Source organism: Manis javanica, chromosome 5 (genome assembly GCF_040802235.1).
Source record: "Manis javanica isolate MJ-LG chromosome 5, MJ_LKY, whole genome shotgun sequence".
Classification (NCBI taxonomy): domain Eukaryota; kingdom Metazoa; phylum Chordata; class Mammalia; order Pholidota; family Manidae; genus Manis; species Manis javanica.
Window position 1 is genome coordinate 159,600,860 of NC_133160.1, and position 72,089 is coordinate 159,672,948.

General features: G+C 37.5%; 1 long non-coding RNA gene and 1 pseudogene across 1 annotated transcript; one reads left to right on the forward strand and one right to left on the reverse strand.

Annotated features, from left to right (window-relative positions):
- Nucleotides 1-1,467: 1,467 nt before the first annotated feature.
- Nucleotides 1,468-5,528, reverse strand: LOC140849418 (uncharacterized). The gene is made up of 3 exons (XR_012131171.1): nucleotides 5,469-5,528; nucleotides 3,435-3,522; nucleotides 1,468-1,667 (listed from the first exon to the last, which is right to left on the reverse strand). It is a non-coding gene; the product is annotated as an uncharacterized lncRNA (long non-coding RNA).
- Nucleotides 5,529-20,164: 14,636 nt separating this feature from the next.
- On the forward strand, nucleotides 20,165-47,345 carry LOC140849736 (probable ATP-dependent RNA helicase DDX10 pseudogene; annotated as a pseudogene).
- Nucleotides 47,346-72,089: the final 24,744 nt, after the last annotated feature.

Below are 72,089 nucleotides of genomic sequence, written 5' to 3' on the forward strand. Positions count from 1 at the left end.
AGAGTAAAATTCATGCTGAATGTCAAACATCTCATATAGAGCTACTTGTTGATGAGTTAAGTGGAAAGGCATGAAGAACATAAGGATTGAATTTCCATGAAAAAAGAATGCCTGGGCTTAAAAATTAAAGGAGGAAAGAGCTTAGAGAACCACATGCTCTATCTTGCCAAATGTGAAAGGTTTGAAAAATAGCATGGTGTAAACAGAAATGTGGTCTCATTTCCTCGTTCCTAATGCATCAACATTTTTTATGAAAACAAAGGAATCATGCTCTACAGGAATTTTCCAATTTTCCTTATTTCCTTTAAATTTTGAATTTTACAATGGGAAATGGAGATGGCTTTTAAGGATGAGGACAAAGCATCTCATCTCCTCCAGGATCTAGACTGCAATTTCTTCTTCAGTTCAGAAAGCCCCGTATATGCCACGTCACATAGGGGCATCTCCCTGACTCCCAGCATCTAACTCATAGCCTATCACATACTTGGTGATAAATTTAAATTGTTGTTAAGTAAATACTGTACTATAGATATAGATAGATTCAAAGATAGATACATAGAGATAGATGTGTTTTAACAAACAAGTCACATGATATTGAATAGGCATTTATTTTTCTTAGCTTTCTTATGTATTTTCTATAGCACTTCAACAACAAAACTCACTCCCAGTGAGTACAAATTTTAACTATAACTGTTTATGTTACATTTTAAAATGAAACCTTTAGCACTGCATAATATTCAGTGAATATCACTTACAAAGATCCATAGTCTAGCTTCTTAGCAATTTCAATAGCAAAGGTGAATTTCATTTACAATTGATAAAATATTAAATACATTGCAAAGCACAAAAACGGTTTCTTTGAAGTTATAAACAGAAGATTATAAAGTTGTATGAGAAATCATCAAAATATTTCCTGTAGATTTTTCCCAACTTCCATTATTTTTATAGCCTGCAAGGTAATACTGATAGTTTTAGTTCTTGTAGCAGTAGTCACACTCATGATGACTTTCTTGACCTATTTTTCAGGTGGTTGCCATATGTTCGGCCTTATACATAGGTATTTTTTGATTTACCTCTCTGGCCTATCAATCATTTTATAGTGGAAAAATGTCTCTTAGAACATGCACGAGGTCCACTAAATTATCAGAAATCTATCCACAAAAAGGTGAGATTCCACATGGAGGTGGGTTATGTGGTTCAAATCAACCAAGGCAGAATTTGAGGAGTGGAGTCCAAAGTAAATATTTTTGAAATTCACAATTAGTCCAATATACATATATCTGGACCATTTCAAAGTAACTATAGACATCATGCCACTTTTCTAGCACGTGTGTTTCATCTCCTTTAATCAGGAACAGTTTCTTAAACTTCTTCATATTACATGAACTTAAGAATGCAGGCCAGATTTTCTTTTTTGCTTTTTTTACTTTTTTTGTAGCAAGTTTCTCAGGCTGAGTTTGTGTGATGCTTCCTCGTGTGATTCAGGCGATGCGCACTGGCAGATCGTACATCGAACAAAAACTGTACTGTGGCCTTAGTGCATTGTATTATAAATGATATAAATTTGGCCCATTATTGATGAAATTAACTTTGATAGCTTAACATGATGTTTGCCAGGTTTCTTCACTGTAAAATTATTATTTTATCATTTGTAATTGACAGGAGATCTGTGGGAAAATATGATGAAATTATATAAGTATACTGCTACTTATCAAACTTTTACTAACACCTTTAGCATCCATCTCTCATTCTTTATGCAACTAATTATTTCATTGATAGTTGAAAAATGATAAATTTTCTATATCTGTGATCTTCTCTGCATTTATTGGTTGGTATTCCCATATATATAAGAGCTTTCCTTTCTTTCTTTCAGTGTGGACACATGAGTTTTACAACTCATTATTTCCATTATTTATGATGCTTAAATTATAATTTGGTAATTTGGTGGTCAAAATCCATTCAAGCGATCTCCTCTCCCCTCAAGACATATCTTTGAGCACTTCCTTAAAAATTGATAATAAAGAGATAGACATTCAAATATCTGTGGCAAAAAAGAACACTGAAGCAAAAAAAACACTAAAAATTAAAATGTGCTTCAGCAGGAAAAATCTTGGTATTTTTCAAGGTATAACAAGAAATCAAGTGCTTTTAAAAGACATCCATGAGGGAGAAAGAGATGTAAGTTGGGCTGTGGAGTTGAGTAGACCAATAGGGTTTGAGGACTTTGAAAAGGAGTTGAATTTTCTTCAAACTGAAGTGAGAAGTCACTGCAAGCAAGCAGTTCTGATCTAATTAGCCTTTCTCAGGGATCACCGTGGCTACTCTCTCGATGAAGTACTAAAATAAGAGAAGAGTGAAAAAGAGGAAAATAAAGGGGCTATGGCAGAAGTTCAGAATTGTGATTAACATGATTTGGAATAGAGGAGTCACAGTGAGCAGGGAAAGAATGATAAAGTGGAAATCTATTTTATGTGTATAGCAAACTTGGCTTTAGAGGACTGGATGATGTAGGGGTTAAAAATAAGTCCTAAAAGTTTGATCTGAGTTCCTAGGTGGGTGATTGTGCCAGTAATAAAATGAGGATCAATTCAGAGGGACTAGGCCTTTGGTGGGGAGTATTCAGAAATTATATTTTGGGAAAGTTTAACTTTAAAACATTTCAGGTCTTATATATAGGAGTTTGAAGCTCACAGAAATATCTAATAGTAGAATTATAAACTTGGGAAACCCAAACCTATGCATATTATTTAAACCTGGGAACTAGATTAAGTAGGAAATATGTTGCTGTTTCTGAAAAAGATTAGTAAATATTTGCTTTATTCATTGTATTATATCAATTTGATTGCATTGAAAGGCATCATTGTTATTGTTTACTTGATAAGTTGATCCTTAATTAAGTCAGTAATAAATAATTTTGACTTTTACTTAGTTCATATATGATAGGACTATGTAAAAATAGAATTCTCAAAAAATACCAGTACTTGATGAAAGAACTAATGTCTGCTATGGTCACTGAATAGATAACTATCCAGTTATCTCTAGTATAAAAGAAAATTGACAAAATTGAAAAAATGGAAAATAGAATGAAAAAAATTCTCAAAAATTTTAAGAAAAAAGATACTGAAGAGAATTTGACAGAGGAAATAAATATTTGGAGAAAGTATTGCTGAGAATTTTCCAGAAACAGAGTAGTTTCTTGACAAAAAACAAGTATCTTAAAGGCTGGATAGCACAATGAATCTAAACCACAATTTTTAAAAAAAAATCACACCTTAATATATCTTAGTGAAAGTGCAAAGAAAAGACAACATTTTTAAGGGTAGAATACTTACAGAGCAAATGACGAATGGGCTGATAGCAGATCTTTGCACAGCACTTAAGAAGGCAGAAGGCAATGAAATACTATTTTTGGTTTGTTGACAAAATATACTTACTAGTGAAATAATGAGTGCTTTCTTCCTCTTGATGGGAAGAAGGCAAGCAATTCCACTCTTAGAACTTATCAAATATTGTACCAAACTCCTAGGCAGAGCAACAAGGAAAGTTTAAAAATAAATACAAGAAATAATCAAAAGAAAGAAGTAAAATTGTTTGTATTCATGGATGACATAGCTGTATACACAGAAAACCTAAGAATCTACAGAAAAATCTATTAGAGGTAATAAATGAATTTACGAAGTCATTGGATACAAGGTCAACATTAAAAATTCCATTACATTGCTGTATACTAAAAAATGTAAAATTGAAATTAAAAAGCAATATCATTAAGTTTAACAACAGAATCAAATATATATAGGAAGAAATCTATAATATATGTAAAATAACTACTCTGAAAACTCAAAAAAAATTGTTGAGAGAATTTCAAACTTTTGAATAATGGAGAGATGTACAAGTTAGAGAATTGGAAGACTGGATATTATTACAATGTAAATTCCAAACTGATTCAAAGTTTCAATGCAATACAAATCATAATCCTAACAGGCTGTGTGTGTGTGTGTGTGTGTGTGAATATTTGTAAGAATATTCTAAAGTTTATACTGAAATGAAAAGGACAAGTTAAATCAATCTTAAATAAAAATCCAATTTGAATATGCCCTTTTTAGTTAAGAATTAATGCATGTTATAGTAATTAAGACAGTGTGGTAATGGTATAATTATAGACAAAACACTCATGAAATGATAGTTAAGAAATAGAACAAAAAAATCTAGTCACCTGATTTATGACAGATATTAAAATTAATATTTTTTCCAACAAATAAACAATTAAGAAGAGGAATAGTCAAGCCACCAACTATAAGAAAATTTTAGAAAATGTATATATCAGACAAACATATGTTTTTTCCAATAAGAAAAAAAGAACCCAATATAAAACAGATTTCTGCAAGTCGTTCACAAAGGAGGACACACGAGTAACCAATAAGAATAAAGGTATTCAATATCATTAGTCTTCAGAAAAATGATGATCAAACTGCAATAACTAACCTTTAAAAGACTGACAATCACAACTGTTTTCAAAAATGTGGAACAACTGAAACTGTCATCTATTGCTGCTATAAGTGTAAAATGACACAAACACATTAAAAATTTACCTTGAGTAATTATTAAAGCTAAACATATATTTTAAAATTATATGTGTTAAAGTCAAAAACTGTAAACATTTATTACCTCAGTTTCCACAGGTCAGGAAACCAATAACAGTGTGATTGTTTCTTGCTCTGAGTCTGACACAAGCTACAGTTGAAAGGTTAGCTCCTCCTGTAGTCATGTCAAAGTTGGACAGAAAGATCATCTATGAAGCCTACTCACAGTACTGATGGTAGGTTTCAGAAGAGTGGCTTCCAGGATCATTCATACCACTAATGAAAGTCTTCAGAAAATCTGCTTTGAGTTCTCTCAGTTGGGCTTGTGTATAGGGTAACCCAACTGGCTTTTCCCAGAAATAAGTGAGGCATGTAATGGAGGGATGCAGGCAGATAGAGTTCAGGGCTCCTATGAGTTTCAAGGCCCTTGTAAGTTTCAAGAAGCTTCAGAGCCCTTGTAGTTGTAAGGAAGGCCCCCCTTTCCCCCCTACCACCACTTTCCTTACTGTTCTATAAGGACAGCTGTCCACTGCTTCACCCTGGATATGTCTAGCCTTGAGAAACCTTGAAAAACACAGCATGTTGTACCCATGAGTAAGGAACTAGATAAGGGCCTTGAAGGCCAGATTCCTGGCCATGAAGGCCACACACATGGGTGTTTTCAATACTTAGGTGGCCATGAATTAGCAGTATAACAGTATAAAAAGTACAGCTTTATGCAGAATAAAGTGTCTTCTTTTGAGCACCCTCCATGATAACTCCAGCCTCCTTTGCTCTTCGTGTTGCCCCAAGAACTCAACAGCAACCCCCAGGCCCTATATATGTTTCAAAGCCCTTGTAAGTTTCAAAAAGTTCCAGTCCAACTCAGACATTCAAAAGTAGACTTACTTAGATAGACCTCAGCTCTGATCGTTTTTGCTCTATGTTAGCTGATTGGTTGTGCTCTATGCAAATGAAGCATTATACTCTCAACCAACCAATAATGAGTTGTGATGTCACTAGTTCAGCTCTCTGTTCGGTCCTGGGAGGGTGGGACTTCCTCCTCTCAAGAGGTAATATAAACCCCAGACGGCACAGCCCTGATGGCATCCTCCCTCAGAGCCCCTCCTGAGTAGCAGGAGCATTCTCTTTTCACTCATTAAAAGAGCTTTGCTGGTTGCCCTGTACTGTTGTCTGCTGGCTTCCTTCTTTATTGCCTCAGAGACAGAATCCTGGGAAAAACAGAAGTGTTCTCAGCTAGTAACATAGCAATCAGAGATAGAGAGAAATCCACAGGCAGAAGACAATTTTTTTATATATTCTAATATTAGAAGAGACATCACATCATTTCTACCATATTCTGTTTCTTGGGAGCAACTCAGTAAGTCCAGCCCATGCCCAAGGGAAAGGAATTCTCAGAGGATGCTCCCCAGGAACTGAGATTAATGGGGGCCATCTTAGAACTTGCTTTACAACAACTATCAAATGGCACAACAGTTTTAGTCCTAAGAGTCCAAGAGAAATTAATGCATATGTCCACTCAAAGAGCAGGAACAAAAACGTTCAAAATGGTTTTATTCATAATAGCTAATAGCTGGAAAAACCTGAATATTTACCAAAAAGAGAATAGATAAATGTTGTGTTATATACATAAAATAGAAATCTGCAAAGCAGTAAAAGAAGAACATAAACAACGTGAATGAATCTCTCAGATACTATGTTGAATGAAGAGTCCAAATACCATATAAAATATAATATCCTATACTAGAGATAGACATGCTTTTTGAAGGAATCAGCAACAGTGTTCATCTCTGAAAGATGCATTTAGTCTGGGAGTGGACAAAAAAGGGATGCTTTAAGGTACTAGTATGTTCTATATCTTGGTTTCAGTAATAGTATAGCTGGTGTATACATATATAAAGATTCATTTAACTTAATGTTTAAAATTACTGAACTTTATAAAATATACTATGTAAGTATATATGTGTGTATATATATATATATATATATATATATATATATATATATATAACTTATTAAACATATTGCCACTTTGAGAGGACTTAGTAACATCCACAAAGATAGCTTCAAACTCATAGTATACCTCTGCAAGAAGATTACAAAGAGTTAAGGGAGTTTGTAAAATTAATGAAAAGTTGAGATTAGGAATTGTGGGAAAAAAAAGTCCCTGAAATCTTAAAAACATAAAAACATTGCACAAATTTGGTAGCAATTTAAAAATTGCACATAATATTACCAAAAATGAGTTCTGAATCATTAAGTAATTTTTGAACAATTTCTTACTTGGTAGCTATTACTGACTGTAGTATAGAATAAAATACGAATTGAGAAATACTTTCATATCAACTTCATGGTTATTATGAAGAGGAAATAACAATTGCAAAGCTTAATATATATGTTTAATGGTCAGTAAAGATCAATATTTGATAATGATTTCTACCAGTGTATAATCACAGGGATTTTCCTTAAACTATTTGATGACTATTTTCTCATATGTTAAATGAGTGGTTTAAACTTGAATACACATTTCTCCAAAAAAAGATTTAGTTATGGCCAACAACCACATGAAAGGATACTCAGCATTATTAGGGATTAGAAAAATGGAAATCAAAACCATTCCATACCCATTTGAATGACTTGTATTAAAAAAACAGAAACTAAAACTAAAAGAAGTGTTGGCAAGGAACAGAAAAAGTGGAATCCTTTTACATTGATGGTAGGAGTGTAAATGGCTGCAACAGCTGTGATTTGATGGTTCCTTCATAAATTAAATATAGAATTACCATATGACCCAGCAATCCACTACTAGGTATGTACCCCGAAGAATTGAAAACCGGCATTCGAATAAATATTTGTACACATATGTTCATAACACTGTCCTCAATAGCCAAAAAGTGGAAAGAGCCAAAATATACATCAACAGATAAATGGATGAACAAAATGCATATTCCCATACAATAGAATATTATTCAGCCAAAAAAAAAGGAATGAAGCACTGGTATCTGCTACAATGCAGAAGAACCTTAAATATATGTTAGGTGAAAGGAGCCTTGCAGGAAAGGGTTCTGAGACAAACTTTATCATTGTTACATTGCCTGTGGTATTGGAGAAATAAATAATGGATACCACTTAATGATCACATATTTTGTAACAGAAGGGTTCTTGGAGAAACAGACTCATCCATGGCTTTTTCAGATAGATGATATTTGAAAATACAATGTAAGTTGATGAAAGCAAGAGAGCTGTGGGCCTGAGCATGGTGTTTTCATGGAGAGGAACACAACTGACCTCACTAGAATTTTTGAATTCTTCCTAGATTCAAACAGGGTTGAAAAATTGGTTCTTCAAGTGGCATGATCAGAAGGTAGATTAGAATTCAGCTGTCTAAAATGTAAAAATACTTTTTCAATAATAAATTCATATTGCTCTCAAACAGCACAGCCCAACAGAACACTCTGTGATTAACATAGTTCTGTCTATAGCTATATTGTCCAATATGGTAGCCACTAGCTATCTGTGACTATTAAGCTCCAGAAATGTGACTAGAAAAAAAATAACTGAATTTTTTTGTTTTAGTCAACTTTAATTTTTCTAACTCCACTTAGGTGACCTTGACTCAATTTTAATTAATTTAACTGGCCACATGGAGCTAGCAGCTACCATTTTGTACAGTCCCACTCTGTTCCTCACCCTACTGAAAATACTTGAATAATATCATTTTGGTGTATTTTATTTTTAATTAAATTAAAATGTATCTGCTTTTGATGTACCTGATCTCTTCCAGTTTAAACCCATTCAGTTTAACCTGTCTCTTCCACTTAAACCCATTTTAAGTCTTTCTGAATTTATTCTCAAGACTGATAGTATCTATCTCTCTTCTCCAATTCTGTCTTTAAGATTGCATCCAAGAGTTGGGAGGCAGTGGGAATGTGAGGACTGTGCCTCATAATATTGTGAGGATGTCCTTGGGTCCTTGTCTGGTGTGTGTCACTACCCTTTGTCTCTTGACCTTGCTCTCTATTCTCCTGAGGCTTTTGTTTTGTAACTAGCTCTAGTCTGTGTTCTATAACTCGTTCCTCTGGTCATCTAGAGGCCTGCCTGGTGGTGTATTTGCTGAGCAGTGGTAGCTCTTCCATCCCTTATCGATCATGCTGATACCTGCATTGAACCCCAGTGGATCTTGCCTCTGCTTGTGTTGAGTGATCATCCTCAGACTCTCAGGACTATTCATGTCCACTGTTCCTCACAAAGTAACCAATTCTTCACTCATAGGAATAAAGAAATCTCAGCTGCTTTTACCACAGAGGTGTGCACACTTCCCTGAGGAAGCGCTGGGGCCCCTGCCTCGGGCCTCTCTGGCCTTTGCACCTTTATGACTCCCAGGCCATGAGTAGCAGGATTCTCCCAGAAACTGCCAGAATCTCCAGGCTAGATCAGGAAGCAGGGAACCAGCATGAAAGTTTTGCTTCCAAAACTTCCTAAAAACTCTTGATGTTTTTGGCAAGAGAAGATCATGATTACGTCTTCTGCCTCCTCCACCTCAGCTACCCTCGCCAGTCTTAGAAGGACTTTGCCAGGGTGTGGTGAATCTTTCATTTTAAAGCTTGCAGCTCCCCTAGTGCTTGGCTTCCTCTGAGATTAATACTCTATGTTTTGGGTGTCCATATATGAAAATTCAAGAAACCCCTTTGTTTGATTTGAAAACATGGCTGAAACCTTTGCCATTGGGCTTTTATACAAGTTGAGGTTTTTATAAAAGACTCAGAGATGTGCTGCCGGAAATCTTCATCAAGGAAAGAGTTGTAGCCCGAGCTGTCAGCAACAGCCTCAGCTTCAGGGACCTGCCTACCCAGCATGGCATCCGTGGCCGGCACACAAACCCCTGGGGGCTTTACCCCCACAGCTCCCTGAAGCGTGACCTTTCCAAGGCTATCCCTGACCTCACGACAATTCCGCATCTCCCTCTGCCTGCTCTTTCCCGCTCATTCTTTTGCGCAGGTGTGAATCTGTAATAAATTTCTCACAGGCTAAACTCCAGCTCAACATCTGCTTCCAAAGAACTCAACCTGGGGCATTTAGTCTGAAGTTCAAAGCTGAGCATTCATTTTTTTTTATTTTTTCACTAGGCAGTATGTGCCTGCCTCTCATCTAAGACAATAAACTGAATCACCTTTGTCTCATCTTAATTGCATGATGATTTTTAAAAAGAAAAATACTTTGAATGGTATTTCAAAACATTACCCTGCTGTCCTCCTTTCCTCAGCTCCATTGACCCTGGGGGAATTGAACTAAGAAATGTGACTTATCATCAAAAAACTTCTGGAGTAACTAACGAATGACTTCCAGAAGAAAATAAGAGTCAAAACCACAGAACGTAAATGCATTCACCCATGCTTTTCATAGCCCTAGCATACCAAAATCCATATCTAAAAAAATTTTGAAAATTTCCCTTAAAAATTTCCCTAGTCATGTATTAATAATTTAAAATTAACACAGGAGCAAAATTTTATCCACTGTGACATTTTCTTTCTCCAACCAAAGAATTGTTTCTCAGGAGAAATATAGGTATGTTTTATGATTTCCTTTCATTTGCATCTTATACACACTAGGACCATTGGCTGATTTCTGCTTTCTCTGCATATAAATTCTCCCATGTTTGGGTAAAAGTGTTCATGAGGTGCACTGCCCAGGAGGAACTGTGGAAGTTGTGAAGCTTGTGTACCCAGTGCTGTCAAGGAATAAACGTTTCTATGCAATAAATCATTCAAATTGCCAAAGGCACAGTTTCAAGTGTTAGAAATTTGTAAAATTTTCTTAGATGAAACATGTCTAAAAAACATTACAGACTTTTTTCTCTCAAGTCTAACCCATTGCTCATAGTTTGCTGTAGAGGCCATATTTGGAAGATTAATGATACCAAGGATGTTCCAGACTATTTGCCCCAATGTAAGCCATCCCAGGACTGTCTTCCTTCCAAATTAGCCAACCAGCTGACACTCCTTAATGCTCTTATTTTATGTGAGCACAGCAGTTCTATCTCCTGATGAAATCTAAATCATATTTTAATTTTTTAAGTGGTTAACTTCATGTATACAACTTGATAAGTTTGAAGATAAGTGTATACCCATGAAACCATCACCACAATGAATGCCATAAGCATATCACCTCTGAGAGTTTCCTCTCACCTTATTTTCTATTTTTCTTATTTTTTGGTATAAAAGCATTTAGCATAAGCTCTCCCATGTAGGCACATTAAGTATACAATATACTATGGTTAACTGAAGGCACTGTGCAGTACAGTATACCTCTAGAACTTACCCATCTTGCATAACTGAAACTTTCTACCCTTTGACTAGTACCCATTTCCCCCAGACCCTGGCACCCACCATTCTACCTTCTGTTTCTCTGAATAAACTATTCTAGATTCCATTATAAGTGGTGTCCTATACTGTGTGTCCCTCTGTGTCTGACTTACTTCACTTAAAACCCTTCAGGTTCATCCATGTTACCACAAATGGCAGGATTTCCTTCTTTTTTCAATGCTGAATAATATTCCTTTAGATGTATGTAGCACATTTTCTTTATCCTTTCATCCACTGGTGAACTTTTAGGTTGCTTCCATGTCTTGGCTATTGTGAGTAACCAAACTAATAAGAGGTAATGTACAAAATGTGTTAAAATGTTTTAGACTAGGGTTTCTGCCTTTCTCTGGTCAGGTTATCTCTGATACATGGCTAGCTCTGTAATTGATACATACATCACTCCAACTGCTTCTCCAGTACCTCAAACTATCCCTCACTACCTGCTCCATGCCTTTGTGCTAGATGTTTTCTTTCCTTCCTATCCCAAAGTCAGAGGAATGGGGTGCCAGTGAACCACACATCTGTAAGTCATTTACCATGCGCCCACATGCTTCCCAGGTTCTAAGCTATTGGCATTGGATGTACTCTCCCATCTTCCAAGTCCCATGATTTTATGAGTTGTTTAAAGACTGTCTTCTGAAAATAGGTGGATGTCTGGCCAATGGGTTTCAACCCTGGGGCAAGTTCACTCTTGACTTGGTGAGACCAAAAAATGACAATGGGCCATTCCTGGGGTGAAAGTGTTTACACCCAGCTTTATTCTCACAGTGGCAGGTGAAGCACTAAAATCTCATCCGCCTCAGGGCAAGTCTGCACGCAGCAAGCCGGCCTCTGCCTCCAGGCCTCTCCGCCCTCGTCTCAGTCTCTGTCCTCAGCACTGCCACCACTCAAGCCTCTTTCTCCTGCAGCTGTGCAGCCCAGCGCACTGGGCGAAGCTCTTTATGTAGAGTGAATAATAACAAATTGCCCACGTGTGTGCAGTGAGCTAGCCGACCGGGGTCAGGTGAGAATCCCAGCCATAGAAACTTTGACTTTCTCTACAGTCGAGTTTCAGGAATGCAAAATTAGATGTTCTTTCTCCATACTTTGATTTTCTCTCACGCAACTTTCCTCTTACTTGCTGTCCTTTATTACTCCCTGAACCAGTGTGTTCTGCTATCGGCTATTCTCACATTTTGTTCACGACAGGATACACTTCTAGCAACATCAGGTTGGGAGCAAAGGCAACCAAAACAAACAAAAAAGTAATAAAATCATGTGGGCAAAAATCACATCCCCAGAATAAAGCACCTGGATGCTGTGGTGGTTCACATATATTCACGTGCCTACATCTGCCGCTCCTGTGTGTGTTACGTGGTGTATTTCAGCTGACAGTCACCCTTTGTTTCCACCTGTAGAGCTTCTACTTACCCCAGGTTCTATGTTTATCTACTCATAGTTTTCAGCATGGCTCACTTGTGGGTGTTTCTGACACTGCACCTTTCATCTGAGAGCCTCCATTCTTATTTCTCAAATATTTTTATACCCATTTCTAACTCTGGACCTAAATGTATACATTTTCTTTACATAAGCCTTGCTTGTGGACATTCACACTTTATAAACTTCATTTCTCTGAAGTCTTCCATGAAACTAAACTGAAGTATCATCTGATTCTTTTTTGAGACTTAATTTTTTCTCTGTGTGGCCTAAAAAACAAGCCATAAATCTCCTGTTGTACAAAATACTGCCAATATTTGTTACCTGATTATCTGTAACTTATTTCTGATCACCTTGACTTCACTAGATACATGCCTTGTTGATTACTCCGGCCAACTCACAGTACTAGTCCAATCTGGCCATTTTATTTTTCTAGATTTCTTTTTCTCACTCATTTCATACTCAGGCTTTTTCTGTCTACATATTTTTGGTAGGACATGCTGCTGACCACAAAAATGGCCTTTGTTAAAATACATCATCCTTTGTTCATGATAATTTGTTTGGATTTACTTTTAAAAATACATCTTTGCTTAAATCCATTCCTCATTTAATTAATGTTCTTTCTTCCTTAGACCAGAAATGGTACAAAGTGTAAAAACATGTAGAATACAAGATACTAACATTTCTTATATTTTCACTGCTGTCTGTCCAAGCCATGGAATCAAATGATTAAGTACTTTTAATCCATTTAGATTAACAAACAAGAGTGAAGCTCAACTGTACATGAGTTATTGCACCTGTTCTGGGGACTGAGAGATAAAACAGAGCTTCTCCTCTACAGGAAGATCACAGTGCAGAGGGGGAAGAAGGTATGTGAAACAATTATTGCAATAGCCTGTCGTAACTAATATTATAGAGGTAAGAACAGTTCCCAGGTAAGTCTAGTATTGGCAGGGATGGGGGGCAAATAAATTGGAAAACAATCATCACTTCTTTACTCTTTCTGAATGTACTGCCACCTGTTTGTACCCATTCTGCTTTTTTGTTGAAAGATAGCATAGTTTCTGAAGAAAAATGCATGCCTTCTTCTAACTCAGGGACCAAAATAGGTTTACCTAAACCAGTTTACAAATGTTCTTCTACTATTTCTGTTCCTCTTGTCTTCTGATTTCTATTTACTTGGTAGCAGCACTAATTTAATGGCAGGCTCACACCTTGATGGACATTTTACCTTGTGCCATTCCCAGGGCTTTGCTAATTCCAATTTGCTTTCCCATTTGTTATTTGTTGGGTAACTGCATGCCCCCCAAACTACATGTAGTAAAATAAAAGCCCATTATACTGTTTTATGATGAAAAGCAAATAATGCTTAACATGTTTCATATTCATCTGAATAATTTCCTTATGTTTCCATCATTTGGCAACAGGGAATTTCTTTCACACTGAAAACCTGTTCCCTGGCTTCTCAAACACTGTCTAGCTCTGGGACCCTTCTGACCTCAACAGTCTGTTCCATTGCTGCTAAAACAGTGCTTTTCAAGGAAGAAAATATGTTGTGGTCTATTCTTTCACTGTTCTATGTATGAAGTCTTAATTATCCAATGAAATTATACATATATATTAGGAGAAAGAGGACCTTTCTCAAGTATCATCTGTTTCTTTTCTATTGTCTTGTCAGTCTAACAAACTGTTTTCAGAATATGAACTTAGTGCTAATTAGATCCCGTCAAAGATCTTACAATATGCCAGTTCAAGTTCATTGACCTTTTCTGTGGTAAGGTTTTAAGGCAGTTTATGCATTTTAAAAGCCAGCACATTGCACAGTAACCATTTTAGTATTTGTGAATCAGCCAGAATGTGTTTTGTATCCTCCACGATGCTTTGAAAAATGATCAACCCCACCCATCACTTCATCTCTCATATTTTATGATTTGTTTTTGAGATTTGGAACACTCTGATACACACTGAATAGCAAAAGGCAAGTCTTTTACATTAGAAGTGAGCTAAAATCTATTCATATCAAACAACTAGAAAAGTCAGTGGTATAATGCTATTTTTTGGCAGATTTTTTCATGATGAATACATGTGAATTAGTTACCTTATTGGCAGGGCCTTGAAAGGACTGTAATTTAGAGGTTAGACATGTCTTGTATTGTAGATTTTGGAATAGCATGCAATGAGGTGAACAGTTTATTATGAAGCTTTAACAGAGTATATTAAGCATTCAGAAGACTAATTCCTTTCATGGCCTTGATAATAAATCCACTTTTCTCATGCAGTGAATTCACTTGAGATTCACAGTCTCCTCGTAAACCTTGTAGTAAATGTTCAACCTCAGATTTCAAATGCTGTAGTAGTTTTTATGATAATAAATGTTATTATCCCTATGGGATTGTGAATTTGGTGATCATACATAGTGCTCCAGTTAGAGAGACTTTACCTCCCACATACAATATATGGAAGTCTTGTTAGAGTGTTTGCCTACCTAAATTCAGCAAGATTACTTTTAAATACACATACGCATCTTGCATTTCTAAGCAAATGGATGGAGTTTTTCTTCGCCTTAGTATGATTAACTCTTAAACCAAGCAATAATTGAAAATTTTTTTGGAGTGCAGCCTTTGCTATGTTTCATTAAATTAGGGTGAATTTTACTGTGAAATATTTTAACGTCTAATAAATGCTAAGAACATTTAAGAGTATTTTGATTTTAAATAATGCTCTTTCTGTTTTTTTTAATTTCTAAAAGAATGTAACAGTTGAGGATTCTACTATAAAATCTGAAGTTTTAGGTGCAGTTTTCAGTAAGATGACAAAGAAATAATAACAAAAAGATGTCTGAGTTATACCTGAGTGATGTCTCACATGGTCTAAGAATTCATGTGCCTACATCAAAAGAAATTAATATAAAACCAATGGCACTCAAAAGAAATCCTTTGAATGCTGATAATATTCTTAAAGCCTGTAAAACAACTGCCCTGGGATTTAGTACATCATATAACCCAATTACTAAATAAGCAATGAGAAAATATGAGAAACAAAATCCAATTCAAAATATATCTTGAATGCTTACCAAGTGCAAGATTATTATGATCAAAGACTAGTATGATTGATAGCTTTAAGAATAGCCTAAACAATAAAACAAAAATTAAACAGTTTATTAAAACACACAAGGCAAACACAACAAGAACAACAAAATAATAAAATAAGGGGTTTTGTCTTGTTCTTGCTCTTTGTCTAATGTAGATTGCCAGGGGGTCTCTTTGTATCACATCCAGTCAGGGACATTCTGATCGCTATTCCATCCCCATGTAACTGTTCACGATGGCAGGTGAAGGGACAACTGTAGTTTCACACTATGATTAAATACACTGTCCCAGAATGACCTATGCAATTTCTACCTAAAACTCACTGGTGAAAATAATCCCATGGCCGCCCCTAACTCAGTAGGAACAGGAACATACAGTCTTCTTATGATCCCAGTGAGCACTGGTGACATATGTCCTACGCACACTTGCCCCCATCCTGAAGGTTAATCAGTACAGGCAGACATGGACATGAGCGCGGCCACTGAATCATTCATGGGAGGAGGCACTTCTTAATGACAGCAAAGGTATCAGGAGACAGTTAATTTTGAATGTAACCCTCAAAAAGGATAAATGTTTTACTGGAAAAGAAAAAGGAAAGGTAAGCCTGAAATGAAAATATGCTTTCCAGGAGACAAAGATTATTTATATTTTCATGGCTTCATTCTTGTCTCAGGACATGTATCTTTTTTTCTTACCGAGAACAATTTCTGCCACTGCATAGTGGCATTCTTGTTTAAAAGTTAGTCTCTACCTGGTTAGACTTTGAGACACCACTTGATGTCTTTAACAAAATGAAGCTACAATTTTCATGTAGAATGCATATTAATTTCAGAAAGCAGTGAAAAGATATTGAGGGATTGATAAACTATAAATTCGTTATTGAAAATGCAAAAATATTGGTAGTATTCATGGCCATGATTTTATTGTGTTAGTCATTTTCTGGAAAATACAAGCTGGGGAGATGGGTAATAAAGGATTTTAACCCCAACTAAATCAGACGAGCCTCAAGCAATATATAAACTGTATGATTTTTATCTTCAAGAGGTCCACATTTACTTTTTAATGTCTCTTTCTATCAGCAACAGCTATAAATGTAAGACATTTGACTTCAGCTGTAGAACATTAGAGTTGAAGGTGCCTAGGGATGACACTGCCTTTGGCAGTCCAGACACTTAACCCCTCACTGTTTGGTTCCAGTCATTCACATCTACACAAAAATCCCTAGAAATGTCAGGTTCCTTGTTGCCTAGCCTCTCCACATGCAGTTTTTCACGACTTGGGTTAATTTCCCCAGCCCTTCTAACTAACTCCTAAGACCAATTCAGAGCTTGGTATAGGTAATATATTATTAGAGGGACCCTCCTTGACCCCCAAGCCTGGCTAAGATGCTGACCACTAAATCTCTCAACAACCACCATGTACATACCAATTTTCACCTGGTATTTCACTTTTCTGTATATTTGTTGCCTCCCCAGTTGGACTACACACATCCAGAGAAAGGTGAGAATGTTAGCGCTTATTACATCCCTGGAACCTGACACTAATATTTATAGTGCTCAAAATATCCAATGACAATGGATGAGATACATTAATATTCTGTGTAGTATTACCTCTGAAGGCACACTATCACTTCATTCATTTCCTCCTTTGATGTATAATCATTATTAATCAATGCCATTCTATTGGATAAGGGTTACCCGAGAAGTCAAATTGCCCCTGAGAGAGAATATCAAGACGTAGGCATCAGTTGGGAAAATGAAATACTGAATCCATGCTGAAATATGTGCAGGTAGATTTTGAGTGGGATTGTTTAATTGGAACTGTAGATGGATGCTTAAGGTAATCCTCTCTTTTTCAGCTTTATATATTGAACTACTATTGATGAACAACATATGTAAGTTTAATGTGTACAACTTGATGATTGAATACACATATACATTGTGAAATGATTACAGTGGTAAGGTTAGTTGACACCTCCATCCCTTTACATAATTACCATTTTTTAAATGTGTGGTGATAATATTAAAGATCCACTGCCTTAACAACTTTGAAGTAAATAATACAGTATTGCTAATGATACTCACCATGCTATACATTAGATCTGTTGAATTTATTCTCTTTTGGCTGTAAATTTGTATTTTGACCAACATCTCCCCATCCCCTATTCTACTTTATATTTCTATGAGTTTAGCCTTTTTAGATTCCACATCACATATAAGTTGAGAACATATAGTACTTGTCTTTCTCTGTCTGACTTATTTCACTTAGAATAGGATTTCCTTCTTTTTTTGTGACTGGATGTCTATTATCTATCCATTTATCTATCATGTATCTATAATCTATCTATCTATATCACATTTTCTGTACCCATTCACTGTGGAAGGACATTTAGGTTGTTTCCATACTTTGGTTATTGAGAAAAATGCTGCAGTGAATATGGGAGTTCAGGTATCTCTGAGACAGTGACTTCATTTCTGAATGTCTACCCGTAAGTGGGATTGCTGGAGTATATGGTAGTTCTGATTTTAAGTTTTTGAGAAACTTCACTACTGTTGTCCATTGTGACTGTCCTGATTTACATACTCACCAACAGTGTACAAGGGTTCCCTTTTTTCTGCAACCTCACCAACATTCGTTGTCACTTTTTGATATTAGCGTTCTAAAAAGTGTGAGGTGACATCTCATTGTAGTTTTGATTTGCATTTCCCGGATGACTAGTGATGCTGAGCATCTTTTTTTTTATATACCATTTGGTTGTTTGTATGTATTCTTAGGAAAAAAAGTCTATTCAAATCCTCTGCCTGCTTTTAAATCAGACTGGTTTTGTTTTTTTGATATTGAGTTGTATCAGTTTCTTATGTAGTTTGCTTAATAACACCTTATCAGATATATGGCTTGCAAATGTTTTCCCACATTACAAGATTATCCTTTCATTTTGGTGATTGTTTCTTTTGCTGTGCAGAACTTTAATTTGATATAGTTCTACTTCTCTATTTTTCTTTTTTTTGTTTGTGTATTTAGTGTCATATACAAAAAGTCATTGCCAAGATAACATAAAGGAACTTTTCCTTATCTTTTCTACTAGTAGTTTATAGTTTCAAGTCTTACATTTAAGTCTTTACTACATATCAAGGTGATTATGAAAGCAATATAAAATGAGTCCAATTTCATTCTTTTGCATGTGAATAGCTAGTTTGACCAGCACCATTTATTAAAGAGATTATCCTTTCCTTATTGAGTTTTCTTGACTCCTGTGTTAAATTTTAGACATTCATATGTATGTTGGTTTATTTCTGGGCTTTTGATTATTTTCTGTTAATCTATGTGTCTATTCTTATGTCAGTACCGTATTGTTTCATTACTACAGCATGTTACAAAGTTCTTAAATCTTTTAGCTTTGTTCTTCTTTCTCTGGAATTACAATTCTTCTAGCTTTGTTCTTATTTCTCTGAATTGTTTCAGATATTTGGGGTCTTCATGGTTTCATGAGAATTTTTAGGATCTTTTTTTCTGTTTCTGTGAAAAATACCATTGGAATACTAGTAGGTATTATATTGAATCCATAGATGGCTTTGCATAACATGGACATTTTAATATTACTAATTCTTACAATCCAGAAACAGGGAATAAATTTCCATTTTTGTGTCTTCTTAATTTCTTCCATCAATGTCTTATAATTTCAGGGTTCTTCACCTCCTTGATTAAATTTATTCCTAAATATTTTATCATTTTACTTGCTATTGCAAATGGAATTGCATTCTTCTTTTTCAGATAGTTCAGTGCTAGTGTATAGAAACAAAACTAAGTTTCGTATGTCAATTTTGTGTCCAGCAACCTCATTGAATTTATTTATTCTAACAGTCTTTTCTGGAGTCTGTAGGATTTTCTATATATAAGATCATATCATGGGCAGTGAGAAACCATTTTACTTCTTCCTTTCTGATTTGCATGTATTTTATTACTTTTTCTTGACAAATGCTCTGGCTATGGTTCCAGTACTATGTTAAGTAGAAGTGGTGACAGTGGGCACCCTGGTGTTGTTTCTGATCTTAGTGGAAAGCTTTCAGCATTTCACTGTTGAGTCTGATATAAATTGTGAGTTTGTCATATACAGTCCTTATAGTGTTGAGGTATAGTCCTTCCATACCCAACTTATTAAGTTTTTATCATAAAAAGATGTTGAATTTTTCCAAATGCTTTTTATGCATCTATTGAGACCATACCATTTTTATATCCATTCCATTCATGTGGTACATCACATTTATTGGTTTATATTGAACCATCCTTGCATTCCAGGGATAAATCCTGCCTAATCATGGTGTTTTATACTATCCGTTATTGTGTTGTGGAATTTCTTTTTGTGCTGGGGCAGGCCAGAAGCCTGGTTCTGTGTGATACAGCCTGGTGCTGAGGTGATTCAAAAGCCTGGATCCATGGCAGTCAGTCTGGTATTGGTCCCAGCCCAGAGTCATGGTATCCACCTGGACCCAGAGTTCATGGGGCTGATTGGGAACCTGGGGCCATAGAAACTTCCCAGGGCTGTGGGAACCTATCAGGAGGCTGGTGTCATAGGATCCAGCCAGTGCCTGTGTGAACTGGGATCTTTGGTTGGCAAGAGCTTCCCAGGAGCTCTGTGCCATGGAGTCAGCCAGTGCTAGAATGTGCCAGGATCCTGGATTTGTGGATGCTTGCTGGGAGCCTGGGAGTTGCCTGAGACATGGGAGCTGGCTGGCACCATGTTCAACTAGGAGCCTTCAATTGCTGGAGTACTCTAGTGTCCTGGTGTCATGGGAGTCATCTGCGGCTAAAGGAGCTGGCAGGTATGAGGATAAGCTGGGGACTTGGATTCATGAGAGCCTGCAGAGGCCACCTTGGGCCATGAGAATTGACATGGTGCTGAGATGGGCTGATTCTGGTCCCCAGTGATGTTCGGTGGTCACTTCACTCTCCATCCCCCATGGGGCAAGTGTCTTTCTCTGCACTGGTCTTTGCAGGCTTAGATCTACCTTTCTTACCTTTCTCAATGCACCTTTTCTTATTTCTGTGCTTCACTTGGGTGCTGTAATCACTCACTTGAAACCCTCAGCTCTTGTGAAGGTATTTTTGTGCATGGGTAGTTCTTAACATTGGAGATGGAAACAAATGACCACTAGAAGTTCCTATTCTGCCATTTTGCTCATGTCACTCTTCAGACAATTCTTAAGGAAGAAAAAAACTGTGAAATATTATCAAGACATATAACTATTGTTGTAAGTTATGTAATTGATATGAGATTATAAAATGAAAGGATCAAGATAAACAGCATACATATTAAAACCATAAATATAGTAGTGCTTTCTGAAAAGTCAAGGAAAATGATGTTTGAGGAATGTGAAATTTTTTCCATATCTTAATATTTAAAAACTTTATATATATTTAAGACAAAACATCTATTCTTTATAACTGGTTTAGATGATGTAAAACATTCATTATTTAGTTATCTTTCTTCCAACTTATAGATAGAAAGCAATGATTGATATAATTAAATTATTGTAGGGAATATAAAACAATTGGTGTTTTTGCTTCACCATGTGATCAGCAGTGATACATAAGTGAGTACAAATATTTTTGGGACACTTTAAAAACTCATCTGTTTCACCCATTACAAATAGGAAAATATATTTAAGTGGAAAGTATCCTTTCAAATTTATGTAACACATCTGAGATTTACCATCCTTCAAGACCTACACATAAATGGACCAAAATTTAACAAATGTATGAATGCATGTTTATAGTTCTCATGACTAATGAGCTGTGACAAAGCACTTTGAAGGAGGAGACAAAAGAGAGATAGAAAATGATACTTTATAAATAGATAAATGTCATTTTCAATAATTAATTATAGATAAATAACAAGGAAATAAAGACTGAAACAGAAATTAGGACACCATATTTTGCTCTCTGCTAACCATTGGAAATCTACCACCCAAGCACATTTTCTACTTCTTACTTTAATTATCCTTCTGTAAATTGGTCAAAAGGTGACTGTTCAAAGAAGTATCAGAACGTAAATCAGAACGCTGTTTCTCTTTCAGCTCACCTACCAACCATTCCTGGGAACCCAGTCAGGTCCCTAAACCTCTCTAAGCTTGCGTTACTTCAGTCCATTTAGCTCAACAACTATTTCTTGGGAATGTATTGATGAGAGTCTCATATAACACAGAACACTTGCTGTCAAAAAAATTTCAGTGTATTTAAGGGGAAGATGGGGCAATTACGACTGTAATGAGACCTTGATCGAACTGCGCATGTAATGGTTCAGGCTCTGGACACGGAACTAGCACCAATGTGAGCATTCAGATGGCAAACAGAATAGCTTAGAATCACTCCTATTGTCACAAGAAAAATTTTCAATCATCTATAATATAGGCATGATAGTAACTATCTTGTTGTTTTGTAATAACTAAAACAAATGACCAAGAATCTTTACATAGAGTACACAGACATTATCTGGACCAAGAGATAGCACTTTTTTTTACTAGTGTTCCTTTATCATCATCTTTGTAATCATTGTCACTACTACCATTCTTTCCTCTTTAAACCAGATTTGGTTGATAAAACTTGATAATCTAAAATAATTACCAGATCATCTAACAAAATTTTGGTTTTACCAGACGTGTGCCCTTGGGCGTGTTATTAACCTACTGATTACTTAGCTATGTCTCAGTTTCTTTGTTTTCAAAATTAGGATGGTAATATCACTTACTTCACATTATTGATATAAGGGTTTGAGAGAATACTATTACTAATCATTATATGAAGAAAGGCATTTAATATAAATATTAATTTCATTCCTTCCTCCCTTCACTCTTTTTTGGAAAACAGTAAAAAACAATAAATAGTAATATTACTATTACTACTAGTATATTAGTAGCATGAATTGCTGAACTTTTTTAAGGAAGGAATATAGAATTAATAATTGTCATTATTAAGTGAGGTCATGAAAACCTTTAGTGTAATCTAAAGGTGGGAGCTGTCTGAGTAGGTTGGGTTGGCCCCTTTTTTAACTGGTAAAGAATTTCTTACCCAATTGATGAGGATATCCTACCAGGAAAACAACCCTTTCCTCGGAAAATGGCCCTAAGATGGACAAACGATAGATAACTAATGAGAGACCTAGAAATGTCAGCAGGGATGGGAAGGAGTCTGAAGAAAAGCAATAAGTAAAAAATGTAACAGTTTATGCTGGATGGAGGAAAAATAATACTATCAGACAGTGAGGAAATAGAAAGTATTTCTGGGAAGTAAAGATCCACTGATGATATTAGGCAGCTGTGTGGAGCCTGGGAGACTATGAAGAGTGTCAAGACCATCAACATGAATAAATTGGAGGTCAGGGGATCACACTGCTCATCAGTCAGTGTCACTGGTGATGAATGTTTCCAGGGGAAAGGTCAGTGGATGAGAGGTGACTGGAGGGTTCCAGGGAACAGGGCTCTTCTGTTAAACAGGAGGCTCTTGGAATAGTGACACGTGATCATTAAACCTGTCATGTCAGTGAGCAAAGGCCAACATCTAATCAGAGTGAAGACTCTTCAGAGTTTTAATAAACTGAAAAAAATGGATCAAAAGTAAATGTCTTTCTACTGAACTATTACTTTAAATAATGCACATAAAATGCCAATTGCTGTTTTATAACAATTCCTTTCTTAAAAAAATAAGTATTTGAAATCTAAACAATTCCAAAAAATTGCCAACTTTTTGCTTTCTTCTTCTATTGTTTAGATATCATTGATGAAAGCTTGTAAAGAAAAAAACCAGTGGATGCAATCTCAGGAATTAAATGCCAGAAATTAAACAAGGCTCATTTTTTAAATGGGTGAATATTAATTGTGTGAATTATAAAGCCAGAATGCATTTCTTAACTCATTTTTATACCAAGTGCAAAAATATGTATCAGGCAAGGCAAAAGGATGGGCAGATTGGGCTAGATTCACACAGACCCAGCTCCAGGGATTGTGATCTGTGACTCAGTCCATACTACTTAATTTTTGTTAGACATAGTTTCTAACCCCACCCAAATAAGGATGATAAACCCTATCTCAGATTGCATTATACTTCAGATTATCAATAAATGGTTGTGCATCCGTGTGTGTATATGTTACAAAATTAGGCCTTATTTTGTTTTAAAGTGAATTTGTACATAAAATTAATTCTTTCAACCAATATATATTGAGCTGCAGGCAACTGTTTAGATGCCAGAGATGTAGCAGTAACCCCAAAAGCCAAAGTATCAGCCCCCTAGAATTTATATTCCACTAAGAGAGAGGCAGATGATAAACAAGTACAAATAAAGTAAGTGGACCTTTGCACATAAATCAGGTACAGCTACTCGCATGATATGCAGAGTGCCCTGGGGCAAAGATGGGAAGGACTGTGTGTTTAGAAATATGCAGCTGATTGCAATTTTAGAGGGAGAGGCCATAAGTGAAAAATAGCTTTGTATAAACATGAAATGGGAGAAAGAACCATGTGGGCAATAGGAGAAGCGTGTTTCAGGCAGAGGGAAGAATCCGGCAAAGTCCTTGAGTTGGGACATGCAAGGACAGTGTGGCTGGAGCAGAATGGGCAAGAGTGATGCTAGTGAGGGAAGCAGTGGCAGCTGGATCCGATGGGGACATGGCAGCCACTCAAGGGCCTTGCTTTGTGCTCTGAGGAAGATGGGAGACCATTGAAAGTCACTTTACCAGCAAAAGAGTAACAGGATTTAACAATGTTCCAATTTGTTCTTTTAAATATTCCTTCAGTAATCTTTATTAAAAATTCCCACAATACCCAGTTAAGAAGTTGCTATTTTTATTGCCATTAATCAGGCAAGGACATGGAGACCCAGAGAGTTTAGGTGATTGACCGAGGCCACATGGCTGTTTAGTGGATGAGCTGGGTCTCCAATCCAAGCAGGTTCAACTACACAGCCTCGTGTGTGTGTGTGTGTGTGTGTGTGTGTGTGTGTGTGTGTGTGTGTGTGTGTGTGTTTTATTTTCACTGAGTCCACTTCCATTCCTTGCTATGTCTAATCTAAACCTTTGTTCTATAATAATATTTTTATGTTCATTTCTTCTGTTTTGCAATCTATATTTCTTAACCCATTTTATCACATTAGCTTGTCACTATGAAATGCTTATTTAACAAGTTCTTATCTTTAATGAAACACACTTTAGGAAAATGAAATTTTTCTTGGGTTATCTATTCTTTCATTTCTTCCAGAAGAAATGAAATGTCTTTCATTTCTTCTATACTTTCTTCCAGAAAGAAATGTCATTTCTTTTATTTCTTCTATACTTTTCCTTGGTCATTTCTTCTTACTTTCCTTTCTTTTTCCATTCCTTCCTTCCTCCTTTTTTTTTTACCCCCTCCTTCCTTCCTAAATTCCTAACTTTTAAACTCCTATCCCTTTTTTTTTTCTGAAGTAAATTAGGAGTTCCTCATGTGTTGTGTCACTTATGGTACAATATTTTTGGTCATATCCCTTATTCTGTTTTGTTTTGTTTTGTTTTGTTCTGTTTATTCATATTAAGACAGAGTCTATGTCTATCTAATTCTGTGATAAGCCACACCAAAGAATGGTCTCCAGCAACAGGTGTTTAGGAGCTTATTAGATATGCACCACCTCAGGGTTTGCCCAAGATCTATATTTTTGTTTATGACACTAAACCTGCAAGTCACCAAAGCTAAAATAAACAAGTGGGATTACCTACTAACAAGCACTGTAGAAGAAACATTTAACAAAATGACAAGGCAACCTATGGGATGTGAGGAAATACTTGCAAACCATAAATCTGATAAGGAGTTAATATCCAAAAATATGAGGGACTCATATAGGTCAATAGTAGAAAACAATTAGATTAAAAATGAGTAAAGTACCTCAGTAGACATTTTTCCAGAGAAGACAGACAAATGGTCAATAAGTACACACAAATGTTCATATGACTGATATCTAGAAAATGCAATCAAAACACAAGAACTATCACCTCACAAGCGTTAGGAAAGACAAGTGACAAAATGTTGCCAAGGATGTGGAGGAAAGGGAATCTTCGGGCCCTGTTGGTGGGCATGTAAGTTGGTGCAGCTGCTCCGGGAAACAGGATGGAGGGCCCTCAAGAAATTAAACATAGGATTGCCATATAATTCAGCAGCACCACTTCTGGGTATCTATCTGAGGGAAATGGAAACAAGATGTTGAAAAGATATCTGTTCCCCTTGTTTGCTGCAGCCTTATTTACAATAAGCAAAAATTGAAACAACCTAAATGTCCACCAACAGTGAACAGATAGAGAAAATGTAATGTCTATGCACATATATCCATGCAAAATAGAATACTACTCAGGCAGAAAAAAAACAAAATCTGACATTTATATCAACATAGAGGATCCTTGAGGACATTATGCTGAGGACACTGAGTGAAATAAGTCAGACAAAGAAAAACATATACTATTATGATCCCACTTGCATGTGGAACCTAAAAAGCCAAATTCACAGAAGCAGGAAGTAGAATGGAAGTTTCGGTAGTTAGGAGGACAAAGTAAGGAGATGTTTTGACCAAAGTATAAAAATGTCACATTCTAACAGCAATAAGTTCTGAGACCTAAGGTACAGCACAGTGATGATAGTTAAAAATACTGTATTGTATACTGAGAAGTTGCTATGAGAGTAAATCTTAAATATTTTCACATACCAATAAGAAAATGGTACTTATGTGAAGCAAAAGGTGTGTTAGAGAACCTTATGGTGAACATTCACGGTATATATGCATCATCAAATCATCACATTGAACACTTCAACAATATTGTAAGTCCATTATATTTTTAAAAAAGCTGGAAGAAAAGAAGAAATTCATTTAAAGGAGCCTTGCTAAATAAAAGTGGGACCATTTTCTACCGCATCTCCTCCTCTGTATACATAGAAACATATATTTCCTAAGTTACAAACCACAGCTTGCACCGTATCTAGAATGTTTTCGGGTTTTGCTTCCTAACATTTTTTCTGGAAATTCATGTTTCACGGATTCAGTGAGCCACAGTTAGTTCTCTCCTTTGATCTTCCTTCCTATCCTGATTTTTTTCTTTTTGATGGAAGTCACTAAATCTTTTTAGAATGAGAGGGGCTGATAGAAAGGAAGAATACTGTACTATATTCTTTTCAAAAAGTATACCCAGTTCTTCAGTCTCTGAGAAAGGGCAGAAAATGCAGGAGAAATAATATGCCTCCTCCCCTCCTTCTAGCCCAGTGGGTTTGCTCCATTTCTGATGGCAAAATGTGACACCAGCTGTGCTTCTCAGGTCACTGCTATAATTAGAAAATCTTTCAGATTCTGGCAAAATCCAGCTCTGAAAATTAGTTTTCAGTGTTCTCATGAGGCTCAAGAGAAGTTAAAATACCTGCCCGATTTACTAAGTGATATAGGCAAGAGCCGAGATGATTATACACACACACAGAGACAGTTCCATCTAATGCCTTTCTACTAACATGTTACACATTTTTAAAGTGAAATCTGAGGAATACCAACCAACACGAGTGCAGTCACTCTCCATTTCACATTTCACTGCCGTTTTTGCAGCTGATGTGGCCCCGCATCTAACTACATTTCCAGTTCTGAGCCGCCCCAAAAATCTACAGATCACCTTCTCCTAAACCATAGCCTCTGTGCGGGTAAATCTGGTGCCCTCTTCCTTGAGCCCCAGCTGTTTGCCTCCTGCTGGGAGAGATTGGGAGCCCCTGGGGGCTGGACAGCTGCAACCTCAGTAAAAAGCCCAGAACACATCTCTGCTACTGAAATCTTTGGTTTGTTCATGTGCTGTGTGTGAGCACAGAGAATAATATCTCTATTTCCAAAATATCTGCTTATCTTACTTTTATCTCATTGTATGGGGGCTCTAGACTTAGAGAGTATGGAGCAGCCTCCAGCCTATAAAGTAAGAAATGTTTTGTTTAGACTAAAATAATTTAATTACCTTTATTTAATGTAGGTTTTTAAAGCTGAAGTAGTATTATGCATGCATTCGAGTCCAGTTCTGTGTTTTGCAGGCTACCATTACCTGCTTTTCACCATACAGTATTTTACTATGAATCCTGTAAGTCTTACAGATCCTGAAACACTCAAGAACTAGAAATAGCAAATGAGATCTTGGAGGGCATTATATCAGCCAAGTCATTATTTTACTTGGAAAATTTAACTTAGTCAAATCAAATAGTAATATAAGATGAAACCCATGTGTATCCAACTGCCAAAAAATCTGTTTATTTTAAACAGCTTTAGGCTTTTATTTCCTCTAATAACAATTCTGGAGTATCACTTATACTCACTTTTTTAATTGTAGTATTTTTCCTTGTTAATGTCCTGAAGATATCTATAACTAAGTAGGAGGCTGAGCATATTGATTAAATTAATTTACATTTCGTGTACTAGAGAAAAGGAAAAAAATGGTGAAAAATTATTCTGGAACACTGTACAAAGAAACAGAATAAAAATTTAAAGAAATTGTTAAAAATAACCAAACACTCATATACACTCTAATTGGCAATCAATTTTAATATATTCTAGGATAAAATCATCCTGTTCTTAAAACTGTGCCCACAGATATTTTTCTCCCTTTAGTAATTATCTTTTATTGTCCCATCAATTTGACATGGTGAATATGTTAATATTGCTAACTTATCCTAGGCTTGTCTATAATGTCTGAATTATTTTCATAATGGATCTGATCTGCATAAACTCATTCTCAGACCTGTTTATAAACTGTGCAGTACTATAGGTCAATCCAGCAAGCATGTAATGTTAATGAATTACTCTAGCAATAATTATGCAGTGGGAATTATATTCCAGGCATGTTGGTTAGACTCTAGAGAGTCAGAAATGAAATGACAGTCAGTCTGAGTTCATTGACACTGGAATGAGATAAGAATTTTGATGATACGAAGCTGACAAGGCATAAATATTACTACTATGCATAAAGCATAGATCTGGGCCCACTGATGCATATGGAATGAGATTAATATACCTATGGGTAGCTTACAATCCCATAGGATAAATTCTTTGTACCTTAGTTGAAGAAAATTGGATTTTCCCCCCCAGTATATCCTATTTCCCTATCAGAAGGGAGAGGCTATATTTCCAAGATCTAACCAATAAATGGATATCATTTTTGTTGTTTTTGCCTCAGAGTGTCAGTATTTTTGAGGGAATTCTGGAAGAATAGATGTAAATGGTTTAAAGGGGGAAAAAATCATATTAGCTTGTTGACTGTCTCTTTTTCAGAGAGATAATTATCTTATTGCACTCTAATGTGGTTATCATAGGATAAATTTAATCCCCTGTTAGAGAGCTTTTTCTTTAAGAGGATTTGGTTATTTCTAATATCAACCATCAGCAAAAGGTTTGGAAATTACATTCAATTCCTATTGCTGCTGTAACGAATTACCATAAACCCCAGAAATTTATTACCTTACAGTTCTAGAGGTTAGATGCCTGAAATGAGTCTCAGTGGGCTGACATCAATGTGTCGGCAGGGCTGCATTCCTTCTGAAGGTTCCAAGGGATGATTTGCTCCTTGCTTTTTCCAACTGCTGAAAATTGGCTACATTCCTTGTTCTTGGCCAATTCCTCCAACTTCAAGGCCAGCAACACAGTATTTTCAAGTCTCTGTCTGGTTCAGATCTCTTCTGCCGCCTTTTCCACTTTAAAGGACCCTTTTGTGATCACACTTGTCCTTCCAAGATAATACAAGATATTCTCCTTATCTTTAGGTCGGCTGATCACTAAAACTGTATTACAATCTTAATTCCCCATTGTCATGTGCCCTAGCATATTCAAAGGTTCTGGGGGTTAGGACATGGATATGGGGGATAGTCGTAATTCTGCCTACCCCAAAGATTTGACTAAGAACCTCTTCTCTTGACTATGCATTTTGACTTGTTTTAGTGGACTCTCAGGTACATCTATGCAACCATGGTTTTTTGGGTGGAGGGTGGTCTAGGACCAAGTGAAAGGGTCCCTTCCTGGATCATAAAGTGAAGAAGAGTTAGCCTTATCTTGATACTTTGTTGTACTATTTACTGTTTGTCATTCCTAAACCCACAGCAAAGTCTTGTCTACGTCCTTTCTTATTGTACTGGTTATGAATGCAGGTAATAAGAGAACAGCTCCGAGTGGAGATGTGGGCCTTAAAACAGCAACACCTTGAGGCCTAAATGATATTGATTTTTCAAGGAAAAGGTCACCTTTGAGACTGTGAGATCTCAGCATTCATCCATACTTGGCATTGTTTATCACTTGTCAGTATTAGAGAAGGCTGGCTTGATTTTTAATTATGGCAGTTTTATTTACACGGAGTATCCCAAAATTAATCAAATGTGATGTAAAAAGCAACTCGGTTAGTATAGAAAGCCCTGTAAAGCAGTGAATTCAAAGTGCCATTAAGTGAGGAGAATGAAGCTTTATGGCAAGAAAAATACCCAGTCTGGAAATTTCTATGTCTCTCCATTAGGTCTATTTATGGCTATCCTACTTGATGTACTAAGATGACTGTCACAGTTTATTGGGTCATTGCTTCCATTCCCTCACTCTCTTCCATATATTAGAATTGTGTATCCCTGTCTTTCATTACCTGACAATACAGCACTTCCTGGTGTGAGCAGAGGATTTGCTGCTATCCTGTTAATGTTGTACTTGGCCATTTTACTACTCAGGTAACGGCATGTGGATGGAAATGGCAGTCTGTGGTCTATGTACCTTAAGAGGCCCTGCATGTGTCTGCATATCTTCTTGGGCTTCTGCATTTTCCAAGAGTCATTTATTCTCCAGGTAGTATCTGGGTCCAAGAAAAACGAATGACACATGGAACAGATTTGGCTTGACCCAGAGTCTGCAGCCCAGTTGAGGCAGTCCCTTGCAGAAATGTTGTCATGTGAGCAAGTTAAAGAAATATTTCTTTCATTAGTCACTGGGATTTGGTTATTTGGTAGGTACTATTATGGAAAGCCATGTGTGATTACTACAATATCGAAAATTGTACTAGAAAAAGTTCTTTTGATTATATCATCATGTTCTCAGTCATATAACGCAAAATGAATCATCCTTGACTACAGCAATTTCTTCAACTTCCAAATATAATCAGTCAAACAAGTCCTATAAGTTACCCTATTAAATGTCTCCATAATGTCTCTCACTCACTAATCATCTGCCACTGTTTTCATTCAGGACAGTATCCTGAACAGTGGTGGAGTTACCACTACTAGCCGGACTGCCTCCCTCTTAAGCATTCTAATCCCTTCTTCACAGTGATCTAGAGTAACCTTCTTAAAACACAAGTGTGAAGAGTCCCACACCCCCAAAGGGAGTTTGAAACTGTTTATTCCCTGAAAATGAAGGTCAAGTACATTGCTGTGACTTATTCAGCCTTTTATCATCTGATTTTGTTTATCCAACTACCGTGCCATTCCTCCAAATGCATCCTATATCCAGGCCAATCACCAGGTCGCTCAGAAGCCTCTTGATACGTCTTCCTTCAAAGACAACATTTCCTTTGTTAGGAGTACTCTTCCCTCATGTGTTCATAAAGAGCAGCTGGGTATGTCGTAAGATTTGGAACAAAGGTCTTTGCATTAGTAAAATATTCCCTGACGTTCTCTCTCCAGGCGAAATCACATGCTCCATTCATGGCTCTTCACTGCACGGATCATAGCTTCAGCACTTACACTATTGGATGAGAACTGACAGCACGTGTGGAGCCACTCTAAGACACTGGACTGGTTTTTCCTCATGGTTCTGGTGACTTGAACAGTGCCTGACTGATTACTTTATGCATTCACTCCCTCATTCATTAAAAAATACTAATGAGGACTAGGTGATGCATTAGGCATTGTGGATAAAACAGAACGAAATGAACAAATTATTTCTGCTACTTCCATACCTACAGTGTGCAGGCACAGTATTAAACATATTACATGTATCACCTGATTTAATTCTCTCAAACACTCTGAAAATGATACATCTTTCCCTGTAAAGACATTGATGATCATAAAGACTAAGAATCCATCAGTGGTGTGATTCCTCACTTCATTTCATTTTTTTTTCTCTAATTTGTTTTCTCACCTAGTATAGGCCAGTAATGGAGCTCCATAGAAGCTTCAGGGACTGAGAAAGAAGCTTGTCTCAATTATTCGTTGTGAAATGACTCCAGGACACAGTGACTGAAGAGAACCATTTTAGCATTGCTCTCAGTTTTGTGGGAAAGAAATTTTGATGGTTCATCTCTGAACTACATGGTGACAGTATGGCTGGAAGCTGCACTTACAAATGTCTTCTTTATTCATGCTTGTTGCCTTGGCTCACCTTGGCTTTGTTCTGCTCTTCTCTTTCTTGTCCCTTTCTGCCTCTCTCCTTCTCTCCTCTCCTCTCCTTCTCTCTTCTTCTCTTCCTTTCTGCTCTCGGAGGTACCTCAAACCCCAGGTCTCCCACCACTGCTTGCACTTCTCAGAGCAGGACAGTTTCTGGATAGTAGTACGTAACACTGACCTATTTCTATCAGGCATGTCTCAACCCTAATGTCAAGACCTCAGAGGTCTTCCATGAACAACTCATCTAGGTTAAATCAGTCACTATCAGTTATTTCACCCAGTATTAATTCTCTACAGAACATTTATCAATATCTTATATATTTATTCATTTATTTAGTCCCTGTAATTTCCATATATTTATTCATTCATTTATTCAGTGAACAGGTACTGTGCACCTACAATATAGCAACCACTGGTTACAGAAGTTTAGCAAACATCAGGAGGAAAATAAGCCACTAAGGCCCCTGATGTAAGGAGTAACCCCCACTAAAATGTCTACTCTGTAAGAATAGGAAAATCCAGTCTGTCTTACTCACCATTGTATATCCAGAGGCTAGAATCATGCCTGACAGGTAATAGATGCTCAGTAAACACTTTTGACTAACCAAATGGACAAAATTGTAAGGGTGGGGCTGCTACAAAAAGGCACAGGAAGAATCTCAGGTGGTAGGATAGACACAGCAGGGAAGCCACTATCATTTGAAGATCACAGGAGAGCTCCTTGCAGAAGTGATATTGAAGGGGAGCAAGCGAGGATGAGTTGAAGTTAGTGAAAACAGCCTCATCAGTGCAGACAGGCCTTCCCCCACAGAGGTCTGTATCCCAGTGATAGAAATTAGCTCTGAGATTCAGAAGAAAGGAAAATAATGGGAAGGAATATGACATTTCTTCTTTTGGGGGACTTGAAGCTAGGATATATATGCATTTTTTTAATTAAAATCATTGTAACTTTATTTTGAACTCTTTGCTATTGAATCCATATCTTAAAATGATATAGTAAGGTAGGTTTTGTAACCACCATAATATGTTGACTTTTCAATGAATGCTTCTTAAATTGATGCTCTCAAATGTAGAACCTGTTTTTGAATTAAATTCGATAGTTACTTTGAAGGCACATCTAGTGATCATCTTCTAATCATTGATTTAAGATGTGTTGGAATTTTACTTAGGAACTTCAACAGCTCTTTAATATTACCTGAGAAGTGTGTGTTTCAAATCCCTCTTTACCTTTCAAGCTTCTTTTATCAATTACTGTCTATCCACAGCCTCTTTATTTGACTCCCACAATGCTTGCATGGTCTCACTGATTCTAAGACTCCAGTTTCCTCCCTGTCTTGGGATGTCTAGTGTCTTGAAGATAGGACCATCTTCTAACTTTGCTCTTTCAGGGTGATAGAGTAAAATGGTATTTCAATATTTATCCACATTTGGTTTTGCCTCATGTAACATCTCACTACAATAACTTTTAGTTGCAGAAAAAAGTTCATCTATAAATTATGAAGCCACAAGGAGATCTATAACATTTATTAATCTGATAAATAACCAAACACTCGGATATGTTTGTAAGAATTTTACTATTGTTTTACTCAATAGTAAAACAAACAACCCAAGGTTAAAACCAGAAGCTTAAACAGATAAAAATGGACCCTATATATTATCATGTGTGGTCTCATCAGATTTGTGCTCCTTACCCCAGGACATGGAATCACTAGGCCCATTCCTGATGTTTCATTCCATAGTCAGGGTCTTATATGAAGGCAGTGCTGGACTCCCACTGTCCCCTTAATTCCATAGAGTATGAGTGATCTGGTATGTAATGGAGAAGAAACCAGGTAGACAGAACTCAACCCACTACCCATTCAGCATTAAGTCTGGCTTCCAAAAAGCTTGTATTCTGGTCCATTTTGTCTGCATTGATAAGTTTATTGGTACAGGCTCACCTCTTGGGGGCAGGGGAGGAGCTACCTGTGACCAGGTGAGCTCTGATCCCAGTGGGTAGTCTTTTGCTGCCGCACAGTGAACCATGCTCTCCAGGGGCCCTATTGACCATGTGAATGTTATTCTTATTGCTACCTCAAATACTCCTTGTTCTATTTGTTAACTGGCTCAGAAGTTGGATTGAAGACAGGAATGGCATTTACTGAGATCCCTCAAATATCAACGTTGAAGAACTAATGTAGGGAGCATAGGGGGCATGTGGCACTGAACTCCACAGACCTGGGTTCCTTGTTCTTTTCTTCCCATTAAAACTTGTGTGTTCTTGGGTAGATCATTTAGACTCCCTGAGGCTCTGCTTTTTAGTCACCAAACTAAAGGAAATAGGCTAGACTGATGTGTTTCAAACCCTAACTTAGCCACAATCCCAAATGGAGAAGTGAAAGAGGGCTGAATGGAGGAAAAGCAGATTTGGAAGTCCTGGGTCTGCTTTAGCAAGGGCAACTCTATGTCTAGCAAATACTGAGTTTCCATAGGCTTTTGCAACCTAATATTTGAAAATCGTTCCACTAGGTGATTTCTATTACTTTTGCCATCTCTGACACAGTGTGGCTCCGAGTAAAAATGTACAGGCTATGACTTGGTATAAAAGGAATTATGCAGACTTGGGAGCAAACAGAGACCTAAATTTGGCTTGACTCTCACATGCACAGTAACTTTGGACAAGATACAGAACACAGTTGTTGGATACATGGACAGATAGATAGACGGTAAATAGATAAATGATGATCCGTAGATAGATAAAGATATGCTCTTCTTGGTATTAAATGGAGTGGCATGTGGGCACTTCCTGAAGCCAAGGAGGGTAGTCAAAAATTGCTAAGTCATTTCTCTTCTCTCCCTTTCCATCTTTTCAAAGGAAAAGACTGTTCAATAAAAACATCAAATATTTATACAGCACTTTAAACCATTTTTACAATGCCCGTCTTGGTTGACTCATGTGATTCTCGAACATGAAGTTCACATTAATTTCTTCCATTTGAAAGTGAGGAAACCAGCTCAGTGGTCTGCTCAAGGTCATTAAGCTAATAAATGGTAGGCTTGGGATTTGAACCTGGGCTCTGCAATACTGAATTTGTGCTAGTGTTCCTGGACTAATAAGCCATCTCTGAATGAATCATACATAGTCAGTTTCGTCTACCATCATCACTTTTTCTGGTTCATCTCACCCATGCAACTTCTGTAAAATGAAATTGGCAATTGTTTATGGTGTCGGCAGTGGGCTGTTATATCAGCTCATCTACTGAGGCAGCCATTGTGAAATAACGTGTGCGTTGACCCTCAGCATGAAGTCTAGCACCTATGTCACACTTGTCATTGTTCAGCGTTAATATCTGCCCTACAACTCCTTAAATATGCTTTCCAAGTAGTCACATCAAGGTGTTCATTCTCAAACCAATTAAGCTTCCAAGTATGGGGAAATTGCAGGCTGATTAAGGATACCTTTCTATGTATAAACACAAAACTTCATTTTTGCTTCAGGTAAAGATATTTTACTATTAAAAATAAATAATGTTTCAGAGAATTTTGAATTAGGCAAAGCTCATATTATCTCTTATAGGATGTGTGTGGATATAATTTTTATTGATTTGGCTATCATCAACCAAATTTCATAGAACATATAATCCAATTCTACCATTTTCTCTACCTATGGGGAAAAACAGAACAATAGGGCCCTGCCTTCTGTAATGATATTTTTATTGCAGGTCTTCTACAAATATAAGTCTTAAAGTTTCTTTGAACTCATCCCAAATTCCAACTAATTTCCCTCACACTTCTTACTCTTTATTTTTTCTCATACTACTCATTCAAAAGAACTAATAAATTGATAAAACAATAAAACAAAGAATACAGGAGCAAAGCATACTCACAAGCCTAGCAGGAAAATGAATGAGAGTGACATATGACCTGTTACCTTTTAAACATGTATTCACTGATGTCTCTCTTCCTTTCACACCTCACATCTAGTCCTAAATCAAAGTCCTGTGATCTTAACCTTAATAAGATATCCAAAATTTGATCCTGTCTCACCACTTCCTTTTCATTGGCCCCACCCACTGTCATTGATTTTTCTGTGGCCTCCTAATTGACCTTTCTGCATTTGTGTTTGTCAACAGAAGCTCATCCCAATACAATAAACTAGGTGATTATGTTCTGAGCCCTGTAATGACTGCCCATCTCACTGAACCTGAGATCCAAAATCATTACAACGCCCCATGGCCTTACACTTTCTGACCCCTTGTCCCCTTTCTTGCTAATCTCCTGCTTGTTCTTTCTGCTCCAAGCACAGTGATCTCCTTGTTCCATACACATACCTCGCCCCAGGTACCTCTAGCCTAGGACCTTTGCACTGCAATTGCGTTTACCTGGAAAGCCATACTCTGAGATCTGTGTGACCTTATCCTTTCTCTTCAAAAGCTCTTTAACAAATGTTACCCTTCCAGCGAGGCTTTCTCTGACCCCTCTACAATTGCACATTGGTGTTCTTCATCCTGATTTCCTACTTTATTTTCCTTATGAGCCATTGCTACCATTAACATACTACATATTTCGGTCATTAATCCAATGTATTTTCTGCCTTTCCCACCTAGAAAATCAGCACCATTAAGATAGTACTGTGGGTTTTCTGCAACACCTGAACAAGTGCCCAGTGCTTGGTAGGAATCCATTAGTCATTTGTTGAATGAGAGGGTATAACTCTGGGGGGAAAATATATTCCCAGCCTAGGGCAAATTACCTTTGAAGCCAAAATTAGTCAAAGGGAGAAATAAACTGAGAGAGGACCATTTATTTCTTACAAGCAGTCATCTATTTCTGCTCGCCCATGTCTCTTGCAACCTGGCTTCAAGAGCCCCACCAACCCTCTACAGTCCAGATATGCCCTCACTCACCCCACCTTGTAATCACCTATTGCTCTGGAGATGGACTACTTCTCTCCACCCCTTGGAAAAACCTATTGAAATGGAGATGCACGAAGGCCACGGAGAGATTCTGGACATGCTGCAATTTTACGCACAGAGGGTCTCCCTCACATTCATCTCACAGGTTGATCCCTGGTCAATACAAAGCAGCTGGGTCTCTCTGTACTGCATCATCTGCAGGATCTATGGTTCGGTCCTGTGATTTCTAGCAACATTACCTGTGTCTTTACATAGACCAATGAGCTTTACTTCCTTTCTTAGTAAAATGAAGAAATTCACATGCAAGTCACCTAATAACTAAAATTTGACTGAGATAATGTGTGGGAAAAGGTTTTGAAGTTTGTTGTAAATATTTAGGTTGTTATCGTTATAAAATATTTTATTGCACTAGCTGTTCATGGTAACTTTCTGACATGATTGTGTGGGTGATCCCCCAAGTAGCAGAGTAGTCCTTTTAATCACTGCCCCTTAGGATGCATAAGCCCCAGTTATTATAAAAGAGAATTTCAAAGTAGAAAATGAATTCAGAGTTGGATAACTCAAGAAGTAGCATGGAATGAGTTTTGATCTTGGGGCAGGTTATTCTTTGCTAATATTGCTGATTTTAAAAATATTGTTTATTTTCTTCTGCCACTCCTCCTTCCCACCGCCTGGAGCCCTCAACTGTTTACCTTTCAGATTTCAACCAAAAAGTCACTTCCTCTGCAATACCCTCCCTATCTTCCACACAGATTACATTTGATTTATTTTTTTATGTGTTTCCACAGGACACCAAACTTTATTCTCCTAATATCTCACAAATGTAAAAAAAAAAAAATATTCAATGTGTGTCTTCTCAAATGAAAGCACCATAATGACCTGAACCATATGTTTTGTTCCCACTCTTTTCAGCACCTAGCAACATATCTTTTATATATTACACATTTGATAAATTGTTTTGAATGATCAACAATGTACTTGTAGAAAAATTTAAATGTCAGGAATACACCTCAACTCTGAGTGAAAGTAAAGGAGTGACACACAGCAGCAATTCACCGGAGAAATCCGCTTTATTAGGGAAAGGTGCTGGGTTATATAGGAAGGGGCATGGGGTGATTGTGGTGTTACTTCTACGGGGCTGGTGGCTGTTGGCTAGGTGCTGGGATTGGGAGGGGGGCGAGAGGTGATTGGGCTTCAGGTGGCACCGACAGGAACCGAGGACCCCAAAGAGAAGCCAGAAGTTTGCCATCTTACTGGTGGGGGCCCTTCATTCCCCCCTTTCTCCTCTATGGGTTTGTGGATGTTGCTTTCTCTCTGACTGCTTCCTGCTGAACAGGGGCGGAGAAGGGAGTGAGGGCTTGAGGATTGGGAGGAAAGGGTTGATAGGACTCCCCACAGTAAGGACGAGTAGATGTGGACTTCTTCAGGTTGGAAATCAATGAAGGTTCCCTGTAACCATAGGTCGAGGACCTGTTGATTCCAATGGTGCCAAGAGGATATGGGTGTCAGGAGCCAGGCGTCTGCAGCCATTGTTTCCAGGAACAGTTTCCAGTGGAGAGAGGGGTCCATCTCAGCATGTGGTGAGGAGGTCACATGAGGGTGAGGGATCTTCTGTGGCCAGAAGCTGGTAGTTCCTGAGTAAAAGCTGGTTGAAAGCTTGATTAGAGATTTTTCTGACTTGGGATTTGATGAACTTTATTATACAGGGTAAGAAGAGACAGGCAAGAAGAATGATTATTCTGGGGCCTGCAATGGGCCAGAGCCAGGTGAGGAGGGGGTTTCTTAGTGTTGAAGAGAATGGGTTGGAATTGGAAGCAGAGTGGAGGCTGGAGGCAAGGTCAGTGAGTTTGGTGATGTTAGTTTCTACAATGCCGGATTCGTTGATGTAATAGCAGCACTCTTCCCGGAGGAAGACGCAGGTGCCGCCCTTCTCAGCTGTAAGCAGATCTAGGGCCCACCGGTTTTGAAGGGTGACCTTAGGTAGCGAAGTGACCTGTCTTTGGAGAGAGGCTAGGGAATCGGCAGTAGATGTCAGGGCTCCCTCAAGTTTGGCGTTGAGATCTCTAACTGCCCATAGAGAGTGACTCAAGACTCCTCCCGAAAACCCTGCCCCAGTGGCTGAGGTGGTCAAAGAGATACCGACCATGATGGGAAGGAAAGCAGCCCTTTTTGTGCACGAGGGCAAGGGAGGTTGGAGCTCAAGGAATTCCGCCATGCTGTAAAGTGTAAGCTGTGGGATTAGGGTGACGAGAATGCAGGGTGTGCCAGAGTTGGGAGGCAGTGAAGTGCCCTGGAGGGGGGTGGAGTCAGGCCTACACAGTGGTGGATGGTGAGATTATCTGCGTATTCTGGTTCCCATAGGGGTATGTCTGCCAGGGGGCAGAGGGGTTGTCTTTCTGCATGGAAGGAGTAGTTGGAAATATTAAGGGGCATGGCGGCCAGCAGTGGGCGCTGTAGTGATGCACACAAGAAACAATTGGCAGTGTTAAGGGTGTGGTTGAGAAAGATGGTGGTGTCCTGAATGAGCTGCAATGAAGAGTAGGAGAAATTGGAAGAGGGGCAGGGATAAGAAGATGAAGAGGCGCCGTCAAGAGTTTGGATAATGACTTTTTCGGAATGTCTGATACCTGATGCAATTGAGAGATCTGGGAATGAGAGGGAACATACTTTCGAGAGATATGAAGGGTACCGTGGGGGGTCGAGGACCCCCCGTAGTAAACTGAGGCTGTGACTCCGGCAGCCCATCGAGAGTCCCAGGGATCTGGGATTGATAAGGAGAATGAGCTGTTGGGATATTTCATGAAATGGTTGGAGGAATAATACTGTGGGTACTGGAAGTTACCCATGTAGTGAATGGTGCAAGACCAATAGGGACATCTCCCGTAGGTGTCTGGCCATCGCCTGCAATAGGCTTGTCTTTGGTCATAGAGGAAGCAGAGGTAGGGAGAATAAGGGTAGCTGCTAGTGAACACTTCGGTGGAGGGAGGAGAGTAGAGGTGTAAAGGCTCAGAGCAGCTTTTCAGAGGGCAGTCTGGTGTGGCAATGAGGGCAGTAACTTTTGTTTGATGCTGTGTGTAAGTCTGTCTGACTTTGAATCACTATACAAAGGAGTCTGGGGTGGTGGGGAAGACAATAGGAATGAGGAAAAAAAGCGAGAGAGCAGTAAAGGAGGAAAAAGTCATGATTCGGGTATGGATGGCAAAGGGGGTGAATGGGATTTTGGAGGAAAGAAGACAGTAAGGTCAGGAGTCTGGAGGGAGGGAGAGTCTGTAAACTTTTGTAGGTTAAGAGATCTTTTAGGTGATGTGGGGACAGAATGGTAAGGGGCGCCCTGAATGTCAGTTTATGAGCTACCTTCTCCAAGAGCTGTCTAGCGGCTAATGCTCGTAGGCAGGGGGCCCATCCCCGAACTGTGGGGTCTAATTGCTTGGAGAGATAAGCTACTGGGGCAAAGGATGGGCCATAATATTGGCCTAGGACTCCTAGAGCTTGACTGGACCTCTCATGAATGTATAATGAGAAGGGTTTTGACAAATCAGGGAGATGGAGAGCTGGAGCTTCCACAAGGGCTTGATGGAGCTTAATGAAGGAGTGTCGGGGTGAGGATGATGATGGTTCTTCAGGGGGGCCCTTGCTGAGGTCGTATAGGTGTCTTGCCAACAGGGAGAAGTTAGGGATCCACGCTCTAAAATACTCAGCCAGGCCTAGAAAGGAAAGGATTTCTGTCTTGGTTTTGGGAACAGGCAGGTCAGAGAGGAGCCATTTTCTGTCTAAGGTAATGGACTTTCTTTGTTGAGATAGAAGGAATCTGAGGTAAGTGACAGTAGGGGAAGAGATTTGAGCTTTGATGGGGGATACTCGGTAACCTCTGGAAGCTAGAAGGTTAAGTAGGGAGGCAGTGTCAAGTTGAGACTGTTCTCACGAGGGACTGCAGAGTAGAAGATCGTCTACGTATTGTAATAAGGTGGACTCAGAGTGATCATGATGAAACTGTTTGAGGTCTTGAGCTAGGACCTGTCCAAAAATATGGGGACTATCTCGGAAGCCTTGTGGCAAAACTGTCCAAGTAAGTTGTTCAGAATGTCTTGTGCATGGGTCCGTCCAGGTGAAGGCAAAAAAATCTTGGGAGGAGGGCTCCAGAGGGATAGAAAAAAATGCATCCTTGAGATCTAGGACTGAGAAGTGGGATGCTGAGGCAGGGATCTGCGATAAAAGGGTGTATGGATTTGGAACTAAGGGATGGATAGGGACAACAGCCATGTTGATAAGGTGAAGGTCTTGGACAAGGTGGAAAGATCCGTTGTTTTTTTTAACAGCTAATATGGGGGTATTAAATGGGGAGTGAGTGGGTCTGAGGTAATTTTTGTTCAAGAGATCTTGAATGATGGGTTGGAGGCCTATGAGGGCTGAAGTGGTTAGGGGGTATTGGGCCTGACAGATATACTGAGAGGGGTCACATAATTTGATAGAGACAGGGGGACATAGGGCTATGGAGGGGCTTGTAATGTCCCAAACTTTGGGATTTACAGGGTGTATGAGGGCGGAACCGGAGCTTTCATTGGGTAGAGGGGGGTCGTCGGCTATGAGGGCCATCAGAAAGGGAGTACTGGGGGCTGTGGGGAGTGGATATAGTTATGGAAACATGGAGGAGGGAAAGGATGTCTCGTCCTAGTAAAGGGATGGGACACTGGGGCATAACCAGGAAGGAGTGGGAGAAAGGTATGGGATTGTCTAGGATTGTGCATAAAAGGTGGGGGGGTTTTAATGGGAAAATCTGTTTACCTCCTACCCCAACTATAGGAGTAATGGCTGGCGTGGTAGGGCCCCGGTATTCTCGCAAGACTGAGAAGGTGGCTCCTGTATCTAGGAGGAAGGAGATGGGGCGACCGTCTACTATTAAAGTAACCCTGGGCTCCTGTTTGGTGATGGAAATGGTTGGGTGAGAAGCCCCCAGGCCCCGTCAATCTTCTTCTGCCAGCCCCACTACAGCGGGCTTAGGATGGGGGTTGTTCATCCAGCCTCCCCTTCGGGTGGTTGGGCAATCAGACCCCCAGTGGCCCTTTTTGTGGCATCTGGGGCATGGGGTGGTAGGAGATCTAGGGGAGGGGCACACCCTTGACCAATGTCCCTCTTTTCCTCACTTGAAACAAGCTCCTGGGGGGAGCTTGTTTGTAGAGGGGCGCCCAGGTTGTGGTTTTATCAGCTGGGCCAACATTTGGAAATTGGCCTGATCAGCCTTTTGTTTACGACATTCTTTCTCCTCTTCCTGGTTATGGAAGACTTTAAAGGCCACTGTTAGGATCTCAGTCTGTGGGGTAGCGGGGTCCTTTTCTAACTTTTTGAGTTTAGCTTTAATGTCGGGGTAACTTTGAGCTAGGAAGTATGTCATAAGGACCTGTCTTCCTTCAGGTGTTTCTGGGTCCAGGCTGGTATACTGTAATAGGGCTTGAGTGAGTCTGTCTAAGAACTCGGAGGGGGTTTCATCTCTCTTTTGAATTATGTCTTGGAGCTTTTGAAAATTGACTACTTTACGAGCTGCCTTTTTCAGACCTGCTATTAAGCAGGAGGCAAAAATATCTCGAGAGCGGAGTCTCATGGCGGTGTTATAATCTCAGTGTGGGTCTTGTTTGGGGACAGCAGTGGGGCCAGGGGGATAGGTGGGGTCAGTCCTGTGGGTTTCGGTAGCCTGCGTTTGGGTGAAGTCCCAAACTCGTCTATGCTCTTCAGGGAGGAGAGCATTGGCCAGGAGCATGAACATGTCATGATGTGTGAGGCTGTAAGACTGGAGGGTCCATTGAAACTCCCTGATGTATGTCGTGGGATCAGTGGAAAAGGAACCTAGGCGTTTCTCTAGTTGGGCTAAATCTCCTAAGGAGAAAGGTACGTGAACGTGCACAATGCCTTTGGATCTTGCTACCTCCCGGAGGGGGGCGATAATTTTGGGAGGCCCTCAGGACCTAGTCTGAGGGGGACTGAAGGGTTCTGGCTCAGTCTGTGTGGGAGTGACGTGGTCTAGCTGCGCCTATTCAAGCAGGTCTTGAAGTGCGGAAGGGGGTCAAAGAAAATAAAGAAAGATAGAATCAGACCCACGTGTCGCCAACTAGCAGCCCAGCTGCTTGCCTCTGCCACTCTAGTTGGGCTTGAACTCATGATTCTGAGGTTAAGAGTCCCATGCTCTACTAACTGAGCTACAGCAGGGCTCCAGTTAATTGCTTATGGAATGCGTAAACAGAATGTTCTTTGTTCTCCATTCCTGCCACATCGGCAAGTGGGGGAAGGGCATAGCTAGAAGCAGGGATGGTGTTTCTACACATCTTCAAGGTCTCCCTATTTTCAGAGTGAGGAGTCTTGGCTTGTCTTCGAGGACAAGATGTTTTTGTGGACAGATAACTTTCAAGGACTGCACCGGTTGTTCTCAAGCTTGCGCTTTCCTATGCTGCGTTCAGAGATGGGGGAAGGTGCTTTCTCATTCTGCCTACAAACATGTGAGAAGACAAAGGTGGTCCCCAACAGGGGAGAAACAGGTGATGAGGGCAAAGACAGAGGAGGCCCCCAGGACCTAGTTAAATTGGGGCTGAAAGGCTCAAGCTTAATCTGCGGGGGACGAAGGCGGAGGAGGTGAGATGGGGGAGAAGATGGTGGGGGAGGAAGGGAGAAGGCGTGTTGTAGGAGAGTAAGGGGAAGGGAGCGAACGGGAGGCTTCTGTGGGGGCAGCGGCTTACAGGCTAGGAGAACTTGGGGGGGGCGGTGGGAAGAGGAGGCGGAAAGCTTCAATATAGGGAATCTCCTTCCATTTTTTCAGGCTCTGGCAGTAGTTAAAGAGATTGCGAGTGATGTTAGGATCAAGAGCTCCCCCTGCAGGCTATTGGTTGTTATTGTCTAGGAGGTATGTCGGCCAATCTTGGGAGCAGTATTTACAGAGAAATTTTGGTTTTATATCAGGTGTCAGGGAGAGAGTAGCCAGATGCTTAAGCAGGCATTCAAGAGGTGAACTTTCAGGGAGGGATGAGGAGGCTCCCATGGCTAAAGGACAGAGAAGGAGACAAACAGGGGAAGACGAACAGAGATCCTCGGACTGGGAGCAGACCGCAAGGAGACAAAGGGCGTCCCCGATGATCCTTGGTGGTCTGCGGAAACTCGTATACGAGTCGGAATTTCTTAGGAAGTGTGGGTCATCACCCAGACTTCCCTAAGAAGGCAGAGTGCCGGAGTCACGAGGTACCTAGTGCTAGGAGTTTTCGGCGGACGGAACGGATTTCGGCAGGCAGAACAGAAGGAGGAAGGGGAAAAGGGAACGTTCTCATCCACAAAGGAGTCACCTCGTGTATGGCTGTTGGAGGGGGGCCTGAGGGTCTGCTGCAGCCATGAAGGCTGGAGGCAGCAATTTATGGCTGTTGGAGGGGGCTTGAGGGTCTGCAGCAGCTGTGAAGGCCTGAGGCGGGGAGAGTTCCCTCCTCGTCCCCGAGCATCACGGCCTTGCTGGACAATGGCGGTCAATGGCACTGCGATAGCTCGGGGAAGAGCGGCCCACTCCGGGGGAAAACTTACCTAAAGGCCAGAGAGGAGTGGTGAGTGTGATGAGCCAGCGCCGGAAAAAGAGGACGAGGGCAAGCTGCTGCTGGTGTCGGGGGGAAGACCGGGCCCACTTGGGGTGTCCCGTCTCCCGGGTTTTGTCACCAATGAAAGGAAAGGAGCGACACACAGCAGCAATTCACCAGAGAATTCCGCTTTATTAGGGAAAGGTACTGGGTTATATAGGAAGGGGCATGGGGTGATTGTAGTGTTACTTCTGTGGGGCTGGTGGCTGTTGGCTAGGTGCTGGGATTGGGAGGGGGGCGAGAGGTGATTGGGCTTCAGGTGGCACCGGCGGGAACCGAGAACCCCGAAGAGAAGCCGGAAGTTTGCCATCTTACGGGTGGGAGCCCTTCACTGAGTCTCTGTAGTACAATTCACCTCTCCATAAGGACATTGTTTTTTTGCCTTTCATAACACTATTTTTATATATTGCTTTTATATATTGCATATATTTAGAAATATTTTATTTTAGAATATTATTTATTTAATTTTTATAAATGTTAGGCAGAAAGACAGACATGAGCAGGATGGAGAGGGAATAAAGCCAGTAAAGCCCACTAAAAGGGACTCAAAGAAATAACCAGGTAAAACCAGAGGGCCAGAATGGACTCAGAGAGTTAATTAGTTGAAATTTCAAAGGCCAGGAGTGACTTGGAATATCCAATTATTCCCCAGATGAAAAAAAATTCCCCAGATAAAGGAAAACATCAGAGCACAGCCCATGTCTTCATTGTACCAATTAAATCAGACCTCCAAGGCCAAAGATTGTCAATCAAGGACTTCCCTGCCCTACCCCATGAGGCAGGGCAGGGAAATGGGACAATGGTCATGCCACTATAAAATCTACTTTGCCTGCAAAAAAGACCCAGCTTATTCTTTAACTTGTCTGTATGCTGCTCTTCTTCTTCAACCAACCCCTTAATCAATTAAGTAACTTTGTAACCGGGGCTGGAGAGAGACCTCTGAAGTGTAAATGAACCTATGTGGGTAAAGAATGCTGAGATCCAGACCAACACAGTCACCCAAATAACCCTATTCTTAAAACAAAACTTCAGAGGAATTATGAATCACCTGTATACATCGTTCCTTATACCGACCCCTATCCAAAAGGCCCTGTAAAACCCCAAACCCTAAACACTTAAGTGCACCTCTTCTCTGAGGTTTCCCACATTCCCCTTTCTTCTAGTGTGTACATTTTTGCTTTAAATAAAGACTTCTTACTCTCAACTTATTACATTCGTCTCTGCACTCTTCCAGCAGTAAGCTTCTTTGTCACTTAGCTATTTTATTCTACTCTCCAGACCTAAGCACAAGTCTTCCCTTTGTTCTACTCCAGACATATAGGGAGGGGCTACTGAAAGCTCTGATTTGGCCTTGCAAGTTCCTGTCGTCTGGGTGACCCAGAGAGGACTGCAGTTGTATGATCACGCTCTTGAGTAGCCTGCCTGTCTAACCTTCGGCAGGCCCACTCTGTTACTCTATTACCGGGTGCAATAAAGTTTACCTTGCTTTCTTGCTTTTTTGACATTGTTTTCACTTTGACTTCCTTGCATCACCAATCCAAATTCCTTCCTAGCATTATTATAAATTGTTATAAACAAATATTATCAATAACATTTAATTGTTATTATATAATAATATGTTTTAGTACATTCTGTACTATCTTCTAATCTGTTTAATTTTACTTATTTTTGTTTCTATATTGTATGTAGTAACTCATTTGCTATAGCTGATCCAATCTATGTGTAGGTTCTTTAATATATTCATCTCCATTTTATAGAAGAGGACTCTAAGCTACAGGAGAGACAAATATCTTGCTTCAGGTCACACAGGTAGGAAATGAAGTGCCAGAATCTTAACTTATAGGATGAATTTTCAGACTTTATCTTCCACCAGGAACAAGGAGAAATGAATAGGAAAGTTTCCCCAGACACTGAGGAAATAATTATTTAGGGGAAATACAGCTGAGCTGATAATTTTGATATAACTGTTATTGATGATTTGACTGCCCAATGCATATAATAAAAGTCTTGGCATTCAGTAGAGTATTTTTGGTTTAATAAATAATACTTTAGTTTTAACACATAGCTTACCTAGTCTATTTATACCTTCCCTCACCTCCAACAACAGAAACAAAAACTCATAGATGTTTGAGTAGGTTTTACAACACATTGACTAAAATCATACATATGTATATATATATATATATGTGTGTGTGTGTATATATATATATATATATATACATCTGGTTTTGTGAAAAAGAAAAATATGGCACCCCTGAATAGTTTGTGAGTTGCAGCAAAAATTTGTGTGCTACATTCCTGTTTCAGAAGCCACCTGAAGAAAAATAATATTACATTTTTCTTCAGTTGTAAAAAATTCAGTATCTGTATCCAGAGTTCTGCCAACTGTATCCTTGTATTTCTATCCGTGCCTTCCATAGTCAACAGCAGCAGAAGAGAATGGAAATCTAGAGTGAATTTGTCCACAACGAGTTGCAGTGGTCTTTATTAATGATACTACAGCCAGAGGGCTGGAATTCCCAGCTAGAATTGGCTTCTTCAATATGACTGTCAGGGGATGCCTAAACAAGACAGGTAGAACTGACAGGTACAAAGAAAATGGTGAAATTTTAATAATTTTGCTTCCCTCAGAAGAAAAAGGGATGGTCCAGCTGCTTCTCCAGAAGAAAGTACCTGTAAAGGAAATCAAAACCTATCCAGAAAAACGTGCAGATGTCCAGAAAAACATTGGAATTGTTTTTAGCCGAAGATCAAGATTTTAAAAAGAGTTCAAGGGTATTTTGTTCCCTATATACATTCTGTGTATCTGATGAAAGATAAAGAAGTATTTGATCTGAGCAAGTTACCTGTACCTGAATATGCCCTGTCTCTTGGTTTAGCTGTGGCACCACAGGTAAGAATTCTTCAGAAAATGCAGAAACAACCCACCAAAGAAATGATAGTGGACCGAGATAATAAAGTATTTGAGCTAAGGGCTTCCTTCCTCACCAATAATAAAATAGAAGAATTTAGAACTTACTTTCATGAGTAAATGTCCATTGTTCAGAAAGAGGGGAAAAGAACAGGAGATACAGAGGACAGACTGGCTAATCATATTAGTGATGGAGGAAGAAGAAATGGAAGACAAACTGGGAAAAACAAAAGGATCTCAACCTCAACCTGTCCTTAATATTTATGAAGCACAGAAGATGAAGTTCTGAGGCAGCACTGAGGAGGAGGAGGTTGAAGGACTTGGCACAATGTGCTCGGGTTGGATATTCAAGTGAATAAAGCATTAAGAAAGAAAGTTGCAAATCTAGTGTCAAGAAGAAAGTGCCCAAGGTCACAAGTGAAAACAATAATGAAAATTTTATATGTTTGTGTATGTATGCGTGTGTGTGTGTGTGTATTCTTGAAGAAATAGATATACATCTATGTAAATATTATATTTATATTTTATATGTATAATATTCCTTCAAGAAATTTCTTAAGTTACAAAAATGCATTTATTTATTCAATTTACATTTACCTACATTACTTTTCTGGAGAGTTTTATCTCTGTAAAATGACTTAGTTCACACTAACTTCTTAACTTCAGTGTAGTTACTGTGTGTGTATTGTCTGTAGAGTACCTCAGGGGAGCTTTTAAATTTCTATAATCAAAAGCATAAATGCAGCATGAAGAGTCTGTATTTCATAGAACTATGGAGCAGTAAAGAATCTTAAAATATAGGTGGTCTCTTCTCATCTGAGTGTACAGGCGCAGAAATGTTAAATGACCTCACCACTATCACACAAAGCTCTGATTCTCAGAGGAGTACTTGAACCATGTTACTTCTCCATTAATTCTCCTGTGAATCATTTTATGGCTTGAAGACTCCCTGTGCAATAAAAGTTTATTGGCCATGTGTCAGGAACTTTGCTAGGTGCTAGAGTTACAATGATTTATGAGACATAGCCTGTGCCCTAAAGGACATCACAGTCCAATGGTAAAGATAGGCACAAAACATGCTGTAGAATCTAATAATTGAAATTCATACAGAAAAGGAACATATGACGTAGCCTAGAGGGGTCAGGGCAGAAGCACTGAATATGAGCCTTAAAGAATAAGTACAGGTAGTTTTCCAGACAGGTTGGGAGAGCGAGAGTAGGTTGAGGCCTATGCAAAAGCAGTGTGACACATTAGGGAAGGGGCAACACTTAGAGAAAATAGAAGTACTTTGTTGCTACTGGTTTATGAAAGGTGAAGATGAAGACAGCAAGCAGTGAGTCTGCATGAGTAGGTCTAAACCTTAAAATGCCTCATAAGCAATATTTAGAAAATGTGAAGATATTGCAGAGTCTTCAGTTGGTGATCACAGTTGGATTTGTCTTTATGGAACCCTGATGCCAGCATGATTGAAGGAGTCAAAATAATAACAAAGAGATTAGCTTGGAATTTGGTACAATTATCCAGTTTTTGGATTTTGGAGACATGAACAAGGACAAAGAGATGGAAATGAGGGCAGAGGAGTATAGAGAGCTAGCTAACCAGTATAGACATAGATATATACATAATATGAAATATGTATTTCAGGTATATTAGATGTCAAATATTTAGGACTCGGTAAATAATTGAATGTGGTGACTAAAAGTAAAAAAAAAAAAATTAAGTGAAGACATAGAGGTGACCAAAGCAAATAAATAGTACAGAATTAATTTAATTGGTACATGGTCGATCTATAAAGATTGAGGCACATTCAGGTGAAGGAATTCAGCAGAGTCTAAAGTGGACATGTGTAGGTGACTTGAGCAATGCCCATTAATGTGATCAGAATGCAAGTGTTCAATTGAATGTCATTGTCATGAGAGAGCACGTGAGTAAGAAGAGCATGCTGAGTAGGGGAAGAGGAGGGCACAGTAAGACAGCGAAGGTGTCTTCAGAGCTGTGAAGAGAGGCAGGAGAGAATGGCATGACAGGATCAAAGATAAAAAAGCATTTCAAGATGGAGGGAGTTGCCAAGCGTATGTAGAATGAAGGTTAGAAAAGAAAAGAGTAGACAATGTCTATTGAATTTAAGAATTGAGGTTATTAGGGACATGGTAGCAACTGTTTCAATAGATTCTATGATTCATTGTGGAGTGATTGGGAAGTGAATAAATGGAGACAGAGAGTGCAGATGATTCTTTTGAAATAATGAATTAAAATGTCTTGAGATGGATCATAGCTTCAGAATAACATGATGCAGGGATGCAATATTTAGACCAGAAGGTATTTATGGGCTGAGGGAACTGAGTACAGAATGAGTGGTTGAAGATAGAAGAGTGAAGGGGTGGGACACTGATGGAACAAGACACCAAAAGAGTCAGAGATTGATGAGGTCAAAGGCACTGATAGAGTCAGAAGTTGGCTAAGATTAGGAAGAGGGAACTCATTCTCTGGAATTATAGAAAAGGAAGTAGATATGGACAGTTATGAAGCAGAGGATTAGAAGAGAAGTTGAGGGAGACCATACACATAACTTTATTTTCTAAGTGAACCAAGGAATTGTCCAGTTACTATCTATGTGATATTGACTTAGCATTACTGAGCTTCCATTAAAACAGTAGAAGAAAAGAAAGGTTAACGGATTGTGTCCTCAGAACTTTAATTAGAAATTTCACCGAATATGAGGGTGTGAGATTCTTGGAAGAACAAGATTTAGTGGTCAGAGAGTAAATGGTTGAATTTCAAGATTTCCGTTACGCCTTTTCATCTGAAATAAAAAAAGTCCAAGAAATTGTGCAGGGAGAAATTAGCAAAGTCAAGGATAGATGAAAGTGAATAAATGGTGGAAGCCCAAGAATTGGTGACCTGATTAAATGGATAGATCTTGTTCATAATTATCGATGTCTCCTGGATATATGATATAGAGGATAAAGAATGAAACTGAATCAGGCAAAACACTATCCAATATAAATTTGTTTGTGGAAGAGGAATGATATGTGATAGGAATGCTAAAGCCAAGGTGGAATTGTCCACGATGAATACTTTTCTGCAGGTGAGTGCTGGAGAGGAAGCGATGTCCTCAGGCAGGACCAGGATTAAGGGCATTCAAGGTGGTGGAGAAAAAAGACCATGAAGGGGGTGAGGAAATACGTAGATGTGCTCTCTTTTTCCAGAAGAAATAGTTGGAAAGAATCAGAAATGAGGCTAGGCTGGAGGAATATAGAGAAGTGAAAGAATGAGAAATGTCAAAAGAAGAATGACAAAATTTTTTGGTTTTTATAAAGACACAGAAAAACCCTCACCCAAAATTTGGTTCAAATGTCAATCCTAATGATGTCATACATGCATGAAGAAGTTATGAAAGGTTTATTACTCTCATACTGAGGCTTTCTTGGAGAGCAGGGGTGGGCTCCCCAGCTGACCCAGAATGACTTGACAGAGCAGGAAAAGGAGATTAATTTGCAGTTTATGAGGTTTGATCTTCCCATTGACACCAAAGAAAAGAGAAAATGGGCTTTCTTAATAGCTTTAGAAGGGGAAAGGGGAATGGTGGCGCTAGAAAACTGACAGTAATCAAACATTAAATATGTAGACTCTATTCACAAAGGTTTTGCCTTTTCTTCAGTAACCAAGGATTATATGGATAAAATACATGGCTAGAAATGCCAGAGATAAGGGATTATGTTCATTAAGCTTAAACTATTTACACATTGGTTCCAGTGACCAGAGGCATTGAAAATAAGAAACCAAGGTGGCAAGAGGCAAGCAGTCTAGGACTCAAGTAAAGATGTGCATCCCCAAGGAGCAGTGGGGCACTCAACCCAGAAACTAAAGTGTAAATGTACAGATCAAGCCAACGGAAGAGACAGAAGGTAAGATCCAAATGCCAAAGCTGCTCATTATCAGAAGTTCACAATGGCTCAGAAATTTGGCCAGACTAAGCCTGCAGGTGAAAGTTGTTATTGTCTACACCTGGGAGATGACAGCCATGTTATATTTTAAGACTTCACAGCCTTGTTAGTAGAAAGGAGAAGAATTCCTCTGAATCAATAAATGGCACATCTTACCTATAGGAGACAACCAAGGCTATAGTTGGAATGAAGCCTAGAAATTCACATTTTAGGATGTCATGCCAAATTTATAAACCCACATATCTTATCCGCTTGGTTAACCCAAAGAGGTAGGGGAAAAGATGCTTCAACTCTCCAGATCAAGCATACTGTCGGAGAACTCTTGAGAAGAGGGTAAAAATTCTTATGGTTTTTTGACAAGACTATCTGGGCACAATTGAAACTCTGATACTCAAAGGGAGCCAAGATAATGATGCAAATGGAGTTTATTCTTCTATTAAATTCTTTACTTTTTTTGGAAGTCACAACCTAATCCATTAAACTTCTGCTTTCATTTAGTAGTTCTCTCTCTAAACTGGCATACTGCTAACATAGGAATATTTTGCTGATATATTTATGGCATACTTGAAAAGAATTTCCACTATCAAAACACTGTCAAAGATGTCTTCAGTGAAACTGCTAAGTATTTTATGGAGTCATGGAATCTTAGAAATTTATTTGAGAGCCTATTGACATTTGTAGCTCAAATATTTCAACCTTAAGCAGGCCCTTATTAACAGTAGATCTAATAATGTTACTGTATTCTGGAGGAAAATGAATGCTAACTAGGATGGCTTTTCAAAAATGGGGAGTCAGCATCATCACAGAAGACAAGAGGAGATTGAAAATAGGAAAGTAATAATACATAAAACATTTCATTTTATAATCCCTAAACAGCCAAGTGTAGGAACTTCTAGGGAACATATTCTTCGAATAAGGTATTTTGAAATTCCCTTTTTTTTTATCAAGATGGTTAAAATCTGAGACAATGGAACCAGAAAGCTTGGGTTAAAATCCTGGTTCTGACACTACACAGATCTGTCTCTCAACCATAAAAACATTAGGAAGAAAACTAGTAATAATTAAACTTGCCATGTTGGGTTACTAGAAGGATAAAAGAGACCAGTGTTCGTAATATGCTGAGAGCAGAGCTCAGATCATAGCAACATTGTACAAATAATATAAGTTTGAATTATTATTCTTGACAGTTGATTCTGGTTGGTCAGTTCTTTACATTTGGTCTGAGGGTTGATAATTAGAGTTTCAGGTGTTTGCTTACTCATGTGCTGAAATTAGGGTAAAAGCTGTACTGTGAGTACCATAAATCTTCTCAATTGTTGCTATATTACTGTAGTATTAATTCTTCAGATAATTCTCCAAATTGGCTTATATTTTCTACCATCTTTGTTACTATCACCTAATTTCATAATTAATTCTGACACAATTTGTTTCCTGGTACATTTGCTTTCTATAACAGTCAGGAATTGGAAAACAGCAGTGTAATGCTCAGTTTCATAAATCTTATTTTGGATATATTCCAGAAAGAAGGTTCCAAGATTTGTAGAATTCAAAATCCCATTTTGGGACCAATAGCATTTGACTTTGCACAGATTGTTAAAGAGGTGAGGTGATTTGCTCAGCAGGTGAGAAAATTATTTGTTAGTCATTATGGCTGTCATGGTTTGGGGAAACAATTCAGAAAAACCCTTTCATAATACTTAAAAGGTTTCCTTCACCTTCACTAAAAGAATAGGGCGTATGAGTGAAATTAATTTAGTCAGAGCAAAGTGATCACCAATGTAATCATTTTGGACATACATCATTCTTTCAGTCAGTAATTAATTTAACAAAAATTTATTGGGTATTTTCTATGTGTCTTTCACTGTTTTGGTCTTGCAATAAATTGGCAAATAGAATCTAGGCCTAAGTCTGTATGCATAGTCTAGTAGATTTTTTAAAATATTATTTTGAACATTAAATCTACAACCTATGAGTATAATTGAGAAAACATCACTTCTTTTGATGTAACTCCTAATCAGTTCCAAAATTCTTGTATGATAATATAATGAATGTAGTTAAGCTGAATTTTAAACTAAGAAATTTATAAATCAAGATTATTTGGGGGGAAGTTTCTCAACCATCAGATATATATATTCCTATGGTCAATTATTCTGTGTCAGTACCAAGGGTAAAATGATGGATCATTAGTTTCCTTGGAAGATCATAACTCCTCCAGACTGAGAGTTCATACGGAGACCAATTTTTGCTGGTCTTTATATCCCCAGTACTAAAAGAACATCTAGAAAAGTAGTCCTTATCTCTGGTCTGTATCATTATCTCCTATATAGCCTCAATTAGTATTTGTCTAGACCCATTGTAGGCATAATGATGAAAAATGTTCAATAATACAGACATGTCTATTTTTAAAATAATCCAAAGAGTTTTCAGATCCTCAGTTAGGGTTGAAGGTTGGGTCTCATTGGTGTAGAATCATTAATTGAATGAATGGGGGAATAAATGAATGAATGTAAATGGCATCACAAATTTGTACAAAAATCTTACTGGCATATTTCCTTGATTTGTGCAACCAAATTCAAAGCTTTTCTGCAACAGAACTGGAACTGTTATTTAAGTAAACAACTCCTCATGCCAACATTCCACTCACAGCTATCCAGTTTGTCAATAATGTATTTTCTTTCCATCTTCCTCTGTATTTCCAAAGGAACCCGAAGGTCCAAATCATCCTAGAACTAAGTCAGAGATGCTGAGAGTAAAGAGCAGCTGGTATTCAGTTAGCAGCTCATAAGCTCCAAGGACCTTGATTCAAAATAATCATTTGTAGCAATATTTTGTCCCACAGTCCTCTTTTCAATATCTATTGACTCTTTATAGGGAATTTAATATTTAAATATAGGATCTCAAGGAAGAGTTGATAAATTATGAATTATGTAGATTTACATGACCTTAAATGAAGTCATGATTCCCTTGCAAAGTTTGTGTGTTTAGAACAGGATATATATATATATATTTTTTTTTTTTAATGCTAGCAATACTGAGAAAACATACAGATAAGAATAAGCTTTGCCAACAATTTTAAGTTCTGAATAATAGCTACGCAAGAAGTGATTAAATTGCTAAGTGTTTTAATACTAGTTCAATTAACTCCATTTACCACACCACACTGTCTTTAATTAGCTGATTTGCCATTAAAAACAGCACATTTGTGACAAGAATTATACAGGACAAGAAAAGCAACATGCTATCATTTGAATTCAGATGCTAATTTACAACTAGCCTAGGGAAAGAAATACATTTTGTTTACAAAAATATCAAAAAGATAGACAAAAAATATCACTGCTTGACAACAGTGAACATACATTCATCTAACTACAAATATCTTCTATAATGTAAAGCTCTTAAAATGGATTATAAGTGTATGAACATTTCAGGAATTGGTTCTACAATCAAATTTAATGTAATTGTAATGTTTTACAAAAGCATTCTTTCTTTCAGTGTTTTTATTGGAGAATACAAACATGTTAATCTAATTGCTCTTGACACCACTGATTCCCAGTATTGGATCACTTGATGTTCAGGATTGGTGAGAATCAGATTTCCAGTAGAAAGAATCATCATTACAGTGGAATTTAATTAAATAGTTGACCTCAACCTGATAAGCAAAGTTATTAATGTATAAGCTTTTCTATAAATTGATATTGCTTTGTCATCTTCTTCGTTCTATTTATATAAAGAATATTGTGCAATGAATGCCTGAAAAAATGAGCTACAGTTAAATAACAGCAAGGAATCTTTTAGTAATTTATAGCTTACCTTTCCAAATTATAGATCACTTAATATCATAGCCAATATGTTTTCTCAATTATAATGATCTCAACACAGCATGTTCATTAAATATCATTAAAGTGTATGTCATCTTTTTGTAATCTCTGAAAATAAATGTAATTTTATTGATGTGAATGTGAGTTGTTCTGTGCTAAAAGAAAAGCACAGCAGAAGCCAGGATTTATTTAGAGAGGTTAAAATCGAAGACAATATATTTCAATCTATGTTAATCAAGAAATTAAAATAGTATCTAGATGTATATAAAAAGTACTATACGAACAAGATAACATCTATTAGCTTGTCACTTTGGTTCTTAATTGTATTATTAAAATGCTTTCATTAACGATTCATATTTTGATGAAGAACAAAACATTATATTAATGAAACACCAACTAATATCAGTTTATTTCAGTTCCTATAAGCAATATCAACAATCTTCAGTTTTAAAAGCAGATATAAATACACCTTCATTTAAAAATTACTAGTTTTGAACATACTCCTCAAAGAAAAATTCTTATCAGCCCTTATAGTTGTTTCAGGTTATATAAAGGCAAGATCAGAGGCTAGACAGCCAAAGTACTATAGAAGGTGTTTCATTAAAAATCTGTCACTCTCCTGGTTCCATAAATGTGCTGGAAAATTGCACTAAGTTTATGGCTTAGCCCTCTAAAGACAAAGAAGCATTTGGTGATGAGTGGTGGATTTTAGCATCACCTCTCCCACCTTTGGTAGCTCCTTTTTTCTTTTTCCTGATTTCAACATGCTTCATGCCACTCTAGGCACTGCTTTTCAAGTCACCACCACTGTAGCTTACAAGGGCTGACATGATCCAGCTGCCACGGTGGGAATAGAGTTGAATTTGCTGAGCTCTGCTTCGGGCTGATAGTGAGCATGGGTGCAAGACAGGTTAATGTGTCAGTGACAGTTGGGATGGGTGCACAAGCAAAGCCCCAGCAGTTTCGTATGAGCAACCACTCCCTCCGGAGCCCCATGGCAATTCTGTTGAAACTGATTCCACTGCTGCTGAATTTTGAAGCTAGATGGTGGTAAAGGGACCACGGGAGAGTTGAAGCAATGTCAACACTGCCTTTGGCATCATGATGATGAGCATTGTGGTTACAAAAAAAGCTTTAGAATCAGGCATATCTCAATCTGCCAGCTTCAACACTTACAAACTGTATGACCTTGGGCAAAACCGTAAGGTGATTAAACCTGTGTTTTTTCATCTCTCAAATGGAGAGCATGATAGAGGATGGTAGAGTTATTACATGAAATAATGTCAGGCACTTACATCATCTTCACATGGTAAATGTTCAGTAAATGTTAGTTATAATGTTGCTGTTATAGTCATCAATGACACTGCACCATACTAGCACGCATCAGGTAGGCCTCCACGCCTCCAGCTTCCAGCGCAAATTACTGGGATTATGGGATAACCCCTGGCACATAAAACATGAGGGACAATGTTCTGTGTCACTTCCAGACTGAGGTGAGTAAGAGGGAGTGGGTTTTTTTCACATCCCCGCTAGATGGACCTTGGAAACTGTATGTGTCAGACTGTAGATCTACAAGATGGCTGAGGTCCAGCAACCTAGACTCAATTTTATATGTGCAGTAAATAAATCACAGACATGTTAAGGTTATTTTATTTTACCATAATATAGCATTGCCTAAACTGACTAATACAGGTCTTTTGAGATAGGAATGACAGGTGCAATTGCTCCCATTTTATAGTAGGAGAAACTAAGGCTCATAGATTTAAAACAATTTCCCTAAGGTTAATAAATAAATTAGTGGTTTTATCAGGATTAGGTTTCAAATCTTTCCATCCCATGGAATGTTCACCATGAAAGGGAGGTGCTAGAGAACTTAACACCATAATCAGAGAACATTTATGATGAAGATGTGAATCCCTGCAATTCCTCTCAATCAGCCAGGAGCACAATATTAATCTCCAGGTTCACCTTTATCAAAATAGATACTTTTAGAATAAGAATAGCACTGCATACTAAGTTCTTGGTATTCCTTGTAAGAAAGGTATTTTTATTACAGTAGGTGTCAATTGATGGTAGGTTAATTATTTAAGTATCATCTGCTTCATAGAAAAGAATAATTCCTTGAATTGATTTTCTGTGCATATAGTGTTTCACAGGCTAAGCTGGTCACTTTGAAATTTCAGAGATGTTGTACATGGATCACTTTTTTTCCTACAGGAAGAAAATTCAGAAATTTTGAGCAAATGAACTAAAAATTGCTTACCTTATTCCCAGGGGAAATGTTGCTTTTAGAATCTTCATTCCCTTTTTGATGCCAAACAGATCTAAGAATCACTCTAAAATTAATTAATTGAACTGAGCACCAAAAATTTTACTTTCTGCATTGACTGATCTCATTGGTGTCATCCCCACCTCCACTCCCCATGTGTCAACATCCACTCCTAATTTGCCAGTTTTACAAATGTAATCAGACTTATGTCTTGCTATTATTTCAAGAAAATTGCTCACTTTCTGAATACTTATTTTCCACTGTTAGTAGTTCCTTTTCTTTTTCTTTTTCGGACAAATTGGTACTCATTATGTTGCCTTTAAAAGATGCATTCAAAATTTTTAAAGTTCCAAAAAATACCTTTAGCTGGTTTTATTTTCTTTAGCATTACATACTCAAAGCTCATTCTGACACAGTTAATACAAAAGCATTTGCTTTTCTGTGCCAATTCTAAAGAGCAATAATGTTTTTAAAGAGAAAACTTTGCTTTTAACAATTTCAGCTGAATTTTTACCAGTACTTGAGTAAATGAATCATACAATGAGCATTGAACATTTCAACAGACGTGACATCTATTTTGGTACTTCCAATAAATAGCTATTTGAAAGTAGAAAAATCTTTTACTCCTACTGAATTTTAACTTAAAATCCAGGAACATGAGAAGACAAAGATCTCTAGGGTCGCTGCCATTTCTAATTCTGCATTGATGTATGCATGGTGCTTTCGTTTAATCTTCTTTTACCTGGATTTGTGCAATGTATTCCTAACTAATCCTGTAAATCTAATCTCTTATCCACCACCCACCAACTGGTTCTCTTCTCTGTAGTCACTCATTTTTAAATAGCTTTCTTAAGTTATAAGTATATAAAATTTCTCCATTGTAATAGTACAATTCAATAATTGTCAGCAAATTTAGAGAGTATTTAACAATCACTACAATTTAGAATATTCCTTTAAAACCCCAAATCTTTCTTGGACCTGTTTACATTTGATCCTGAGAAATCCTCTCACTACCAATCCCAGACAGTAGCTGATCTGCTGTCTTTATAAATTTGCATTTTCTGGGCAGTTTATAAAAATTCAATTATACAACATAAAGTCTTCTGTGTCTCGCTTCTGCTTTGCATGATGTTTTAAATTTCTACCATATTATAGTACATATCAATAATCATTCCCTTGTATTGATGTATAGTAGTGCTTTAAATGAATACTACCACATTTTGTTTATTTATTTACCAACTGGTGGAAATTTGGGTTGTCTCCAAATCTTGATTATTATGAATAATGTTGCTATGAACATTTGTATACATGTCATTTGGAGAACACTTGTTTTCTTTTCTCTTGAATAGATTATTAGAAGAATAGCTGGGTCTTATGGAAACATAAAGTATTTAAGAAATTGCCAAGTGGTTTTCCAAAGATTTGTATTATTTTACACTCTAGGCAACAGTGCATGAAGGATTCTGTTTTTCCAAATCCTGGTCAAATCTTGATATTCTCTTTCATTTTTATTATGGCCATTTTAGTTGGTGTATAATAATATCTCATTGTGGTTTTAAACTGTATATTTCTCATAGCTAATACTGTTGAGGAAGTTCCTGTGTTTATTAGCTCTTGATAGTAAAATCTTTAGTAACGTGTTTATTTGAAGAAGTTGCCCATTTCAACTGTTGTTGGTCGACTTACGATCAAGTTGAGAAAGGTCTTTATATTGTGGATACAAATCCTTTTACAGATACTTGCCTAACAAATATGACCTCTTTGTCCGTGGAAATTCCTAATAATATTTTTGAGGCACAGTATTTTTTAATTTCATAGAAGTCTAATTTATTGGTCTTTTCCTTTTATTATCATTGTCACATCTTGGAACTCATTGTCCAACCTAATATGAAGATTTTGTCCTACACTGTATTTTAGACGTTTTATAGCTTTAGTTCTTACATTCAGACATTGGATCAATTTTGAGTTAGTTCTTCGTGTATGATGTGAGTTAAAGGCCTAATTTTTTCTCCTTCCCTAACTCCCTTTTCCTTCTCTTCTTCCTTATTCTTTTTTGCATAGGGATTTGCAATTCTTTTGACATCATTTGGACTCAAATTGTGTTCCATTGATCTTTATAACTGTATTTGTGCCAATATACTCTCTTGATTACTGCCTTGAGATGAGAGAATGTGCATTTTCTTTCTACTTTTTCAAGTGCTTTGGCTATTTTTAGTTCTTGGACTTTCCACGTAAAATTTAGAATCTCATCAATTTAGACTTGTTTTGCTAATCTCTTTTTCACTTTTCATTGCTAGTGTATAGAAGGAAAATTTATTTTGAATTTATTTTTGTACATTAATCTTATAATCCTAGAATTTGCTTAACTTATTTATATTTCTAATAAGTATCCTCAGCCCCATGGATTCCTTTGGATTTTCTTCATGGAGTATCAATATCATATAGACATTTTACTTCCCCTTTCCAATATGAATCTCTCTCCCTCTTCCTTTCTATCATTTATTGCTTTATAACACTGGTCAGAACCTCCATTACAATGTTAAATAGAATTGACAAAACCAGGCATCCTCACCTTATTCCAAATATTAGAGAAAATACATTGTCTTTCAAGATTAACTTTGATATTATTGTGAATTTTCCAAAGATGCCTTTTAACGTGTTGAGTAAATGCTCTTCAGTTCCAGTTTTGAGGGGAGCTTTTATCATGAATGGGTATTAAAATTTTTTAAATGCTTTTTCTACATCTATTAAGATAATCATGTGGTTTGTCCTTTATTCTTCTAACATGGTATATATTAATTGATTTCTGGCTATTAAACCAACCTTGCATTCCTAGGATAAGTGCCACATGGCCATCATGTATGATCCCTTCATAGGTTGCTGGATTTGGTATGTAAATATTGTGTTTTGGATTTTTTTTGTTTGCATATATACATGATGGATATTGGTATGTGGTATTCTTTTATTGTGAAGTTTTCATCTTGCTTTGGTATCAGGGTAACACTGTACTCATAATTTGAGTTTGGCAGTGTACTCTTCTCTTCTAAAGAATTTGTGAACAATTGGAACTAGTTATTATTTAAATATTTTATAGAACTTTTCAGCACAGCCACTGGGTCTGGAATTTTCTTAAAGGGAAGATTTTTTTATTAGTTATTAAATCTGCTGTTGAATCCTACTAATGAATTTTTAGTTTCAGTGCCTTCAGAGCTGGTATATTCTGCCTGAAACACCTTCACCCTCTCTTCGTCACTCCACAGTTAACTCTTTTTTTTCTTTGTATCTTAGCTCAGTCATCACTTTCTGATCTTTCAGACTAGTTTAATCGCCCTATTAAGTGTTCTTGAAAATCAGATGACTCTACTTAGCATTTGCCATACTTATATTCCCTGTGTTTATTGTAAGCTAAGAAATAATCTATTTTGCTTTCCATCATATTCTCAGTACCTGAAGGGTTACTTGGGACTCATTAAAGTAAACAGCTGAGGGATCATTTTCTTAAACATTTCTTAAATATGGGATCTGATTATCCTGAACTAGTAAATAAAGTTTGACATATAATTACTTTACATCTACTATCAACCAGTTACCTTGGCAGGCATGTAGATTACAAAGATAAATAGCTGCGTTAATATCATTTTTACACATATTAAGGCAAATAGGCATTTTTTGCATAAATATTATTCCAGTAAAAATACTATCCCTTGAACCGGGCCAGATAATACTTCTTTCTACATTTAACTTGAAATACACAAGGTAGCTTATGCAAAAAATCATCATCTGAAACAATATATAAATGTTTTGAAGTTAAAATATAAGGTTTTGCAGTTTTCTTGTATTTAATGTATAAATTGTCTTTCCTGGTTGTAAAAGAAATTTGAGCACAAAACATTATATATTTTTTAACATTTAAATAACGTTATGACAAAAGTAATGCAATGACCAAAGTGCACAGGTATACAGTTGTACTTTATATCACCCACATTTGAGCAGTAAAGAAACAGTTCTGTTTATAATCTTTTGCTTTCAGAAGGAAAAGCAGTAGCAAGTAGGAAAAGGAGAGAGAGGCGAAAGGGAAAACAAAAATGGAAAGGGGGATTGCTATCTAAATAGGTATCGTGGATCGGCTTATTATTATTCCCAGTTATCTGTTCCCTTTTTTTGATAAAGCATTACTCCAGCCTGCTCATTGCTGTGTGATTCCCAGTGCCTTCCTGGAGAGCAGTATATTCCTCTGCCCACTGGCACCCCTAGCCGTGCAAGTTGCTTTGGCCAATGGACTATAAAGCGTGTGGAACAGAGTCCAATAAAGCCAACAGTCGCTTTGGGAGTGAAAAATAAGCTACGATTGTTGAAAGCCACAAAGACTTCCAAGTGATGGCAACCTTACCTAGGAACACAGGACCAAACTATATATTATAAATTGTTGAGATGTTTTTGAGGGAAAAAAGCAGATAATTTTGTGTCCCTGCTTTTTAAATGTCATTTTATTTGAGTGAAAATAAACCATATTAACACTATGCACCTTTCCATCTGTCTCTGCTCCCTGGATGTTGTATACATGTCACATAAAACTACAGAGCAAGAATAGTGAGGCAGGTTAAAACAACAGCCACTCCAAAAAATCAATATCTTTTTTCCCCAGGAGTCACTGAAGGAAGTTAGTTTTCCAAAGTCACTTTGATAAAAGAGTGATACTCCACAGGTTTTATTACCCCAGGTGTGGCGTTGAGCTTCCTGCACTCTAGCTTCCAAAATGTGAAGGGCAACAGTGTTTGAATTGCAAAAGATGGAGGGAAAAGACATTGATTCTGGGAATCCACAACAAACTAGGTATCTAAAAACTGTTAAAATGAAGTCTTCTGGGTTTTTTTTTTTTTAAAGAACTTAATGCAAGTTAAAGAACAAGACACATTCTTAGCCAACCTCTCAACTTACTTGAGAGTCTTATTTTACTAGTTGTTTTACTAGTTTCACACATTGTAATCTTATTTTTACTGGAGGCTGTATCTTAGTTTCTAATAATGAAAGGGCATGATCTGAGAGTAGTCACATCCTATGAAATCCATTTCAATAAATCCGTTTTTCCCAATGAGGAATGTCAGAGAAGATACACAGGCCTTCATGCATATCAAGGCTTTTATTCCTATTTCAGTTCACAAAGGACATTTATTGGGAAAATGTGATAGAATGAGAAGAAAAAGCAAAGCCATGAAAGTCAGGTTGAGTTTTGTTACTGACCACTGCACAAATAGACTTTTCACCAAGGATTTGAGAAGAGGTCAGGGACTTCAGTGAATATATGTGCACTTTGCATTGTGTGAGTATATACAAGACTTTCCTTGACTGGGAATTACTGCAAGTTAAGCATTTTCATGGTGCACAATTTCTACTTGCATCTTAGACCTCGTTTACCTTCTTCCTATCTATGTGATCACAGAATATAAGTTTCCTAGAGACAGACATGCTTTCACCATCCATTTATTCAACATGGTGCTTTTGTTTTGTTTTGCTTTTTCCTGATTTTTTTTTAAAGTTCTGTTCTGAGTTAAGGAAAATAAAGTTCCAAGTCTAATGGAGAGGTGTGCAGTGGAAAATGCAATGACAGAGTAAACCTTAGGATAGGAGTAGGGTAGTAGGAGTGTGGAAGAGTTGTGGTGCTTCAGCGTGTGCTCAGGTAAGTGGTTAAAAAGTGAGCAAGTTCTCGAAGGCAACTGAAGTTGGTAGGGGAGGGAAAAGAAAATTCTCTCTTCCCTCTATAACCCCTTCGTCTATTTCACCCATCCCCTAGACTCCTTTCCTCTAGTGATAACCCACAGTCCACTGTGTGTGTTTATGAGTTTATTTACTTTCATTTGTTTTGATTTTTAGATTCCAAATATAAGTGAAATTTATATGGTATTTCACTTATCAAACTATATTGGCATTTCTATTGAGATACTTCTCTTCATTCTCTCATTGCCATCATTCATTCAACATAAGAAGTGATTTCTTGGAGTCGGTGATTTGGTGGTGAAATATACACAGGCACACACGTTTTTATTTTTTTACTTTCATTGGTTATCTATTCTGTTTTGTTACTACATAGTCCCAAGAGTAGCTAATGTTCAATGTGTATGTTTTCTGAAGATACACTACCCTGACAATTCTTAGCTCTTCCTTCAGATATTTCTATTTAAATTATTTCTCTCCAATCCAGACAGCAGCACTGTAGCCTAGCTTAGTTCCAGACCTCCTGACTCACGTTCAGTCATCCCCAGCTTGCTTTTGTAGTTGCAGTCTCTCCAACAAGTTCTTCAAAGCCAAGTTTTTCATGTCACTTCCTTGCTCAAAGAATCTCCCTTGACTCACTCTTTCTGTCTGGCAACCCCTCCTGGCTTCATAGCCTCCTTAATCAACCGTTCACTTAGCTATTTTCTCTGATTTCCGTTCCTCTCTGAAAAGCCACGCTCTTCTCTCCAGTCTCTGTCCTCTTGCCTTCCTTCATATATTCACCTTGACTTTTTCTTCCCCATCTCTTACTGGACAACTACTGATCTTTCAAGACTTTATTCAATTCATTCATCTTCTTAAAAGTTTCCTTGTCAAGACAGAGACCACTACTCCCTGCTGAAGGGTTGTTCTCTGAATTCCTATTGTACTTTCGATCAATTCTGTGGAACTTACTGCTGAAAAAAGATTTTTGTTTTGTATAGATCAATTCTGTCTTTTAAATGTTGGTACTGTCTTCTCAACTAGGTTGCAGTAGCCTTGGGGACTGTGGCCCATACTGTTCTGCATTCCACACCATGCTTTGTACTCTATTGAGAGCATAGGGAAAGCTTAGCAAATGCTGGTTGTGACAGCAAAAGCACTTTTCCTTTTTCCATTCTTAGCTTAATTACTGATTTCAAATTTGTATTTCAAGAAATTTATGATAAGAGTCACCTTTTAAAGCTGCATTTATCTGTTTTATTATGCATACAAACACAAAATAAACACATTTAAAATTTAAGATTTACAATGTGTCTTTATGTCAAGATTTGAATGATTTATTTTGGTCCTTTTAATACCCACACATATTCACACATTTCTATCTTATTATGCTTTTATGGAATCAGCAGTGGTATCATATAAGAAATTTAAAAGATGTTCCTTACCATGTGAATATGTGTGTGTGTGTGTGTGTGTATTCCTTGTATTATCTGGATATTAAGTACATCTGGCCTCACCAGTGTTACCCAGAACTAGCTGGCAGGAATATGCTGAAATTGGAACTGCTCCATGTTTTAACTCTTGGACTTAAGTCATCATTTTTATCAATTTCCATTCAATAAATTTACTGCTGCAAACTGCTCTTGTTCTAATTTTCCGGATTTTTTGTTTTTTTCTTTTTTTACTTAATATTTCAAAATGAAAGACTTAGAACTGACTAAGTGGTTATCGAATTAATTACCCCAATGGTCTGCTTTCTCTAATGCAACTGACAATCTAGCCTTACATATCATTCATGTCCTTGTCCCTTTACACAGGTCTTTGTTCTGGGGAGATGCCAATAAACCAAATGCAGAACTCCTTTCACTCTGGGAAATAAAATGATTCAGTAGAAACTGAGTAAATTTGGAGTAGAAGACATAGGTTTGACTCTTATATAGGCAGTCTGCTCTGGTGTGGCGTTGACTAAAACTCTCTGTGACTTGTTAATTCTTTGTTAAAAACAATTGCACTTAGAATTCTGAGGATTCATTGAGAAAATTGATCAAAGTTAATATCTAGCACATAATAGTAATTTGAAATGACATATTGGTTGTGAGGTAAATTATCCTGTTTAGAGGACAGATTGTGGAATTTCAAACTGAACTTCCAGCTGAATGAACTGAGGGAAAAAAAGCCTTATTACTTAATTTCCTCAGTAAAATGAAGAATGTGTATCTACGAAAAAATGTTTCAGCTAATGGTAAATAATTTATCAGGTGCTGAGAAAATACTTGACATAGAGTAGGGATTCAAAAATGTTAGTTAATATAAAAAACAGTACATATTTGAAAGAACACCCTTGAGCAGTCAATGTATGCATTATAGATTTTATTTATTTATTTTTATCATAAAGTAAACATAGATACAGTAAAGAGCATGATTCAAATACATGAGCTTATTTTTTTAACTTGGCGTATCTTTTCAGTTTCTCTACTTCTCACAATTTATGAGGAACCTATAGTTTCCCACAGACTGAATTTTGCTGTTTGCATTACCACAGTATAGTTCAGGATGGTTCTCTCTCTCTTTTCCTTTCTCTCTCTCCTATAAAATGATACCTGGATCCAGAGATTTGAATGATCTCAGTGGTACTCCCTTTTGCAGGAATATAGGTGGTAATTGCCAATGTTATGGAAGTCGTGTAATATTTGGTGTCTCCTTTTAAAATTTTTGTCATCCTGGCAGCTGTTAATGTGTAATGTCAATATCAATTCACTGGTGTTTGAATAATGGTGAAATTCCAATTATCTTACTCATGTAGTAGTTGGAAAGTTTTTAAAACATTAAACTATTCAACAGACACATGAAAAGATGCTCCACATCACTAATCATCAGGGAAATACAAATTAAAACCAGAATGAGATATCACCTCACACCAGTTAGGATGGCCAATATCCAAAAGACAACAACAAATGTTGGTAAGGATATGGAGAAAGGGGAACCCTCCTACACTGCTGGTGGGAATGTAAACTAGATCAACCATTGTGGAAAGCAGTATGCAGGTTCCTCAAAAAACTCAAAATAGAAAAACCATTTGACCCAGGACTTCCACTCTTAGGAATTTACCCTAAGAATGCAGCAGCCCAGTTTCAAAAAAACAAATGCACTCCTATGTTTATCACAGCACTATTTACAATAGCCAAGAAATGGAAGCAACCTAAGTGTCTATCAGTAGAATGAATGGATAATGAAGGTGTGGTACATATACACAATGGAATATTATTCAGCCATAAGAAGAAAACAAATCCTACCATTTGCAACAACATGGATGGAGCTAGAGGATATTATGTTCAGTGAAATAAGCCAGGCGGAGAAAGATAAGTATCAAATGATTTCACTCATCTGTGGAGTATAACAACAAAGCAAAAACGAAGGAACAAAACATCAGCAGACTCACAGAACCCAAGAATGGACTAATAGTTACCAAAGGGAAAGGGACTGGGGAGGGTGGGTGGGAAGGGAGGGATAAGGGGGAAAATGGGGCATTATGATTATGATTAGCACACATAATGTAGGGGAGGGGCACGGGGAAGGCAGTATAGCACAGAGAAGACAAGTAGTGACTCTGTAGCATCTTAATACACTGATGAACAGTGACTGTAATGGGGTATGTGGTGGGGACTTGATAATAGAGGGAGTCTAGTAACCATAATGTTGTTCAAGTAATTGTACATTAACAATATCAAAATTTTAAAAAATTGAACTATTTGCTTTGAGATAATAATCAGTTTACATGCAGTTGTAAGAAATAATGGAGTGTGGCCCTTATCCAGTCTCCCTCAATGGCCACATCCTGTGAAACTATAGTATAATATCATAACCATCGTAATATCACAGCCTTGATACATTCAAGACATAGAACATTTCCATCACCACAGGATTCATAATCTTGCCTTTTTAAACATATATCCTCTGTCTTCCACATCTACATAATTCTTTAACCCCTGACAATCACTATTTTCTATTGCATAATATTGTCACTTTAAGAATATTATATAAATGGAAGGGTACAGTATGTACCTCTTTTGGATTGGCTTTTTCCATTCAGCATAATTATCTGCAAATTCACTCGATTTGTTGCACATGTCCATAGTTTGTTCCTTTTTGTTGCTGAGTTGTATTCCATGGTGTGGATGTTGCCTAATCATTTACTCATTGAAGGATATCTATGTTATTTCCAGGTTTGGGCTATTATGAAAAAAAGCTGCTATGCATATTTGTGCATAGGTTTTTGTGTGAACATTAGTTTTCATTTCTCTGGAAAAAATGCCCAGGAGTGCAGTTGTTGAGAAACTACCAAACTGTTTTCCAGAGCATCAGGACCATTCTATACTTCCATCAGCATTATCTGCGTGACCTGGTTTCTCCACATCGTCCTTAGCATTTGGTTATTTCACTATTTTTAGCTTCCAGCTATTCTGAAAGGTATATAGTGATAGTTCATTGTGGTTTTAATTTGCCTTTTCCTAATGGCTGGTGATGCTGAACATATTTTCATGTAATGCTTATTCACCAAAATTCATATCCTCTCCAGTGAAATCTCTCTTCTTATCTTGTATGTATTTTCTTGCTGAACTTTTATGTATTTATTTATTTTATTGTTGAAGTTTGAGAATCTTTGCATATTCTAGACACTTATCGTCTATTAGATATGTGCTTTACAAACATATTCTCTCAGACCATAACTCTTTTTCCATTTGCTTAAAAGGGACTTTTACAAAGCAAAAGTTCTTAACTTTGATTAAGTACACTTTAGCAATTCTGTATTGGTCATATTTTAATATAAAGTCTAAGAAATCTTTCCCTAGTCCTACATCCTGTAGGTTTTCTATTGCTTTTGCTAAAATTTTTATAATTTTACATTTTATATTTAAGTACATGAACTGTTCTGAGTTAATTTTTGGATAAGATGTGAAAATTAAGCTGAGATTTTATTTTGACTTGTGAATTTCCACTTCTCCAATGTCATTTGTTAAAAAGGCCATGATTTTTCTATTGAATTCCTTTTGCAGCTTTGCCAAATTTCATTTGGGCATATTTATGTGAGTAAAGTCTTAGATTCTCTCTTTAGTTCCATTAATCTATATCCCTTCAGCAATACTATAGTCTTGATTACTGTAGGTATGTAATAATTTTAAAAGCTGGTGGACTGATTTTTTTCACTTTATTCTTCTTTTATAAAATTGTTTTAGCTGTTCTAGCTTTCTATTTGGCTTTGTATTTTCATGTAACTTTTTAGAATAATCATTTCTATATCTGCAAAAATTCTTGCTGGTTTTTTATAGGAGCTCTGTTAAACTTGTGAATCAATTTGAGGACAATTGATATCTTTATTATCCATTTATACAATCTATCTTTCTTTTTATTTGGGTCTTTTCTGATTTCTTTGTTGTATTATTTTATAATACAAGTTAGGACCATTTTTTAGGTTTACAAAATCAGTACTTCATTTATTTAGCAATGGTAATTTTTAATAGTTGTTTTTAATTTTGATGTCCACAAGTTATTTCCTGGTGTACAGAGATATAATTACATTTTATGTGTTTATCTTGTATCCTGCAATCTTGAAAACATATTTATTAGTTCTCGGAGGCTTTTCTTTGTTTGCTCTGTTTGTTTGTCTTTCTGTAGATACTTAGCAATTTTCTATGTAGAGAATCATATTATTGGCAATAAGGCAATTTTATTTCTTTCTTTCTGATCAGTAGGACTTTTGTTTCTTTTTTTTCTTGCCTTATTGTACTGGAGAGAATGTCCAGCACTATGTTGATTAAAAATATTAATAGTAATCAGCCTTCTTTATGCTTGATATCATGGGAGAAGCATTCAGTCCTTCACTATTAAGTGTAATATTAGTAGGTTTTTGTACATACTCTTTGTCAAGTTGAGGAAGATTTCTATTTCTATTTTCCTGATACGTTTTATCATAAGTGAGTGTTAATTCTGTCAAATGACTTTTCTACATATGTTGATATGGTCATGTGACTTTTCCTTGTTTACCTTTTAATATATCTTATGTTGATTGATATTTGAAAGATGGACCAGCCTTGAATTCTTGGAATAAATTTCATTTGGTTTTGGTGTATAATATTTTTTATATATTGCTGAGTTTTATTTGTTAATAACTATTTAAGGATTTTTACATTTGTATTCAAGAAGGTATTGGTCTAGTTTTCTTCTTTTTGTACTTTGTCTGATTTTGTTATTAATGTAATACTAGCTTTATAAAATGAACTGTAAAATATTTCCTCTTCTATTTTCTAAAAGAAAATTGGTGTCAATTAATCTTTCAAATTGGTAGAATTCTGAAGCAAAATTCTCTGGATTTGAAGATTTTTTTGAGGGAAAATAAGTTTCTAATTATGAATTCAGTTCAGACTTCTAGGGCTGCTTAAGTTGTTTATTTTATATTGAATGGATTGTGGTGGTTTATATTTTTGGGGGAATTGTTATATTCCATCCAAGTTGTTAAATTTACCTGTGTAGAGTTGTCCAAAGCATTACCTTACTATCATTTTTATATCTAAAAGTTTCTTTAGTAATACCTCCTGTTTCTTTTTTGATATTTTTAATTTGTGCCTTCCCTAATTTTCTCTTCAGTGATTCTTGCTGGAGCTTTGCAGTTTTATCAATCTTTTCAAAAAAAGATTGTTTCATTGAACTTGTCTATATCACTTCTACTTCATTTACTAGTTTTTGTATAACCAATTACCTTTTTTAATTATTATCTAAAAGTAAGGATTATTTTTATTATAGTAGTATGAATTTATGAGTTAAACATATTTGATGGGTTTCAATCCAGTGCAGTTATTGTTATTTTAATGTTTAAATTACCCCAACTTTTGCTTATGGGAGCCTTTCTCAGTTAACTCTTTTGACATGGCCTTTGAACATAACCCTGGCAGTCCTTGATAGCCTAGTAAACTGTCTGCTATGATATGATATTTCAGGTTCATCTCAGACACTTCCTGACCCAGATCTAAACCAGCTTTTATCTAAAAAATCCTGGTTCTTTTAAAAAAGTAATGATATTTTAATACCACAATTTAGGTACTAGAGATGTTTTATTTCTGCTTTGCTGATCTTCTTTTATTTTTTGCAGGCTTTTTTAGTGATTAGAGTTAGGAAAAAAATAGCTCTATAAATTTAAAAAAGTACAAAAAAATATGTAATATCATAAAAAATATGTAGTTAAAATATAAAATATCTCATGAATTTGTTTGAAGTTGTTATTTTCACTTTTTATTTATATTTTGAAATTATTTCAAACATACAGTTAGGTTCATGAATAGTACAAAAAACTCATACAATTGCAACTCAATTCCCAGCTAGCCTTTTACCACTATTGTCTTATAATTATGTGTGTGTGTGGGGGGGGGTATATTTGAGAGCCAACTGCTAACATGATGCTCACTACTACAAATCATTCCAGTTTGTATTTCCTAAGAACATCTTATATAAACACAGTGTACCCATCAAAATCTGGAAATTAACACTGATACAATACCACCTTCTAAACCATAGAATCCATTTACTTTTTCATCTTTGTCCAAATAATATCCTTTATAGTGAAAACATGAAAACAAAATTTCCTCCTAACTCCATTTTATTCTCATCAAGATCTTATTCAAGATCATACTTTGCATTTAGTTGTCATGTCCCTTCAATCACCTTGAATCTAGAAGAATTGCTACTTTATTTCTATACCTTGACCTTGATATTTTTGACAAATCCAGGGCAGATATTTTGTAGAAAGCCTTTCAGTTTAGGTTTCCCACTTATTTCCTCATAAATAGACTCAGGTTAAGCATTTTTGACAAACACCATAGAATTTATGTCCTGTTCTCAGCACAATATATAAGGAGTCATGTGATGTTTATTTGTCCCATCTATGGCAATATTAAATTTCAACCCTTAGAAAGATGGTGCCTTCCAGATTTTCCTACTATAAAGTAAGTTAATAAGTTGTGTTCATTAGAACATACTTTGCCAGATTTTTTTCTTGTCCAGTGTTCCATCACTGCTAGAATTGCTGTAACTCCACAACCTCAACTGCATGATGGTTGTTATGACATGAACGTATCAGTTTCCTTCACATTGCTTAGCACAGACGCTCCTTGCATATAACCTAAAATTTTAAAAAATGATTTTGGGGATTAAAGATGGAGGTGTGAGAGGTGAGAGAGAGACCTTTTCGTAAAACCACATATAATACGAAAATGTAATTAGTACAACTAATCCTGAAACAGCAACAGGAAAGAGAGCTGTGACAGACTGCATACACATGGAGAGAAGAAAAGACCTCACGGGAGAGGGTAATGTACCAAAGCCATGACCCGGCAGGACCCAAGCCCTTCCCTAACCCCTGCTCACCAGCAGGAGGAAGAGAAATGGAGCAGGGTGTGGAGTGGAGGCCTGGGACTGCTGGAGTGGAGCCCTAGAGATCTGCTCTGGGAACACAAACCTACATTGCATGGTCTTCTGGTGATAAGTGGGGTTGAATAGTTAAGACAGGTGGAATAACTGGAGAGACTGAGATTTCAGCTGCTTGTGAAAAACAGGAATCCATATCTGGCTGATCTGGGTGGGCAGTCTGAGAGACTTCCTAAAAGCGAGAGAGGTGATAAGGGGAAAAGAATGCAGAGAGCTTCCAGGTCAGGAGAAAGGTCAGGTAGACAAAATTGTCTGGGTGCACTCTGCCCAGCAGGTTGGGAACTTTCACAATCTTTAGGCATTCCATACCCCTGGCTGGCTATCCAGCTGCAAGGCCACCCACTGAGATACACAGTCTGCTGTGCCTTCCTCCTGGCCAGCCCCAACCTGGCTCACAAACTGGCAAACCCTGCCCTAGTGTCAGGCCAGTCAGAGGGAAGCCTCACCTACAGCAGCTACAAATGCAAAGCATAGAGGCCTACACCTTTGTGTTCAGCCCACTGGTTCTGGCAGTGGAGATAGGCATAGCAGCCAGGAAGCACGAAATAGCTCTTTCCTCCCCAGAGGCACCAGCACCATTTCATTTGACCCTGACATAGCTCCAGGGGCTGAGCAACTCCAGAGAGTAGAGCTTCTGGGCACTAGAGGGCGCCACATACAA